At 37.8% G+C, this 72,089-nt stretch overlaps 2 protein-coding genes across 2 annotated transcripts; one reads left to right on the forward strand and one right to left on the reverse strand.

Annotated features, from left to right (window-relative positions):
* Window positions 1-19,142: 19,142 nt before the first annotated feature.
* LOC138872774 (intracellular protein transport protein USO1-like) lies at window positions 19,143-19,976 on the reverse strand. Its single transcript, XM_070151190.1, has 2 exons — window positions 19,700-19,976; window positions 19,143-19,624 (listed from the first exon to the last, which is right to left on the reverse strand). Exons 1-2 carry the CDS (start codon window positions 19,974-19,976, stop codon window positions 19,143-19,145), a joined length of 759 nt encoding a protein of 252 aa, XP_070007291.1.
* A 40,740-nt stretch (window positions 19,977-60,716) lies between these two features.
* Window positions 60,717-61,490, forward strand: LOC138872775 (uncharacterized). Its single transcript, XM_070151191.1, has 2 exons — window positions 60,717-60,929; window positions 61,059-61,490. The coding sequence occupies exons 1-2, from the start codon at window positions 60,717-60,719 to the stop codon at window positions 61,488-61,490; spliced, it is 645 nt and encodes a 214-aa protein (XP_070007292.1).
* The last annotated feature ends 10,599 nt before the right edge of the window (window positions 61,491-72,089 follow it).

Below are 72,089 nucleotides of genomic sequence, written 5' to 3' on the forward strand. Positions count from 1 at the left end.
CCCCTCTGGAATTTTCTCTACCGACACTGTATCGGATATTTGGTATACCCATGGTCCCTAGTCATTTTCTATTCCCTCGACCGGTACAATGGCACTGCTGTGAGCATTTAAACTTTCTTCCCCATGCACAACTATTTCTTGATGATCCCATTCAAACTTGACAACCTGATGTAGTGTTGACGGGACTGCTTTTGCAGCATGGATCCATGGTCGACCCAACAACAAATTATAAGAAACAATTATGTCCAGTACTTGAAACTCCATCATGAATTCAACTGGCCCTATTGTCAGTTCCAACACTATGTCGCCACATGAATCTCTGCTTCCACCGTCAAACCCCCGTACGCAAATACTATTCTTCTGGATCCTCTCTTCTTTGATTTTCAATTTGCTTAAAGTGGAGAGAGGGCAGATGTTTGCACTTGACCCATTGTCAACCAATACCCGGGTTACTACGGAGTTTTCACATTTCACGGTGAGGTAAAGAGCTATGTTGTGCTCGGTACCTTACACAGGCAATTCATCATCAGAAAATGTAATTCTGTTTGCCTCAAAGATTCTGTTGGCTATTCTTCCCAAATGATTTACAGAGATTTTTTCAGGAACATGAGCCTCATTCAGGATTTTCATCAAAGCCAGACGGTGCTCCTCTGAATGGATCAGTAATGACAATAATGAAATTTGAGCGGGCGTCTTCTTCAATTGATCCACAACAGAATAGTCATGGAGTTTCATTTTTCTTAAAAACTCTTCCGCTTCTTCTTCCGTCACAGCTCTCTTTATTGGTGTTGGATTAATTTTAGTTTTTCTTAACTCTTCGGGAGTAAAACATCTTCCCAAACGAGTCAAGCCTTGCACCTCACAGACTTCTTCCTTGACTTCTTTTCCCTTGTACATTACAGTCACCCGTTCATAGTTCCATGGAATGGCTTTGTTGTTGATCACTGGTAGCTGGGTTACAGGTGTGATAATAACCCGATCTGTACGGGCTCCTTCAACGAATACAATGGGTTTGTTGGCAACCCCTGGTACTATCACTTTCGGCCTTTCTTGTTTTGTGGCAACTTTGCTTGATGATCCCTTCTCGACTATCATAGATGGTTCATCACCATTTCTGTTCTGCTTAGGTACTGGCTTCTCCTCTGTTAACTGCTTATCTGGCTTGGCTTCATGAGACCTGATCATCATGACAGTTTGTGACGGCTTCTTTGTCTCCCCATCAGCTTGTATGATTTCTATCATATTGGCCTCTTGATGGGCTGGCATTGGATTTCTATTGATATTGGGAGCTTCAGGGGTTTGAACCTCGATTTTATTAGTATCAATCAGCTCTTGTATTGCATTTTTTAAATGCCAGCATTTCTCCGTATCATGGCCTGGTGTACCGGAGCAATACTCACAGTTAATGGTGTAGTCCAGATTCTTTGGAGGAGGATTGGGTAGTTTGGATTGTATTGGTCTTAGCATGTCCAGCTGTCTCAGCCTGTGGAACAGACTAGTGTAAGACTCTCCCAATGGAGTGTAGGTTTTCTTTTTCTGTTCCCTTTCTCCCCTGAATGCTGGCCTAGGCCTGAAACCTGGTCCGGGATAGGCTCGTGGGTAAGTACCTGGTATGCCAGGAGCACGCCAATTAGTGTGAACAGGTGGCTGACTGTATGTTTGTGCATGGTTAATGGAAAAATGAGGCTCCGAAGGGTGATAGTAGTGTTGTGATGAATCGTGGTGGTAAGTTGATTGGCGAGGTCGTTGTTAATTATAGTAAGGCGGTGCACCTCTGGGTCCTGACCAAATTCCTGAATCAACTAGTGCTGCTTCCTCCCTCTTCTTTCTTCCGATTCCTCCTACCCCGCCTTGAATAGCTTGAGTAGTTGCCTTAATTGCTGAATAGCTCATGATTTTATTTGTCTTGAGGCCTTCTTCCACCATACCTCCCATCTTCACTACTTCGTTGAATGATTTCCCTACCGCTGAAACCAAATGGGCATAGTAAGTTGGTTCCAAGGCTTGGAGGAAGTAGTCTACCATTTCACTCTCCTTCATAGGAGGATCCACTCTTGCTGCCTGTTCTCTCCACCGGAAACCATACTCTCTGAAACTTTCATTGTGTTTCTTCTCAAATTTTGTCAAAGATAGTCGATCTGGGATGATTTCCAGATTGTATTGGAAATGGTATGTGAATGCCTGTGCCAGGTCATCCCAGGTGTACCATCTCCCATGGTCCTGGCGTGTATACCACTCCAAAGCTGATCCGCTTAAACTTTGACTGAAGTAAGCCATCAATAATTCGTCCTTTCCCCCAGCTCCTCGCATCTTGCTGCAGAAACCCCTTAAGTGGGCTACTGGGTCGCCGTGCCCATTGTATAGGTCAAATTTAGGCATCTTGAAGCCAACTGGTAATTGTACATTTGGGAACAAGCACAAATCCTTGTAAGCTACACTGACTTGCCCACCTAATCCCTGCATGTCTCGGAACGATTGTTCTAGACTTTTGACCTTCCTGAACATCTCTTCTTGTTCAGCATTTTTGGCTGGTTTGTCGATTTCGGTTGGGAGGTCAAAACGAGGAGCAGTTGAATGGATTTCGGAGGCTTTGAGGGTGGGCTCCGGGGGTAATATTGGTTGTCCTGGGCCTGGAATGTAGGCTCACTAGGAGATTTGTGGAGTGTAGCCGGGGGAGGTGCTACGAAAATAGGAGTCATAGGTGGAGGAAAGTATGGAACTGGTTTCGGAGGTGGAGACTGTGGTGTCTGAGAGGTGGTTCCTCGGTAGTGTTGGTAAATGGGGAAATTTGGAGATAATTCAATGGTAATATTATCCTGAGTTTGGGTCATTGATGGAGCGGGGTTAGTTGGGTAAGATGGGGGTAACTGTCCTGTAGACCAGGCTTGGTACATCTCAGCCATTTGCTGCTTGAGTTTAAACATCTCTTCTTTCATTTTCCTGACATCCATCTCCTCTAGCTCAATACCTGTGTCAACATCTGGGATAGACATACTTTCGGGTATTGGTCCTTTTGATCTTGTGTGATAATGATAATATGTCAGTATACTCTTTAGAGAAACTAACTGCTTGAATTCTGGAAATGAACAAACTTGTTAGTTTTGAGAGTTTAACACATATATAATTACACGTTGAGATGCAATGCTCCTAGACAAGTAATCCCTTTCTATTATGCATTTGCTCGGCTGCTTGCGTCATCCCAGCTTTTCTTGGTCTTTTATTGTTGTTCACTCTTATTATATATCTTTCCTTATGTATGTTTTATTGTGGTGGTCGAATCTTATAGAGATTTCCTACGTATCATGCCCCCGCATGAATCAGACCTTGCGTAGTTCGGTCATGAGGCAAACACTTTTATTCATTATACAAAGATGAACATACATTACATTTGAAAACTTTGTAAGAAAATGGCTTGAAACACACCCACTTAAATCAAAATAAAAAGATACAATTCTTAACATCTCACAACGTGCCCCATTTTCCACTTGTGTTGTAAATTATTAGATTATTTGCTCAATGTGGGGCTTGACCTGGATGACCTCCCAGCGTACGATACATACTTTCCAACTCCATTGCTAGATGACGGGCAAAAATGGGTGCATGCTCCGTAAACCTTTCATAATCCATTCCTTGGCAGTTTACGTAACTTTGAGAGGTGTAGACCGCCAGGTCGTGGATTTGTGCCCTGAAATCTTGGAGACGTTGGTCTTGGTTCTGCAATTGCTGCTGGCGAGTGGTGGCTATATCTCTGACACGGTTTTCACGATCTAGAGCTGACTCTAATAGAGCTCGGAGTCTGGCCTGCTCTAATCTTGCATGCGCTCTTTCCCTGTCGATGTCTGCTTGTTGATGTTCTCTGTTGCATCTTCTTGCCTCTTCTAGTTGTGCACGAAGCTGGTCTTCTGATCGTATCCAATGGTCTTTTTCCTTCTTGAATTGTGCCCTGTCTTCTTCGGATTGCCTTACTTGGCGTTCCTTATTAGATCTGGCCTCTTCATTTAATTGTTGGATTTTTTCTTTAGCTTTGCTCAACGCCCTTTCGTTTTCCGCAAGAATGGAATCATAATCTTGCATTCTTTCAAAAAGATTGGCGATGTTTTTTTGATCCTTCCAGCTCCTCTTTGGTGTTTCAGAAGCTCTTTTCATTTTTTGGAATCGAGCATGAAGATTTTCATTCTCAGAAGCTAGACTCTTCTTCTCGCCTTCGGCTTCTTGTGCTTGCAAATCTTTCTCCAGACTGAGGCTCCTCAGATTTTCTTTTAGGGCATGGATAGTTGCTTTGTACCCTTTTTCCTTTTCTCCCCAGATCAACCGCTCTTGGATTTTATCATTAAAGTTTTGAATATGGGGTCTTTTTGTTGGCCTTCTTAGCTCAGGTTCTGGTACATCATCCACGTGAGACCGTTTCTCAAACCACCTTGCATATCCAGGATTTATCTCACCCTTTGTAGTGTCTGAGATTGAGTATCACTTTTCAAGTATCGACATCCATTCCACATCTGCTGAAGTAGAGCCTCAGGAATAGTGGCTTCTGGGTGTAATTCGATTACTTGCATACTCAAATCTTCATCATCAGGAACTACTTGATATCTCCCTAGTTGTCTTAGGACTCTTAGTGGCGCATACGGCTGGATGCTTCTCAATCCCAATAGTAGCAGATAACTATTTGAGGTTGACATGTGTATCACTTCCCTTATCGGGAGCCATCCCAAAGTCCATTCAATTTGATTTGCCGTTAAAGCCTTTAGATGAGATACCCATGCTTCTATCCCTTCTGGAGCCTGATAATTTTTTATTCTTTCCTCATAACTCTCGATGCAATTATCATTGTTTGACCCATACTGTATGATCTTGGGCTGTTGTTGGAGATGTTCAATCACCCACATTTGCAACAAAATTTTGCATCCTTCGAAGACTTTTGCTCCTGATTTACATAAAGTCAAAGCCCGATAAATGTCTGAGAGAATGATGGGGACAAGGGTGTGATTTTCTTTGGTGGTGAGGATTTGCACAACTTTCGCGGTGCGAATATCAATTGTTCGCTCTTTGTTTGGGAAGACCATGATTCCTAGAAAAGCCACCATGAAGGCAAAGCGACGGTGAATCTGCCAAGTGTCTTTGTTTTGCTTATTAGTAAGGCCTTTCTCATGAATTTCGAACCCATCTGACTTTCCGAACCTTGAATACAAAAAGTTGAAAGAACAACATCCATTGATGACATTGCTTTTCCTGATTTGACTGCTGATGTTCAGAAGACCGAAGAATCGATGTACCGAGGGAGCCTTTGTGAATATCAGGCTTTGATTTCTTAAACTTCCGTCAAAACCAGCATATCCAGCTATCTCCTCTAATGTAGGAGTAAGCTCGAAGTCAGAGAAATGAAAGACATTGTGAACAGGGTCCCAAAAAGTTACTAACGCCGCAATCAGATCATCACGGGGTTTAACTTTCATAATATCCGTGAGATTTCCCAAATGCTTGACGACCCATTTTTGACCATCTTCGCCTAATTCATACCACCACATTTGAAGCTGAAATAGAAACTCTTCTGTATTCGTGGATGGGGGGTTTTGTGTGGTGCTCATTTTGTATCTGAAATTTAATTTAATAAAGTCAAGACTCATTTTGAAAATATACACTAAAAAAAATCATTTTCAATTTTTTATTTATTAAATACCTTTATTTCAAGATTTAAAACTATTTTTTGGAAATTTTTAAAACAACCCATTTTATTCCTCGGTTCTCACAATGATTTCAATTAAGCTGGTCAACAAGCATGTTCGAGGCAAATGAATGCACAGGTAGCAAGTAGGATGCATCAGGATGGTCTTTTTATTTCGGGTTCACCTGTCCTAGACAGACCCAACCCCTGTGTTGAGTCTCCAAGGTCAGATGTACATGATGCAAATAGACGTTCCTACTAGGGATCCGGTACATGGCTGAGTTATTCTAGGTAAAAACCTGAGGCATATTGTTCTAAACCTGGCTTACCCAAACGGACAGTTTGAGCCGAAGTGGGGGCAACGTACCGGGAGCACGAAAGTCTACCCGGCCTAGTTACTTGTCCCAACTTCGTCTTATTTGGTATGACTTTAACAGAAAGGTGGGCCACGCGCACGTGTGCACCATAAATTCAGAAGACTCAGAAAGAAGGAGGTTTCGTAGCAATTGTATATGCATAATTCAAATAATATTAAAGCAGTAAAAATTTCATTTAGCATATTGAGCATATATCATGTAAAAATCAGACAATAAATAAAGCCAATTATAACAGTTATTTTAAGCTTGAATTCTTAAATCCTGAACCAGTGGTTTTGGGTTTCCAACAAAGTTAGTCCCCAGCAGAGTCGCCAGAGCTGTCGCACCTCCATTTTCTGCGCCCGCGAGGGTGCGTAGGGAGTTTTCTCCAATTAAAGGACAGTCGAAACGGGATTTGTTTGTTTGTTTCAGAGTCGCCACCTGGGAATTTTAAGGCGTCCCAAGTCACCGGTTTTAATCCCTGAATCGAGGAGAATATGACTCTGTTTGTTATTCTGCGAACCAGAAATCCTGAGTAAGGAATTCTGTTAATCCGGAAGAAGGTATTAGGCATTTCCGAATTCCGTGGTTCTAGCACGGTCGCTCAACTGTTTTTATTATTGGCTTAATTATCTTGATTTTACTAAATACGTTTTTATTGCATGATTTTACTACCGCTTTTACTTATTGTTTACAATTATATAAACGAATTACGCGTACGTATATTCGTATTATATACCTTTCATAATTACGGGGATCATGTCACGCATACGTGTACACAATATAATTGATCATATTATATCCTTTATTACAAATTCATATGTTCGTGATTTAAAATAAAATTAAGAACGTCATCACCCTTATATTTAAACAGTGAACTGCACATCCCGGGTTATATAAAATTATTTTACATCCTCGAAGAAATCTCTTTTATTAAAATGTTCACTCGAAGTTGCGCGAACGCATAATTCGAATTGCTTTTAGCAATATAATCAGGTTACGCGAACGTATCCCTAATTACGCCAAATATTCTTAATGGTATTATGGGTTTTCCACGAATTGTTTATTATATCTACACATTTTATATGAAAATCCTGAGAAGTTCACATTTAAGGGATGCCTTTAAATTCTTTTAAAAGAATTCACAATTTATTAAATGTTGCCCGTCGATTATAATTTCTGCGTATAAATTATATTCATCCAGACTATTCAAATTCAAAGAAAATAATAAAATATGATTAATACTATTTTAGAAAATACAACATATATATATATATATATATATATATATATATATATACCAAAGAATGAATTGCATATGAAACTAAAAACATGATTTATGAAGGGAAGAAATATTTTTGAAGAATTTTCATTATTTTTATTTAGTGCAAATTCTATGTCTACTTACCATCGATATAAAGTGTTGCAATTTGTGCTTGTACATCTCATCTCATTCTCGTATACTTGTTTTTAATCTAATAGGCCTAATTATTTTGTTAATTCTGCTTATGGTTGAATGTAAGATATATATATAATCAAACCGATTTGATTCTCAACTTATGTGAATCATTGTTAAACACTAACTTTCGCATTGTAAAATTCCTAAGCCATTTGTTATTAAGAAAGAGAACAAATCTACATAATTGACTTAATAAAATGATATTGCATACAACATTATTCGCCATATTTTGATATTTGCAAACATAGCGGAAGATACTAATGCAACTTTCGACTATTGATTATAATCATAATCACTATTACCCCATATATGGACAAAATGCAACCAACATCATCTAGCCTTAATCCACAACCAAACAATCGAAATACGCTAACCATGCATTTTCTTGATATTCCCAGAATACTCTATACCTGACTAACAATGTCATAAGACTTAATTAATAACCAACTTCATGCCATGTTCCTTATCTTGACAATTCAATCATAACTATACTTTAATGAAATTCTGGAATAGATAATACTATTACAACACTTATATGAATTTCGAAAGAGAATGATCAACTGATAATGATCATGTCAAGCATACTACTATATTAACCAACATGAAACAAAACTGAAATTTATAATAATGAACCTAGATAAATGGAAAAATAGAATTGCAATTCAAACTTCATTGATTTGTCATACTGAATCTCTTTCCAACATAGAATTTTAAAGATATGTACCTGGAAATGATGGTAGAAGGAATAAATTTCAGCAGTTGTAGCAGTAACAAAATCAGCAGAATATACCAATAACACAGCAAGTCTGAACAAGACCCATTAACCCAGATGAATAGTGACAGAAACTTGAGAAAAATTTCAGATTTGAACTGAACAATATTCACAAGCAAAACAACGGACAGATTCTAGAAGATAACATTTCAGATTTCAGTTTCTTTCCTCTGTCTGTTTCGGATTCCTATTTCTGATTTTCTGTTTCTGTTTTCTTTTCTTAACTTCTATCCAGATTTTTCTCTCTATGTATATGTATTTCTGTGTGTATTAGAATCTCAATCTCTTCCTTAAAAAATTCTGCTCCCAAATCTCTCTCAAAAATCTGATCTCTAAATCAGTCCCAATCCCCCCTCTCTTATACAGGTCTGCCCCTCTTTTTAGCCTACTGTCCGGACCCCTTTCTTCTTTTAAAAAATCAGAAAGTCCCATTAAAATCTGCTTTTAAATACTTTAAGTGATCTTATCCTGATTTTAAGCAGCCCCATTACCCTTTGTTTCCCATTATCCCATTAATTTAAAGCCATTAACATTCCACTTTCAGCCCACTATTATTATCAGATTACCTTCACTGTTTTATCCCAGAAATGCCCCTGAAATCTTGATGTTATTACTGTCTTTATGGAAAAAAATCAGAACAGATTCTACAATCTGTTCTCACATCTATAACCAATCCTATGATTTGAGACAGTATATCACATTTCTAATAACTGATTGACAAAAATTGAATTTAAACAGGGGATTCTCAACTGAACACTGAACCTGAATAAAACACACTAACATTACATAGAACATGCAGGATTATTTCCACTGAAATTCAAAACTGAACTAAAAGCAAACAAATACAGGAGCATTGTCAATATACTGACAATGCCCTGGAACCAACTGGTTTAGAAATCAACATACACGCAACATTCATTTGACAGACTCATTGAAATATAATCAAGGATGATTTAACTGACGAGTATTAATCAAACTGATTATCTATAACAATTGTCCGCTATAATAGGTAAACAGATTGTTTCAATTAACATTGTCACAAATGGGAATTCATAATGTAACTAATCGACGAATTTAATCGAGTCGATTACACATGTTGTGAACAAACATAACCAACAGAAACAATTCATTTATTTGATCAAACATACGGGTATGAGACAAAATGACAGAATTAATCAAACAAAAATATGAAAAATTAACAGGTTATTTAAACAAATAATTATTCATGTAGGAAACAAAAAGAAATAAGAAAAATACCTCTAAATCTTTAAATTTAACCGGACTCAAACTCAACTTGGATTCGGACTTTTTGAAATCAAACAGACCTTAGTCGAAGTATTTTCAACTGAAAATACTTCGACTAAGGTCGATTAAACCTCAATCCTTCGTTTGAATTGAAAAAATTCCAAGATTGGAAAATTTTTAGGGTTTCAGAATTTGGATCTTAAATCCGAACACTTCTGGGTAGATTCGAATCAAACCAACGATATTCTAGGCACGAGGGAGGTCAGGGGGGTAACTGGTGTAATTTTGAGGTAAGTTGGGATAGGGTCAGGTTTTACTCGAATCTTCAAATGAATATTCGAGTAGTTCCGGTAGGATTCAAGCCATGCAACTAACAGATCCGTGGTGAGGGTATTTAGGGGAAGCTGTGGTGTTATTTTGGAGATCATCGGAGAAAGTTGGTTTTTCAGGCCAACCTTCAATCGAAGATTCGAGACATTGGGGCCTGATTCGAAGCATATGGGTTATGGAATTGGAACGGGGAGGTTGAGAGGAGTCGAGGGTGTTAAGGTGGGGTGGTTTGGACTACCGAAACCGCCGTGAGGCGATTTCCGGTAGGCGGTGTACGGTGGTGAAGGGAGGAGTTCATCAGATCTCTTTGAAAGAGATGATGAATAGGACCGGGGGTAGGGTGTTTGGTTTGGGGGGCTGGGGTGTGGATTGGAGTTATATACGAGTGGGGTGGATTGATCTCATCCGTTGGATCAATTAAGATGCACGGTTGAGATCAATTCACTTAACCAAACGACATCGTTTTGTTTAAGTTGGGGGAAAGGGTCAGCCCGAGGGTGATATGGATCGGGTTTTGGGTGAATTCCTGAGGCCGTTGGATCAAGATAGAGGAACGGTTCAGATTTGATAACTTAAAACGCCGTCGTTTCATTTAAGCAATGGCTGAACTGGACCGTTTGATTGAAACGAATCAATGGCCCAGATTTGAGGTACCTCATACGGCGTCGTTTAGGTTTGTTCGAATTGGACCGGACATGGGGATGTTGGATTGGGCTATGGGATTCATTTTGTTTGGGCCTGGATTTAAGTCCAGGTCTGATTTTTCTTTTTTACAACTTTATTTTTTATTTTCTAATTTTATTCTTAATCATTAAAAACTTAATTAAAATTATAAAAAACAAAAATTACCCTTCCAAATATATCAATTGCCTTTTAACAATTATTTAACACATAGACAAAACATTAATCACACAGTGAAATATTTAAAATAGAACAAATGCATATTTTTGTGATTTTATTTTAAATTAACTCAATTATTAAATGCGTAATTAAATCCTAGATACACATGAAACATGTTCTTTTATTTTAATTTTGTTTAATTATAACAAAGCAAACATTTACGGATAAAACACAAACAATTAATAAATGCAAAACAATTTCTAAAATTGCACACTAAAGAAATTAATTTTATTTTTGATTTATTTTGGAGTAGTTTTCGTGAGGCAAAAATCACGTGCTCACATCAGGCAGCACAGGCAGAGGAGCGGGAGGCTGATAGAGAGCCTATGAGGAGAAGGGTGATTCCCCAGATAGATGACTTGGTGATTCAGCTAGAGGACCCCGAAGGAGGTGACCCAGGGACCCAGCCACAGGACCCCACTGATGTTCCAGACCCCATGCAGACAGAGGACCCATAGGGAGTTTTCTTTACTCTCTAACCCCTCCTTGACATTATTTTTTGCTTTTTTACATTGAGGGCAATGCTAGTTTTTATTCGGGGTGGGGGGTCCTATTTTGATGATTTGAACTGATTGTAATTATGATACTGATTTTCCTTTGTTGTTATTTTTCACTTTTGGTATGTATATAATTTTACCATTTATTTTTCACTTTTTCGTTATTTTTCAATTTCGGTATGTATATAAAGTTACTTTTCCATGTATATATTCATTTCCTCTTATGTATATTCGTCTCAATCCCCTATTGTATATATTTAGTTTACTTTCCGTATTTTACTTTATAACGTCTTTTGCAATTTTTCCTTAATAGCATAGCTTCTTATTTCATTTAATAGCTTGTTTTTCAATTTATAGCTTCTTACTTTTACAAGTTTTCTTGATCAATAAGTCTTTGGTTTTCTTAATGCCACGATTCTTTCCAGAGGTAGAGTTTGTGTGAACCGAGTGGCTCTTCCCGATGATAGATGGCATGACAACCTTCTTAAGGGTTTGAGTCTATTTTCTTTTCGTTTTTTTATGTAAATAGTAGTAATGAATAAAAGTGTCTCAGGCAAAGCTTCATTTGGACCTAACACATTTACCTTTGACCTTACGGTTAGAAACAAATTAATGTGTAAAGAATGGTGATAGTTGTGACCTTTACACTCTTGTGTTGGCTAAACAATCATCGAGTGATTTTTAGGAGTCATTTGTGTTGCTCAATCTTAGCTAAAGTTGTTGTGGGCCCTGGACTCTGTTCTCTTTAGCAATCCAATAGCTTGTATGGTGAAGTTTTGATTTGCAAGTCTAAGTCCCGTGCCAATAAGTCTAGAACTTGCCATGAATGTTTGTCTAGGTGAAATTCTAAGAGTAGCTCGACTTGAGAAATAATTATAGGCGCTCCTTGATCCAAATTTGAACTTGAAAACATCCATATCCCACCAAATATTATATCCTTAGTCAATCCCGTTAAACCATAGCCCTTGTTCTTTCAATAACCATAATACAAGCCTTTATCCATTCAAAAATGACCCTCTATTGGCACCCAATCTTTCCTTAGCGCAATTGGCAAAAGAATAAGTTTGTGGGAGATACGAAGAATGCAAAAGTGATAAAAGATACAAAATGAAGAAAAGGGAAGACAAAAGAAAAAGAAAGAAAAGCCAAAAAGCCAAAAAGAAAGTGAACAATATAGAAAAAAAAAGGATTTAATAAAAGTAAAGATGAAAGGCTTGGAATGATAAGAAAGGAGAAAAATGATTGTCATGAACAATAAAGAGTGATAGTGTGTCTCTCTAGTCCCATAAGGAAGAAAGAAATGATTCAAAGAGTCAAGAAAGTGTGAGCAGAAATGAGAAAACTAAGTGCTTAAGGAAAGATGAAACCTACATAGACCGATATATCCTACCTTGAACCAAAAGCCTTCATTATATCCCCGCAAAAGCCCTATATGATTTCGAGTTGAGTGAGCTTAAATTAGTGATGATTCACATGAGGGGCAAGCTTATGGTACTTAGAGCCGGATTTGTGACCTTCCTTTGAGAGAAATGAGTGTATCTTTTCCACAATCCTTGTTCTGAGTGCTATAATCTAAAGTGAGATTCGCTCATGGAGAGCAGAGGAGAAAGAGTTTGGGTTCCACAATGACCTATGTAGTAGAGCGATCTTCCTTGATGAGTTAAGTCAACTCTTGAAGCTCTTGTGTCGCATTAGAGTCATAGTACTAAAAAGTTTGTGTGTTGTTGATAATACATTTGTGTTGAGGGTAATTTTTAGTCACAATTGATGCTTGTTGAAGTCACCTTAGAACAGCTAAAATTCTTCTTTCTTTTACTTTGTGGAGGTGGGAATTACTTTGTTTGCTTGAGGACAAACAAAATCTTAAGTTTGGGGGAGTTGATAACTATGGATTCTAGCCTATCTTATGTTCTTTTTTCCTTAGGTTTTGGATAAAAATGTGTAAAATTATTCCTGAAAACTGACTTATTGTGGTTGTTTGCAGGATTTGGTCAAAATGAAGCAAGAAAGTCATAACCAGCTCGTAAAGGAGTAAAATCTACACAAGTTCAAAGCTGAGAGAAAAAGAACTAACGGAGATAAAAGAGTGCGGCCGTGGAAGGACGCCCGCTAGTGCAGCCACAGTTACGCTCCCAGTGGAAGTGAGGTTCAGAAAGGGAGTTTTGAAGGCATCAGAGGCCGCTGACCATAGTGAAATAGCGGGACAGCAGACTTACTTGACGAGACCGCAGTCCAAATTTCTCCCTCAGTGGAATTGAGAATTGGAGGACTAGAGACTGGAGCTCAACTGAAAAGCACGCTCCACGAACATATTTCATGACCGTGGTTGAAGATAACGCTGAGGCAGTTGCTTTTTTGCTCCTGGCAGAATCAAGTCCAGACAAAGCTCAGAAGAGAAGAACCACGGTCCGTGTTTGCTTTTGCGCGGCCGCGAGTCCAAGCGCTAAGGCGACCAGTTTTCCGTTGTCAGTGGATCCTCCATAGGGGCATTTTTGTCCAGTAATTTTAGTTGTGTATAAATAGATCTTTTTCAGATTTTTAGGGTATCTTTTGTACTGTAGATCTCGTGAGCAGCCGTATTTTACTACTTAGAGTAATTTTAGAACATCTTTAGTCATTAATCTTAGATTTTCTTCTTGTAATTGACTTTTATGGCTTATATTTCATCTTCATCTTTGATTTCTACCTTTATTATGAGTAGCTAAATCCATTAGTTAGGGTTGTGACCCAACCCTAATGTAGATATTTAATGGGTCTTTTATTTTAGGGCTTAATTATTTATGGTTTAGTGATATTTAGCTTGTTTCATGATTTAATTGTAGAATTGGTGTTTGCAAATACTAATTCATGCCTCTATGACTTAGACTCTTCTTGAGAAAGAAGGACTAACTCTAGGAAATTCAGGCTAATAAGGAATTGGGGTGCACTCAGATATTGATATCCCCAATTAAAGGGTTAAACCTAGAGATAGTAATACCCGACTTGAGCCAATTTACTTGTATTGTTTGAACACCCAATTGGGCTTGAGAAATCCAATGAGGGCAAAGTCACTCAAACTACCGAGAGGTATAGAGTGAGTAATTATGTGTAATGGTTATATCATGATCCCAAATATAACAAGCTTGTCCTAAATTTTAGATCCCATTAGATACTCGCCTAGGTGTAAGTCACTTCCCTAGTGCTTTTTATCACTTGAGAAAACCCTTACAAAAAATATTGTACTTAGATTCTTTTCAGCATTCATTAGCATTAAATTAGAATAGTAACAAACCCAAACATATTTAGAAGTGCAATTAATAACAACACACATAGCTAGATTGGATAGAAACCCGATTCCAAACCAATATTAACTCTCTGTGGATTTGATCCCGACCTTTCGGGTAAAAGCTTCATCGACCATTCCTCGCCATTATATTGTGGTGTAGAGTTGGAGTTGATCAAGAATCTCAGACGACAAAGACGAGAAGCTATCGAGTTTGGGGGTTTCTGAGTTCTCAACACTTAGAAAGAGAGAAGGGTCTGATGGAGTGATGAGGGAAATATAGGGTGAAGGAGAATCAGGTTTAGGAGTATATCATCTGCAGTGGTAGTGGAAAAGGGACTGGTGAGAGCTGTTTCACTAGAAACGGAAGAGTCCAGGGTTTTCTCTGGAGTTTTCTTGACTATGGTAGGGATTATCAGTTGATCTTCAGCCATGGTGGAGAAGAAGTTTGAAATTTCTGGAGATGGACTGAAGAAAAGGAAAGAGAGAGAGAGAGAGAGAGAGAGAGAGGTAGTTGATCGTTCAAAGTAATGAGAGGGTTTTAATGGGAGAAGAGACAATTATGAGGGAGAGAGAAACCGGTTCTAAAATGGCGATAGTTTTGTGGGGAGATTCAACATTTCATAGGGAAGTGAAGGGATTTGAATGAAAAGATGTGACATATAGGGTCTGAAAAGGTTGATGACATGGCACTCAATTTTAGTTTCCTTTTAAGATATGTATGAAAAAGCACAAGACTACTAACCTGTGGTACAAGAACCAGGTTCTTGACCTGTCTTTCAAAAAAATCACAATCCTCTTTTACCGCTCATACAGTGCTTCTGCAGCTTCTATAATCATCATGTGTGTCTACCTACAATGGCATTGAAGTGAGTTAGGCTTGGCCGGAAAACACTTTAGCTAAATTTACCTGAATGTGACTCTCATAGCCATATGGTAGGAATCAGGTTCTCAATTAGGCTTTACTAGCCCTAGATCCAGCTTGTTTCTCTCAAAATATTCTCTGCTCAGTGCTTTGGTGAAGATATCTGCAATTTGGTCTTCTGTACTACAGAACTTCATGCAAATAAGCCCCTTCTCCACATTGTCTCTGAGAAAATGATGTCTCACATTAATGTGCTTGGTTCTTTTATGTTGAACCGGGTTCTTGGCCATGTTGAGTGCACTGGTGTTGTCACATAGAAGAGGTACACAATCAGTGTACACACCAAAATCTTCCAATTGTTGTTTGATCCATAGGAGCTGAGCACAGCAGGAAGCTGCGGTAACATATTCTGCTTCAGCTGTTAAAAGAGCAACTGAGTTCTGCTTCCTTGTGCCCCATGAGAGGAGGCATGATCCTAGAAAGTGAGCCATTTCAGAAGTACTTTTCCTGTCCAGGAGATAACCTGCATAGTCAGCATTAGCATATCCAATAAGATTAAAATTTTCACCTGAAGGATAGTATAGGAACATGTCCTGTGTTACCTTAAGATATCTCAAAATTCTCTTGGCAGCCTTCAAATGAGATTCCTTGGGATTTGATTGAAACCTTGCACATAGCCCCACACTAAAGACAATATCTGGTCTGCTGGCAGTGAGATAGAGAAGAGACCCAATAATGCCTCTATACATGGTTTGATTCATAGGAGAGTCAGATTCATCCATGTCCAGTTGAGTAGCAGTGGCAATGGGAGTGTCAATCACCTTTGATGCTTCCATATCAAACCTCTTCAGAAGCTCCTTGCTATATTTCTGCTGACTGATGAATGTACCCTTTGTGGACTGCTTCACTGGAAGACCCAAGAAGAAATTCAACTAACCCATCATGCTCATCTCAAACTCACTTCCCATGAGTTTTGCAAATTTTTCATACAGTGAATCAGCTGTTGCCCACGATAAGCAGATTCCTCCCCCATTTCTTCTGGAACAAAGTATTGTCAATTTTTCCTCTTGTCAAACCATTTTCTAAGAGAAACTTTGACAATATTTCATACCAAGCTCGAGGAGCCTACTTCAACCCGTACAGTGCCTTGTCCAATTTGAACACATATTCAGGGTGTTCATGACATTCAAATCCTGGAGGTTACTTTACATAAACTTCTTCCTTGAGGAAGCCATTCAGAAATGCACTTTTGACATCCATTTGGAATATATTGAATTTCATATGTGATGTAAAGGCAATGAGGATTATGAGAGCTTCCATGCAAGCAACCGGAGCAAAAGTCTCATCATAATGAATTTCTTCCTTCTGATTGTAGCCTTGGACCACTAGCCTTGCCTTGTTCCTTGTAGTGTTTCCATGTTCATCAAGCTTATTCCTGAATACTCACCTGGTTCCTATGATGGTTCGATCTGAGGTTTTAGGTACCATGCGCCATACGTTGTTCCTTTCGAATTGATGCAACTCATCTTGCATGGCTGTGATCCAGTCTGCATCTTTTAAGGCTTCCTTAATGTTTTTGGGCTCAATTTGGAAAAAAGGCTGAAAAGGCAAGTGAATTTCTGGCTTTTGATCTGGTTTGTACTCATGAATCCAGAGGGGTAATTATGTTGTCAAGAGGATGGTAGCTTTTGTGTTTCCAGTTGGGCAGTTGAGCCTCATTTGTAGAGGAGTTGGGTAAATCTGACTGGTTCCCTTGCACTTTTCCATCATCTACTTGTGGGATACTTTGAACTGCATCAACCACTCTTTCTTCAACTTCAATGATTGTAATTGTGGTACCTGGTTCCTCTTCGGCTGATGAGGAAGAGACTGCATTGTCTTTACTTGGATCCTTCACTTGACTCATCATGTCTTCCTTTCCATTTGCCATATCAATGACTTCACCTGGAACTAGTAGAGGCTCTCTATCTTGATCACCCTTGTTGTTTTTCTCACAGGAAAGGTAGGACTCGTCAAAGATTACATGTGCACTCTCCTCTACGCATTGAGTTCGCTTATTGTAGACCTTGTAAGCTTTACTTTGAGAAGAATATCCCAAGAAGATTCCTTCATCACTTTTGCCATCAAATTTTCCAAGCTGATTCTTTCCATTGTTGAGAACATAACATTTGCACCCAAATGTTCTTAAGTGAGTCAGTTTGGGCTTCCTTTCATTCACCAACTCATAGGGATTTTTGTTCAAGAGAGACCTGATCATGCACCTATTTACCAAGTAGCATGCAGTGTTGACAGCTTCAGCCCAAAAGTTCTTAGCAATCCCACTATTGATCAGCATTGTCCTTGCCATTTCTTCAAGGGTTCTGTTCATCCTTTCCACGACTCCATTTTGTTGTGGAGTTCTGGGGGCTAAGAAAATATAGGTAATTCAATTCTCGTTGCAAAAATCATCAAACTTAACATTGTCGAATTCTGTTCCATGATCTGATCTATTGCATGCTACTTTTGATTCCATTTTCACTTAAATTTTCTTCACAAAGACTACAAAAACTTCAAAAATTTCATCTTTTGTTCTAAGGAACAGAGTCCAAGTGAATCTAGAATAGTCATCCACTATCACAAAAATATATCTTTTCCCCCTACTTTGCACTCTCATAGGACAACATAGATCCATATAAAGGAGATCAAGCAATTTTGAGGCACTGACATACTTCTTTGGCTTGAATGAAGATTTCACATGCTTCCCTCTAGCGCAACATCACAAACTTTGTGCTCCATGAACTTTGACTTGGGCAGACCACGAACCATGTCCTTCTGAACTAGTTTATTCAATAGAGAGAAACTTACATGCCCCAGTCTTCTATGTCATAGTTCAACATTATCATCAACTGCTTTCAGGAAACTCAGATCACCACTTTGTAGGGACTCAAAATCAGCAACATAGATATTATTGTATCTTTTGGCCACAAGCACCACTTTACCCGTTACTAGATTTGTAAGTGTGCATATCTTTGACAAGAACTCCACCTTGTTTCTGTTATCACATATTTGAGAAAAACTCAGGTGACTATACTTAAGACTATTGACATAGTACACATTCACAATTGAGTGGGTGAGTGATTTCCCAATATTTCCAACTCCAAGAATGTACCCTTTTTCCCATTACCAAAGGACACACTCCCTCCTTGCAGGGCTTCTAGTAAAAGAAAATCCATGGTATTCCCAGTCATGTGCTTTGAGCATCCACTATCCATGAACTATTGTTGACTATTTCCTTTCATTATTTCCTGCACAAGGAGATCATGGGTTAGATTTAGGAACCCAAGAAAGTTTGGGTCCCTTGTAACAAACAAGAGGGTGAATAAGTGCTCTTCTAGTCCATGCAGGTAACATGCGTTTTTTATGGGTGGCACCTGGTCCTTTTTCTGCAGTTACTCTCTCAGCAAAAACTTTGTTTTTCTTAAGAGACTGATCCCTGGCTTGGCAATTTTCTTTGAAATGCTCATGTTCCCATAGTGGGTACACAGCCAATTGTCAGGTACCGTAACATACTTGCTATGAGGGTTATAAGGAGTTCTCTCCCTTTGAAACCTTATTCCCTGCCTGTTTCCACCATTGTTAATGTACATGGCAGTAATAACATCCGAGGACCAGGTCCACTTAAGAGACTTCTCAAGATCATTTTTTACTCTTTCCAATTCTGTTTGAAGTTGTCTATTTTTCTCAAGTTCAGCACATAGACTAGTTTTTACAACATTTAACTTGTTTTCAAGCCTAATATGTGCTTCTTTAGCAACTTATTTCCCTTTCTCAGAATTTTCATGCCTACATTGTGCTTTGAGTTCCTCTATTGTTTCCCTCAAGTCTATAATCACACTTAAGAGGTCATCTCTTTCTTGTTCTAAGACATCAACTTTCTGCACTAAGTTATTCTTTTCTTTACTGAATTTTTCAATCGTTTCCTTTAAGTTAACAGCTACTACCATCAAATTGTCTCTTTCATGTTCTACACTAGCAACTTTCTCAGTTAGAACCTCCTTTTCATTTTCCAGATTACCTCTGGTTTCCTTCAGATCAACCACACAAACTACTAGGCCATCTCTAGTTTGTTCAGCATCTCCTAACTCTATTGTTATTGCATCCTTATCATCTACAAGACTATGATAGGCATCAATTAATACATTGGCTAATGACATGAGTTTCTTAGGAGAGTAGGATTTCAGATTTATCTGAACATCCCTGAAATTTACCTTATCATTGTCATCATCTTCATCATTGTCTGACTAAGCCATCAAGGAAAATATTGAATCATATTCATTTGCTTCACTTTCAACGGCCATCATAGAACTATCACCTGCATCATTTTCCTCTTCAGACTCACTGAAAGAATCTCCCCATGCTGCAAGAGCTTGTTTCACAACGTTGTCAGTGGCGTTTTTTATTTTGAAACATTTGTCAGGAACCGGGTTCCTCTTGGTTGCTTTATCAAGATTGTACTTGAAGTGTTCTTGCTTTATGAGAGGGCAATCTTTGATGAAATGCCTCGGCTTACCACATTTATGACAGAGGTCATAATTCTTTGGTTTGCTGGAACTGCCTCTCTTTGGTATGCCTCCATTCCTTCGGGCCATCTTCTAAACCTTCGAGTTAAGTAATCCATGTCACTGTCCTCCTCACTTGAGTCATTGCTTTCAGCTTTAAGTACCAGGTTCTTTTCCTTCTTTGGTTCTCTTCTTTAACTGTCCTTCTTCTTCTTCATTTCATAGGTTTTCAGATTTCCAACTAGCTCGTCTATAGTTAGGGCCTGCAGATCCTTTGCTTTAGTAATGGCATTCACGTTACTCTCTTATGAACTGGGCAAAACACTGAGAATTTTTCTCACTAACTTATTCCTATGAATAACTTCTCCAAGCGAGTGTAGCTCATTTATGATAGACGTGAATCTTGTGTGCATGTCTTGAATGGATTCATCGTCCTTCATTCTGAAAATCTCATACTCAATGGTGAGCATGTCAATCTAAGATTGCTTTACTTGAGTGGTTCCCTCTTGTGCTGTTTGTAAAGCTTCCCATATTTTCTTGGTGGATTAATAGACTGGGATCCTATTGTATTCATCAGGTCATATCCCACACACCAAAATTTTCTTGGCACTAAATCTTTTCTCCATAGTTTTCCTATCTGCATCGTTGTATTCTTTCCTGGTTTTTGGCACCGTCTCTAGAGGGTATCCGACCTTCTTTGTTGGGACATAAGGACTATCACAAATAACATCCCACAACTTAGAATCTTCTACCATGATGAAGTCATTCATTCTTGTCTTCCACCACCCATAGTATTGTCCATTGAACCTGGGTGGTCTGTATGTAGATTGTCCTTCCTCAAAGTTTGGTGGAGCAGCCATGAAGATCCTTTCTAGGTGTTAAACTTTTAGAAAGAACTTGCTCTGATACCAATTGATAGAATGTATGAGTCCACCAAAATATATAGAAACCAGGTCCTATATAGGTTTCCATAGAGAATGCTATTTTGATAGTAAGTAAATGGAACAAGGAACTTTTATGTGGAAAAATCCATGCTCAAGGGGATAAAAAACTATGAGCTACACTGGTAGGATTTCAACTTCAATATGAGCAAACTTCAGATTACAACCTATGCAATCTAGGAATTAAACTCTTAATCCCTCACTAACTTGTAATACACCTATTATAAGCCACTTTGCAACACACCTGTTACAAAGACTTCAACTCATGACTAACTCTAGTCACGACACAAACACTGAAAGTTTACGGTTTACAAGAGGTTCCTAATTAAAGCTTCTAGATAAGCAAAGTAGGAATTACAATAAAGAACAATTATAAAGTTACAACTCAACTAAGGACATACAAGAGACTAGCTATAGGAACTGGTTCATAGCAACATTGTACTTTGTTCTTGATGCACTTGAGAATTGAATGCTTGATCGAGTTACGGTTGAAGAGCTTGAATGAATTCTCAAATGTTCAAGTGATGTTTTGTTGTAATACACTTGTTAATACAATTTGGATGACATCACTTAAATGATGTAATCACTTGGTTGGTCAAAGGGGAATGTCAGCAGTACTATGTTGTATCGTTTGCGTGTATAGTGCAGGCAATCACTTTCCAGCTATAGACAGTTGAATTCGTACTGCTGTCAGGGAAACACAAAGGGATCAGGTCCTAGTGTTGATTCTTTATCTTATGAAGTCATAGAAACTCACATTAGCTCGAGTCCATTGATTGAGTTGTGTACCAAGTATGTCAGGTCCCTTATCTGGTTCTTTGATAGTAAGTTTGTTAGATCATCAAAAAATAAAGCTAAGGTACTGTAAACCCATCACTAAGTATATTCCTAAGTCTCTATTGAGGTATTTGATAAAGATGTTAATGTTCATAATGGTATTATATGCATCAACAATTACAATTGCGCTATGGCCGGTTGGGCAGTTACATATTTACCATCGAACTATGATCGTCATACAATCATGCATTTACCACCGCGCTACGGTCAGTTGGGCAGTTACACATTTACCACTGAGCTACGGCCGGTTGGGTAGTCATGCATTTACCACCGTGCTACGGCTGGTCGGGCAGTTACTACTAATCGGTTAGGTAGTCATGCATCATAAGATATAGATAATAGTCTCAGAGAGAAGTATCATATATACATAAGTATAAGTATGCATATACGGTGACATTTCAGAGATTCAGGTTGATTCTTATATGTCTTTAATTAATGTTAACTTATTGATATGTTTCAGTTCCGCCTTACATACTCGGTACATTATTCGTACTAACGTCTATTTGTTGGGGATGCTGCATTCATGCCTATAAGTATAGATAATCAGTTTGACGATCCCTCATAGGAGACGAGGGTAGTATTAAGTGAAGGATCGGTAAGACTCCACCTCATTTGGTATGCAGCCGAGTCTATGAGTCATCGTATCAGAGTTTTGCTATAGACTTATGGGTAGGTCGGTGCCCTGTCCCATTTGATGTCAAATAATCTTAGAGGCTTTGTAGATAGAGGTTTATGTTGTATAGTATGTCAGAAGCCTTGATGGTCCATATGTGTTCATGTTTTAAGAATGACGGTTCATTGATATAACACTTGCCCAATTATAATTATACATGACAAGTTATGGCCATGTTGGCCCATGATAGTTAGAAGAAGAAAAAATGAGTTAAAGAGTGGTTCGCTCGGATAGTATGTTACCAGGTACCAGCCACACTTATGCAGGTTTGGGGGCGTGACACAAAGAACGACCACTATGGGTCCCAATAATACCAACATATAGTCTAAACATAATTTCTAGCACCAATTACAGCTCAGGTTCTCTAACACATAGAGTACAGTAGAAATGTTCAAATAAGATAGCTACACATTTCCATGGAATCGACTAAATCACCATTTCTACAATGCACGGCCACACACCCATCACCTAGCATACACATCAGCTCAACATCAATTACATAGCACGTAATTCAGGGTTCTATACCCGCAGTACCGCGTTTAAAAGTGTTACTTATCTTGAACAAGCCAAATCTAATGCCGAGCAAGCTAAGCTATACTCTAAAGATGCCATCTCGCACATACCAACCTCTGAACGGCTCGAAACTAGCCAAAAGTAACTCAAATACATCAAATAAAGCCTAAAGAAACAATTCCAATTGATAAAGGTCGAATCCTAATCAAAAGCCCAAAATCATCCCAAAAGTCAAACCCGAGCTCGCACCTCGGAACCCGACAAAACTCATAGAATCCGGTAACACATTCAATTATGAGTCCAGCCATACTAGTTTCACTCAAATCCGACTCCGACTCAATGTTCAAAACTCAAAACTCACTATATGAAACTTTAGGCTAAAACCCTCAATTTCTCTTTAAAATTCATAATCCAATTACCAAAAGCGAAGATAGAATCACGAAATATAATCAAACGAGTATAAAACACTTACCCCATCCTTGTGGTGAGATTCCCCTCCAAAGTCGCCCAAAATTGAGCTCTAAGTCTCAAAAAGAGAATAAAACGACCAATTCTCGAAAATATAGCTTCAGCCTAGCGATTTTCGCTTTTGCGAACAAAGGGCCGCTTTTGAACAAAAATTTCTACTTCTGTGGAAAACACTGGAGGTCTGCTCTTCTGCACTTGCGCAACAGGTACCGCTTCTGCACAAGCGTAGGTGCGAGACAAAACACATTTCTTCGTACATACCTATTTATGCCATCACAGTTTCCGCTTCTGCGCACACACAGGTGTGCCTCTTCCTCCACATCTACGATGATCCCCAGCCAAGCCTTCCTCTGCTTCTGAAACAAAGTGTCCGCATCTATGTCCATTCTTCCGCAGATGCGGAAACACTAGAACCATTAGCCTTTGCCAAATGCAACATGCAACGAAAAGGTCTGAACCTCATCTAAAACTCACCCGAGCCCCTCAGGACCATGTCCGGATATACCAATAAGTTCCATGACATAACACAGACATATTCGAGGCTTCAAATCACGCATAACAATATTGAAACAACAAACCGCACCTCAAATCAAAAGTAATGAACTTAGAACTTTCAACTTCCAAAACTCGTGCCGAAAGATATCTAATCAACTTAGTATGAACTCAAATTTTGCACACAAGTCCCAAATGACATAATGAATTTATTCCAATTCCCAGAACCACAATCTGAATCTGATATCCACAAAGTCAACTCTCGATCAAACAATGAACTTTCAAGTCCATAAAATTTCCAATTTTGCCAATTTGTGTCGAATCCTTCTAGAAATATCTAAATGCAAATCCGAGTATATGCTCGAGTCTAAAATCACCATCTGGACCTAACAGAACCATCAAAACTTTGTTCCGAGTTCAAATTTACAAAAGTCAAACTTAATCACCTTTTCTAACTTAAAGCTTCAATCATAAAATTCATTCTTCCAAATCAATTCTGAATAACCTGAAAAGCAAAACCGATGATTCACACAAGTCACAATACATCATATGATGCTTCTCAAGACTTCAAATAACTGAACAGAATGCAAATGATCAAAACGATTGGTCGGATCGTTACATAGATGTTGTAAGGAACGTGTGTCCACAATCATATCACAGATATTGTGCAAGGCATATATAAGCAAACTGGAGCAAATATGTCACGCCCTCAACCTGGCCCTAGACGTAACACGACACTCGATGCCTGACTACATGTCACCGAGAAAACCAACTGGCTGGCTGAATTAACATGTGATATCATAACATACTAAATGCAGAAGATAAACTAACACGTACTGATATACTGAAAGCCTAAATGATAAAAACAAAGTGTTGAAACACTATACAAGTCTGAAACATGTCTGTAGCCAACATGGCTTAATATAAAAAGCCTGAGACTCTGTCTAACTGTTACTCTAGTCTATGAAGCCTCTAATGAAGTACTGAAAACACTGACTATCTGAAAATACTGAAGACTGTAAGGTAATGATAATGCCCCGAAAGAACTGGGATCACCAAATAGCTGGTACGAGAATCCTAGCGCTCTGAATCATGAACCTGTAAAATCATTACATGCATCGTGGAATGTAGGCCCTAGGCAAAAAGGACGTCAGTACATTTGAATTGCACTGGTATGTAAAGCAACTGAAAGAAAGAATTATAAATGTCGAAACGGAAACTAAACTAATAACTGAGAATTGATAATTGATAACTGAAATGATAACTATTGAAACTAAAATGATAACTGATAACTGATAATTGAACTGATAATTGATAACTGAATTGATAACTGGCAACTAAAATGATAACTAATAATTGAACTGAACAAATGAAGTAAGGATATGAATACTCCCTCTTTTGAATGATGAACAACCTGTTTATCTTAATAGCTACGGCCTCGGGCCCAATACATATGTGCACAAGCTACGGCCTCAGGCCCAAGTATACATATACATAACTACAGCCTCAGGCCAAAAAATGCATAAAGCATAAACTACGGCCTCAGGCCAAAACATGCATAAAGCATAAACTACAGCCTCAGGCCCAAGTATGCATAAAGCATATAAACTACGGCCTCAGGCCCAAATACAAGTGTTCATCATTCAGGAATTTAAAATCAGAAACTGAGAATCATACTACAATACATGATAGTGAAATACTGAATCACATTGAGTTACATGATATTGGAATACTGGATCATACTGGTTACATAATACTAGAATATTGAATGGGACTAGACTAAGATATGTGTTCTTGAACTGATTATGAATACTGAAATTTCAACTGTAAATGGCATACTGGGTAATCTATACTAAGACTCGGGGGCATCAAACCCAAGTCTATATTGAATATGCACTGAGCTCACAACGTTCAGAATAAAAGTCATGAGCGAGTTATGAAGCAAGGGAATAGAAGTTCTACAACTATTTAAGGAACTAGGCTTAACTATATTTTGAGGCAATTAGTAACGTCATAAAAGAAACGTAGTGTAGGGAGAATCATTAACATTCCCAAACATAGAGAGTTAGCCTCACATACCTTAACTTTTTGCTCTTGACGTAATACAACATTCGCCAACCCTTTTAGCTTTAATCTATATCAATACAAGTCAAAGGGATTTCATATTAGCAATAATACTCATGTTTTGGTTACTTAGGCATTTTCTCAAACACTTGGTGAGAATAAAGCTTCATAGTCCTTATTAATGGTGTTTCTACACCCAATAACCCATTCTCTTGCTACTAGATAAATTCTAAAGTCTCACAAGGTTATAATCAACATCATTTTTTATCACCCATAAGGTAAACAACACCCTTAATCAATAATCAACAATCAACAACCCAAACCTATAATAGTTCATGCTTTTCTATCAAACTCATCAACTCATAACTCATAAACTAGAGTCTATAATCATTAATCCAATGCTAGAATCAATTAGAGGGTGAAGATATTACCTTTTTGAAGTTCAATCCCCTTGAATTCGAGTTCTAGGGTTCCTTCTCTCAACAATGATGTCCCAATCAAATATCTAATGATATGGAGGGTTTACTCATGTTAATAAGATGTTGGAAAATTAAAATTAACTTAGAATCACCATTAGAACTTACCTTGGGTGGTGGAAGGACCCTTAAGGAGTTAGGTTTTTTAGAGTTCCCCTTTCTAGAGCAAGTTTTTATGTTTTGGGGTTGTGGGGACGAAATATAGCTTTAAAACGACCCCCCACGAGCGCGCCCGCACACCTGGAGACCTGACCGCGCTACTGACTGTGCAAAACGGTAGTAACACTGCCTCAAAATTAGTGCGGTCGCACTATGGGTGCGCTACCGGGCGCGCAAATCTCATACTGTTCTATAAAATGCGCATAACATTTTTCACAAAGATCCGTTCGAGCTCCGTAATATATAGTTGGAAAGCTATTTCAAAGGCCTACAACTTTCATGCTTTGCGTTTTCCCAAATTGCTTACAAATATTTACTAAACTCTACTGGAATGCAGACCATCTGCAAACTTAGTCGATTTTGTCAAATTTTATGCACCTTACTTTCCATCTTGATTTTGAAACAACTATTTCACCCATAATCATCCCGATGGGACTTCACATGTCCAAAATATAACCTTACTACTCATTTAACCCATTCATACCTAAGCCAAATTTACGGGATGTTACATTATCTCCCCCTTGGGATCATTCATCCTCAAATGATTGTCCTGACTGTAACTTCTTCTAACTCCGGACCTTAAACGTGTCTGGTGGAAACATGAAATTTAATTAACACTTGTGTACTAAACTAAATGAATACATGATTACTGAACTGTTGCGATACTGAACTGAATGACTATTGGATTGACTGAATATTGGTCTTCCATGGATACCTGAATACTGAACTAACATGGATATATGAATATTGAACTGACACGAATATTTGAGTAATCTGAGTACTAAGCTGGCACGAATGTCTAAGTATTGGACTAACATGAGTAGTTGAGTATTGAGCTGACATAAGTATCTGAGTACTGAACTGACATGAGTATTTGAGTACTGAACTGACATGAGTATCTGAGTACTGAACTGACATGAGTATCTGAGTACTGGAAAATTGAATGTTATAACATGATGCGTGAAATACTGGCTGTACCACCACTAATTATGGTGGCAACTCCAACTCATATGTTAATTGACCGATCCTCTATAGGATCGTATACGACGTGATATATTTGTGATCGAGCTTTTCTTTCTTCCCAAATCTCATAACGCCTTTCATAGGCAAAACTTTTAGAAACACCCAATCATCAACTTGGAACTCTAACATCTTCAAACGCTCTAGAATCAACTTGACTTTCTCTATAGTCTGATAGACCAAATCGGGTCCTAACAACTCCACTTCTCCAATTTCGAACCAACCAATTGGTGATCTACACATTCGCCCATACAGAGCTTCGTATGGTGCCATCTTGATACTGGAATGACCGGTTATTATTAGCAAGGTCAATGAGAGGTATATGATCATCCCAATTACTTTTAACATGAAGAACATATCCTCAACTGTTTGAACAATGCGCTCTTCCTGGCCATCTTTCTGAGGACAAAAAACTTTTGCCTAATCATTTCTAAAAGAACTTCTAAAGTTCATTTTTAAACAAAGCACCACAGTCCGAAATAACGGACAACGGAGTCCCATGCAATCAGACGATTTCCTGATTGTACAAATTGGTATAATCTTCTACTGAATCTATAGTTTTTTTTTACTGGCAAGAAGTGTGCTAACTCGGTAAGTCATTTTACAATCATCCAATAAGATCATGCTTTTAAAATGAGCAAGATAATCCTGTTATAAATTTCATATTTACCATCTCCACTCAAAATATGTGTATTCTATGATAAAACACTAGGCTTTCTGCTGCTCGACTTTCACTTGCTAACAATTCAGATAATTGGCCACAAAGTCTGCGACGTTTTTTTTTCATGTCGTTCAACCAATAAATCTCCTTGGTCATGATGCATATTTGGGGAACCTAGATGAAAAGAATACCTGGGATTATTGGCTTCTAACATGATCTTCCCTCTTTAAGTCCATCTATGTCTAGAACACACAATCTGTCTTGGTACATCGATCATCTCCCCTTATTCAAAAGCCATTGTTTTATACTTGTGAATCTCCTCTTCAAATGCAAAACGTAGGGATCATCAAATTTGTTTTCTCCTTCTCTTGGGCTACTAATGGGGAACAAGTCCTGTTCTAGACAACAACTCCGTCATCTTCGGAGTCCGAAGTCGAACTCTTATCTTGGCTGGTGAACTTCTTTCACCAGAGTTCTCTTATCTACCTCGATCATGAGTTATACTTCTCACACTTTATCTTCTTAAGTACTTCCTGAAAACACTTATAGAATTTTTGTGACCAGTATTCCGAAGACTAGAGTCTCGTGCAATGGCACTACCCCCGTGACACATAAATAGGCATGATTTTACAACTTTTCTATGATCACTTTATTATCAATAACTAAGCTCGGTGATCATTCTAATCACTTTGTGTTTCTTACACATGCTAGACATAATCTTTGTGGTAATTATACAATTTTTCCTCATTACCGAACTGATTTTCTTTTTCATAACCCATGCTAACTATTCGGGTTTCAAATCTCTAATTGCACTTATTGATGGTTTTCACAACTATCATACACAATCTTAATAATTTAACTCTGCTCACACTGTTAATCCTGGGGAAATCACATTTCGATAATTCCCGAACCTGGGCCTGGACGTAACACGGCACTCGGTGCATGACTACATGTGACCGAGCGAACCAACTGGCTGGCTAAATCAACATTTGATATCATAACATACTAAACACGGAAGATAAACTAATATGTACTGATATACTGAAAGCCTGAATGATAAAAAACAAAATGTTGAAACATTATACAAGTCTGAAACATGTTTGTAGCCAACATGGCTTAACATAAAAGGCCTGAGACTCTGTCTAACTGTTACTCTAGTCTATGAAGCCTCTAATGAAGTACTGAAAACACTGACTGTCTGAAAATACTGAAGATTGTAAGTAAATGATAATGCCCCAAAAGAACTGGGGATCACCAAATAGCTGGTATGAGAATCCTAGCGCTCTGAATCATGAACCTGTAAAATCATTACCTGCATTGTGAAATACAGGCCCCGGGCAAAAGAGACGTTAGTACATTTAAATTGCACTGGTATGTAAAGCAACTGAAAGAAAGAATTATAAATGCTAAAACTGAAACTAAACTGATAACTGAGAATTGATAATTGATAACTGAAATGATAACTATTGAAACTGAAACTGAAATGATAACTGATAACTGAACTGATAACTGAATTGATAACTGGCAACTAAAATGCTAACTAATAATTGAACTGAACAAGGGAAGTAAGGATATGAATACTCCCTCTTTTGAATGATGAACAACCTGTTTATCTGAATAAGCTACGGCATTGGGCCCAATACATATGTGCACAAGCTACGGCCTTAGGCTCAAGTATATGTATACATAACTACGGCCTCAGGCCCAAAAACAAGTATTCAACATTCAGAAATTTAAAATCAGAAACTGAGAATCATACTGCAATACATGATAGTGAAATACTGAATCACATTGAGTTACATAATACTGGAATACTGGATCATACTGGGTTACATAATACTGGAATACTGAATGGGACTAAACTTATACATGTGTTCTTGAACTGATTATGAATACTGAAATTTCAACTGTATATGGCATATTGGGTAATCTATGCTAAGACTCAGGGGAATCAAACCCAAGTCTATATTGAATACACACTGAGCTCACAACTTTCAGAATGAAAGTCATGAGCAAGTTATGAAGTTAGGGAATAGAAGTTCTACAACTATTCAAGGAACTAGGCTTCACTATATTTTTTAGGTAATTAGTAATATCATAAAAGAAACGTAGTGTAGGGAGAATCATTAACATTCCCAAACATAGAGAGTTAGACTCACATACCTTAACTTCTTGCTCTTGAGCGTAATACAACATTCGCCAACCCTTTCAACTTTAATCTATATCAATACAAGTCAAAAGGATTCCATATTAGCAATAATACTCATGTTTTGGTTACTTAGGAATTTTCTCAAACACTTGGTGAGAATAAAGCTTTATAGTCCTTATTAATGGTATATCTACACCCAATAACCCATTCTCTTGCTACTAGATAAATTCTAAAGTCTCACATGGTTATAATCAACATCATTTTTTATCACTCATAAGGTAAACAACACCTTTAATCAATAATCAACAACCCAAACCTATAATAGTTCATGCTTTTCTATCAAACCCATCAACTCATAACTCATGAACTAGAGTCTATAATCATTAATCCAATGCTAGAATCAATTAGAGGGTGAAGATATTACCTTTTTGAAGTTCAATCCCCTTGAATTCGAGTTCTAGGGTTCCTTCTCTCAACAATGATGTCCCAATCGAATATCTAATGATTTGGAGGGTTTACCCATGTTAATAAGATATTGGAAAATTGAAATTAACTTAGAATCACTATTAGAACTTACCTTGGGTGGTGGAAGGACCCTTAAGAAGTTAGGTTTTTGAGAGTTCCCCTTTCTAGAGCAAGTTTTTATGTTTTGGGGCTGTGGGGAACGAAATATAGCTTTAAAACGACCCCCCACGAGCGCGCCCGTGCACCTGGAGACCTGCCTGCGCTACTGACTACGCAAAACGGCAGTAACACTGCCTCAAAATTAGCGCGGTCGCGCTACCGGGCGCGCATGTCGCATACTGTTCTATAAAATGCGTATAACTTTTTTCACAAAGATCCGTTCGAGATCCATAGTATATCGTTGGAAAGCTATTTCAAAGACCTACAACTTTAATGCTTTGACTTTTCCCAAATTCCTTACACAGTGTTACTAAACTCTGCTGGAAAATAGATCTTCTGCAAACTTAGTCGATTTTGTCAAATCTTATGCACCTTACTTTCCATCTTGATTTTGAAACAACTATTTTCACCTATAATAATCCCGATTGGACTTCACATGTTCAAAATATAACCTTACTACTTATTTAACTCATTCATACCTAAGCCGAATTTACGGGATGTTACAAAATATTGGAAGACTGATGAGATGAAAAAATTAATGTGATAGTGTTCTTGGAGCACATATGAGGAAGAATTTATGGATATGTTGAAACAATTAGGTAAAGTGTCTGAGGATGCTGTCAGGGACTTGCTGAAATATCCTCTAGTAATCTGGTGTAGAGCTTACATTGATACCCAATGTAAGAACCAATGGTAGATAACAACTTTACAGAGTCTTTCAACTCTTTGATTCTTGAAGCTAGACATAAGCCAATTGTGAAGATGCTTGAGGATATAAGAGTGAAGGTGAAGTGTACTGTTAATTTGTTCATTTGTCTATTGTTGACTAATTGACTAACTGCTTGTTAATTTATCTAACTAATGTAAGAGTGAAGAATTAACAACTGCTTGTTAAATAGTCTATTGTTGACTAACTGCTTGTTTACTGGTTGATAATTGAAGGTGATGAATTAACTAAAGGATAGAGCAGATGGAGTTAGTAATTAGAGAGGTGAATACAGCCCATATGAAATGGATCTATACAATGATTATAGAGAGATCGTTTTAAAGTGCAAGGAAAATTTCATTGGAGATAGGGGTTTTGAAATAAGTGAAGGTGAAGATAGGCACACAGTGATTCTGGAGCAACAAAGGTGCACATGCAGACTTTGGGACTTGTTTGGAATCCCTTGTGCTCATGCTATCAAAACATTCAACTAAGAACAAGACCCAATACTTAGGATTCACTGGTGGTATTCCAAACAAGCTTGGCAGTTGGTGTATCAGCACAAACTACAACCTGTTAGAGGTGAAAACTTCTGGAAAGTTGAGCCACACCAAACCATGGAACCACCACCATTAGCAAAGGTAGTTGGCATACCTAAAGTGAAAAGGTTAAGAGAGAAGGATGACGCTAGGAAAAGGCAAGGAGAATGGTCAACTTCTAGGAAGAGTATTCACATGACTTGTGATTTTTGTGGCAAGCCAAACCATAATAAAAGAAGTTGTCCATTAGCCAATAAGGTATACTTACAATCTACTGTTTATACTTACAATTGACTACATGATGTTTGTTCATGTTCAAGGTTTTTAGATAAGTAAATATTGTGACAATGGTACAGGTTTTTGGATCACACATTTACTTGTCTAATAACAATATTTTGTTTGGCTTAAATCTTGAAACAATATATGTTTACTACTCGATTAATGGCAATGTTATTCTTGTATATCTATAAGAGATAGTTCTATTTGACTTAGTGATTTTCCGTGTATGCAAAATGTTGTATGAGAGTAAAAAATGGTAAAAAACTTCATTTCATACCAACAAAGAACCATTACAACTACAGCATTACAACATCTGCAAAATTACAACATCTGAACCAAATCGATAAACATATGCAAATAACAACATCAACAGAATTATAAAATAACCTAATTACACTACATCATCTTGAAAACTAGCACCAACACAAAGACAATCCAAGAAAACATAATAAACCACTTCATCGCTTGTAGTTTATCCTCTATCCTAGCGATATTCTCTAAGTTTGCTAAATTAATTCCCTCCATCTCTTCCATTATTATCTCCATTTTTATTCTTTCAGCAGAAACAACATCTTCCAAGTTAGCCACCATCTTTTTCAAATAATTTCTTTCAACTTCCACTGACTTCAGTGAAGTATTCAAGTTATTGATTAATATCGTCACATGTGGTGACATCTCATCATCCCGCCATTCCCACAAAGCACATGAAGCGTCCTCGTCAAAAGAGTGCATTTGTAGAATCGATGACCATCGTTCAAATGAGTCTTAACCACAAAATGATTTGCAATTAAACCATAATGACGCAACGAACCAGAAGAGACAGAATTTTCAGGTATTTGAATTTTTTGTTATTCAATAAAGGCGCAACTTTTACAGCCAACCACAGGATTCGAAGAAAACAAGACAAGAATTAATTAGTTGAAAAAGAGAAATTTGGGGAAGAAGATTATATGAGCAACCTAATAACCTAGGTTCTAAATTGGGGAAGAAGACGAGTAAAATATGTGGGTATAAGGTTAAAAGAGTGGGTATACGAAAAAAAAGAGTTGGTCTGATCGGTTAAATGGGTCAAAATTTATCCAAATCCAATTTCAGCCCCACTGAGCCACGTGGCCAAATGAAAGAATGCCACATCATTTAATAAGAGGCCCACATGAAGTGTTGTTAGTCGCGGGGGCAATTTTGATAATAGAATTAACGTCCTATATATTTTGAGACGGATAGATGGACAAGGGAGTTTTATAAACCATTTAGCATATAATAGGGGTACTTTAAGTCCTTTTCCATTTTTTTAATGTAAAGAGGGCTAAAATTGTGATTATTTAGTGTACTAAATTAAAGAACATTTTTAAAATGGTGAATATTCGCTTATACTAATTTGCTTTAGAGAAAAGATGTAAAATTAAAATTGAGTAAATTTTCTAAAGTTGTTTGTTCAATTTGAACGAGCTTTTAGAACCAAATTTGAGGAATTTTAAATTATAAATTAGTTCTTCTATCCCATCCTACACAAATCATGTCACGTTGTTACATTTTTGAAAAATATTTGGGGTGGATATTGTATTTTTTCCCAAATTGTGAGTGTCGTGCTGATTACCACATAATCCAATAGTCGGACTCTCTATGATGTATGAAAGTCCAATTTTTTTTATGTGTGAAAGGAGTAGTAGGAATAAATAATATAGTAGGAGATTCTAAATGAACCTTCATCGGATGGTCAGTGAAAGTATCAGCTTCATTACATGGTGATTGTGAATTATAGGGTACTTGAGTACCTATAGAGTCTATAGATATAGGTAATGCTTGATCAACAATATGTGAAGGAGGGATAGTGTATGTATTACCCTTTGCAAAGCAATTTAGATGAGGTTTTAAGGTGGAGACGCCAAGTGCATGGATGATAAAAGGATGGGAATTAGGAGTAGCATGGATGTCAGAATGAGTGGGGATTTGTTTTGATTGTTTGAGGTTGTTTGTCTTTTGTTTAAAGACTTTTTTCTTTCTTTGGTTAGTAATGATCTGTTTTTCTTTCATTTGTTGCATATTTGCATAGTGGCCAATAGCCTCAAAACTGATAGGGGTGCAGTGTAGGTGTTAAATGTGTGGGTCAGGGGTGATATCTTGAAGAGTAGAGAAAAGATTTGTCACATGGAAGGATGTAGTAGAGGAGGTGATCATAAGGTGTATGGAGGTGGATGTTTTTTGATTTAGTGGAGTATGAGGTGGTGCAAACGTGGCAGGCATTAGGTTATTTGGTGACTGTAATGTATAATCAGGGGTATTTGGGAGAATTGGGCTGGCAATAGGTTTTGGGGTTTCAACCCTATTAGTGCCGACCATATTTGCTTTGGTGGTGGCTGAACTATGTGGGGGATTTGGAAAAATTTTGAGTGATGAGGGTCTTACATTTGGAGTAGGAAACAATGTGCCATCCATTTTGGTTTTTTGTAGAGGGGTCATTAGAGGGATCTGCATTAGGAATTTGAGATGATGTGGAGTTAGGCATGTTTTTAGTAGATTAATGGTGGGGGAAATCAACACGAAAAATATAAGCTTGAAAATATTTACGAAATCTTTTAACAGTTAAAGAACTATTTGAAACATAAGAAATTTTCATGAATATATACAATCCATCCCAAAATTGGGGGTCACTGAGTGCATGAGCGTCTAAGGAAAAATACATAGTCTCATATAATGTCTAAGGGAACAACTGAAATACAACTGGAAAGTAAGGTGGAGAGCCAAGGCATGTGAACGTCGTGCAGGTACCTCAATAATCTTCTAAGTCAGAAGCCTCGATCGAACACCCACCACTGGATCTAAAGTGCCTGAATCTGCACACGAGGTGTAGGGGGTAACGTGAGTACACCAACTTAGTAAGTAACAAGTCCAACCTTTGGACTGATAGGTAGTGACGAACTCAACCTCCTCAAGGATAACAGAAATAATGTACAGAAACATAGGCATGATTTTAGTTAAATAAACAGCTCGAACAGTAAAACAGAGCAAGTATGAACCTGGTAAAGAAATGTAACTCTACTACATATACATGTCAATGCACATGCTGTATGAAATACACTATGCTGAGTGCCTTATGTGCCCACAATCTCAAATGCTCGTCCACTCAGCACTGTATATGGTTCATACGGCCCAGGGAAGATCCATCCTAAAATATATACATCTCTGACAGCAATCACTCAGTACCGAGGAAAGCCATTCCAGCCTATAGAGAAGATCCATCTCCAGATAATAACAATAACAGCCTTACAACCACTCGGTACTGTATATGGCTTACAAGGCCCAGGGAAGATCCATCCCATAATATATAAATAATACTGACAACAGTTATCTAGTACCGAGGAAGTCCATTTCAACCTATGGAGAAGATCCATCTCCAAATATAAATACTTCGGACAAGATCCATGTCCAGGGAAGATCCATCCCTCAATAATATCAACTGCACTCACTAGGGGTGTAAAGACTCCGGAAGGGCTTCTCTTAGCCCGAGCGCTATAACAAGACGACAAAAGCATGTTCAATATCTCGCTACGGCGAGCAGCCCGATCCCATACAGTCACTCAATATCAGGCTCTCGGCCTCACTCAGTCATTTCTCTCCAGTCTCACACACACAGGCTCAAAATGTCATGATACTAGCCCGAACAAGGATATGATGTGTAAAATAACAATAATCGAGAATGAGGCATGATATAATATGCATGAACAGGACTGAGTATAGAATATTAATGAAGCTAATGATATGACAGCAAGAAATGACTTCTCGGATCTCAACAGTATTAGCGTGAAGCCTTAACATGATAATTAGCATGATTTACAACATATTAATTTAATCACATAATTACAACACAGATATCAGCAAGAAAGAGCCACTAAGCAGTGGCATGGAATGATCTAGGCCACGATTCTCACGGTGCACGCCCACCACTTGGCATTGTGTCACCTCAATAGTAATCATATAACACATAGTTCAGGGATTCGAACCCTCAGAACCAAGTTTGGAAGCGTTACTTACCTCAAGCCAAGCCAAATTCTAGCCTGTGACGCGCTTGCCTCTCGATTCGTCCTCCAAATGCTCCGTCTCTAACCAAAATCAGAACCATAACACCAATATGTTCTAAGAGGACAAAGCCCATGCGAAAATAATCGAATTATATCAAAAATCTCGAAATTGGTCAAACCCGACCCCCGAGCCCACGCCTCTGATTTCGATAAAAATCACATCACTAAAATCATTATCCTTCCACGAATCTATACATACCAAGAACATCAAAATCGGACCTCAAATGACCCCTCAAATCACCACTCAAAGCTATCCAAAACTCAAGCCATAATCCTCCATTTTTAGGCTTTAAATCTCACTAATTTCATGTCTAATTAGATAAAAATCACCATAGATTCGAGTATTGAGTTCAAAAACCTTACCTCCAAGTGTTATCCCTCGAATCCCTCTTCAAATCCTCTCAAAAAGCTTCATAACCGAGCAAAAATGATGAGAAATGGGCTAAACATCGCGAAGGTGAGCTTTTTTACTTTCTGCCCAGGCATCTCACACCTGCGGCTCCAATTCCGTATCTGCGGACCGCTTCTGACTCCGCAGGTGCGGAAACAACAGAAGCAGCAAATTTTTTGCAGCACAACTCTAAATCCAACTTTCCAGCAATCATCCAAAACCATCCCGAGCCCTCGGGACCTCAACCAAACGCACCAACAAGTCACTTATCACCATTCAAACTCATACCAACCCTCGAAACACTCAAAACAATGCTGAAACACCAAATCACCCTCGGATTCAAGCCTAAGGATTCCAAAACTTCTAAATTCCGAATTCGATCAAAAAGTCTATCAAACCTCATCCGAATGACCTGAAATTTTGCACACACGTCACAAATAACACTATGGTCCTACTTCATTTTCTGGAATTCCATTTCGACCCCGATATCAAGATTTCCACTGCCGACCAGAAAATGCCAAATTTTCAACTTCGCCAATCCAAGCTTAAATCTTCCATGGACCTCCAAAATACATTCCGGATGCGCGCCTAAGTCTAAAATCACTTAATGGAGCTAACCAAATCATAAAAATCCAAATCCGATATCGAATACTAAAAAGTCAAAACTTGGTCAAACCATTCAAATTTAAAGCTTCAAGCTGAGAATTGTTCTTCCAAATCTATTCCGATTATCCTGAAAATCAAAACCGACAATTTATATAAGTCATAATACATCATACAGGGATAGTCATGCCCGAGAACTGGCGAGCGAAGTGCAAATGCTCAAAAAGACCGGTCGGGTTGTTACATCCTCCCCCACTTAAACATACGTTCGCCCTCGAACGTGCCCAGAGTTGTTGCGAAAACCATCAGATCGCTGCATAACCTTACCATGCACATACCTGGGGGTGATCCCATGTCACCCTATCTCATATAGGTCTGATAATACAATGTAACTGAAATTTCACAATCTAACCTACATAAACCTTTAGGACCAAATTTTCACTTCCATAATTATCTAAGATCAGAATCTCACATCTACACACCGAATAAATCTGAATACATTGTAGCAAGCCATAACCACAATTCAAGATGGAAATCACACGATATACCATACTACTCGAACACTCATAGCAAAAATTCGGATCACAGCAATTGCTCAAAGCAACCGAATACCGATAATAAACCTCCTATAAAATAAAGCCTCATTCCAACACTTTTGTACTGCCAACGATGAATTAAAACATGCAGAAAGTCATCACCATTCCTCAGATCAACCAGCCACGGAGCTCCCTCTCCTTCGGCAAGGACCATAGTAACTTTCTAAGTCGAATCCCGATATTATCCTTCCAAAATGCTGAAATCGAATCCGATAGTATTCATTCTAGATCTCAATGACCTCATCTCATCCAACACGACTACTCTAGTGATATGACACATCGATACAATCTAAATCCACAACTCGTGCGACCTGCGCACCAATAAGCAACATTCTAAATGTACTCAATCATGGAAGAATGACTCAAATGAGAGAATTGTACCACAAGCTCACCAATTCCACCACAACACAATGCTGAGAACCCATCACACATCGTAGAACCAGAACACACAAATCTAACCCGAAGGATCATACCTCCACATAACTTCGCTACAATGCATGACCTTATCCAACACTGGTCCACATGAAACACCTCAAGTCACGATGCTCAAAATCTACAACCACGCACAATTTGATATCTAGTACCAAAAGAAAATCATCATAACCCCGGCGAAGCAAATGACATAACATCATGCAAACCCGAAAGGACATAATAATTACGCCATCCACCAAGCAATACCCAATACTCTTCCCGCTTGAATTCCACAATGAGACCCAAATAGATCCGCACCATATGTGCCTATAACCAAAAAATCATAGCGCCTCACAATATGGAAAAGTAAATCATAGATCACCCCCAGAACACTAATAAGCTAAATAACAACTGAATCAACACATCTCTCAACAATAGCAACTCTGAGTCAACAAGACGACTCAACGCAGAACACACATCCATATTGGTCTACCAATGAACCCCTTATCAAGGAGTTCCTGAAGCTACTTCTCCAATTTCTTTAAATCCGTTGGTGCCATACGATACGCTGCTCGGTCACCAAATCAATACCGAAATCAACAACCCTGCCCGGCGGGATGCCCGATAGCAGGAAACACATCCGGAAAAAGTCCCTCACCCTCGAAACTGAATCAATGATAGGAGTCTCTGCACTGACATCCCTCACGAAGACCAAATGAGAAAGACACCCCTTCCCAACCATCCGCTGGGTCTTCAAAAATGAAAAATCACCCTACTTGGAACATAATCCGTCGAAACTCGCCACTCAATTGGTGGTATCCCCGGCATAGCCAACGTCCCCGTCTTTGTGCAACAGTCCAAAATAACGACATGGAGACAACCAGTCCATACTCAATATCATATCAAAATCTAACATACTAAGCAACCAAGGATCCGCCCGGGTCTCCAAACCCCCGATAGTCACCACACAAGGCCAATACACTCGAGTCACAACCACAACATAACATGTTATGAGAACTCTCAGTCTCTAAATCCATAAAGCACACGAATCACCATATCCGGTCCCAATTCCACCGTCTGAATATATAACATACCTCTAATACCAAATCATTCCTATCACGACCCAGATTTCCTACCCTAGGAAGTCATGATGGCGCCTACTGGTAAAAGCTAGGCAAGCCAACCATTTCAATTATTTCCTTTCTACCATTTTAGTCCTTTTACAATTAATAACCAACAATTGATAAGCAGCGAAAATCTAATAAGCGGAAGACTGAAATGTAATAATTTAAGAAAGATGCCAATACCAATCCACACAAAAACTACCCAAGGCTGGTGTCACAATTCCACAGACTGTCTAGGAATACTACAAATAAAAGTCTGAAAGATTTATTACAATACTGCCTCTGAAATATGTAAAAGAAATAGACAAAATGGATAGGAGAAGACGCCAAGGCTTGTGAATGCCTGCAGGACTACCTCGGAATCTCCGACTGGACGAAAGGCAGCCACCCAAAACTATGGTACAAAAGCTACTGCTCCGGGATCTGCACACACTGCAGAGTGTAGTATCAGCACAACCGACATCATGTGCTGGTAAGTGCCTAGCCTAACCCCGGCAAAGTAGTGACGAGGCTAGGACAAGACTACCAACTAAACCTGTGCAGTTAAAGCATATATATATATATATATATATATATATATATATATATATATATATATATATATATATATATATATATATATATATATATATATATACAGCAAATAATGATAAAGGAAACTAGCAGTTAAAGATGGGAAGGGGACATGTTGTGGGGAAATATCATTTACCAACAGTAACTCAGGGGAAAAGCATAAAGAACAATCTAAAATTCGCAATAGAAAGAATAACGAAACAGTAACAAATCAATATCCACTTTCATCCTTTATTGTTGCGGTGCGCAACCCCATCCCAATCATAAAACATTGTTGCGGCGCGCAACCCGATCAAAATATAATATTGTTCCGGCGTGCAACCCGATCCAAATATAATATTGTTGCAGCGTGCAACCCGATCCAAATATAATATTGTTGCAGCGTGCAATCCGATCAAAATATAATATTGTTGCGGTGTGCAACTCGACCCCAGTATACAATTTAACACCAATCACAAAAGACTCCCAACAAGGGAACAGTAAGGGAACAACAATATCCCGGCAAGAAAATCGACAGTAGGAAGTAAATACGTCCCGGCAAGGGAATCAGCTATAACCAAACTTGTTCCAACATTTAACTTCACAAAAGAAACCTCAACTAGCACCAATACTCAACCATAAGCAATTTTCACGAGAATAATCATAATTCTTGCCCAACATAGAGAATTAACAACTTAGGCATTTATAGTACTTATTAAGAACACAACGACTTCAATTTAAGACTCACAGGTTTGCTTGAAAACAACGTATAGATACTCATCACCATACATTTACATCGTACTCAACAAATAACACATAGCAAATAGGACACAACTCCTAATCCCTCAAGCTAAAATCAGACCAAACACTTACCTCGATGTCACGAACACAATTTAAGCCTCAACTATCGGTTTACCTCTTGATTCCACCACCAATTAGCTCGTACCTAGACACAAGTTACTTAACTATATTAATAAATACTAAATGAATCAATTCCAATGCATGAAAATAGGTTTTCCAAAGTTATTCCCAAAAAGCCAAAAATCGCCCCGGGTCCACATGGTCAAAACCTGAGGTTCGACCCAAAACTCGAGGTTTGACCCAAAACCCAATTACCCATTCCCACACGAACCCAAATATATGATTTGTTTTGAAATCGGACATCAAATCGAGGTCCAAATCCCCAAAATTTGAAAAACCTGGGTTCTACCCAAAACACCCAATTTCCCCCATGAAAACCTTTGATTTTGAGTTGAAATCATGCGGAAAGATGTTAAAGTTTAATAAAAACAAGTTAGAAATGACTTACAATCGATTTGGAAGAGTACTTGTCTTTGAAAAATCGCCCAAGAGTGTTTTGGTTTTGAAAGGGTTTGAAAAATGGTTGAAATGCGTATAAGTTATGAATTTATAGGTTGCAGGTGTAGCAATGGCCTTTCGCATTTGCGACATCACTTTTGCGATGAATGCGTCGCATTTGCGACTCCAAGGCAAACCATGTCTTTTCACATTTGCGGTGATTTTCTCGCATTTCCGAGCCAGGCTGCGAAGCCTGTAGACCTGCAACATACCAGCTAAAAACTTGTAACATCCTAAGTTAAAATTTCACTCTGTGGCCTATCCAAAACTCACCCGAGCCCTCGGGGATCCAAACCAAACATGCACACCAACCTAAAAACATCATACGGACTTGCTCGTGCAATCAAATCCTCAAAATAACATCAATAACTATGAATTTACCACCAAAATCAAAGGAAATCTCATGAACTTTCAAAGTTTCAAATTTTTCAACTAAGGTTCCGAATCACGTCATTTCAAGTCCGTTTCTTATCAAATTTTATAGGCTCAACTTAAATCATATATAAGACCTGTACCAGGCTCCGAAACCAAAATACAAGCCCGATACCATCCACTTCCAAATATTTTTCATTTCCAAAAACTCATATATATTTCAGAAAAGAATTTTCTTTAAAAAATTATTTCTTGGGCTTGGGACCTCGGAATTTGATTCCGGGCATACGGACAAGTCCTATATTTTCCTACGGACCCTTCGGAACCATCAGATCATGAGTCCGAGACCGTTTACCTAAAATATTGATCGAAGTCAACTTAAATTCATTTTAAAGACACTTTTTATCATTTTTCACAAATTTTCACATAATGACTTTCCGGCTACGCGCCCGGACTATGCACGCAAATTGAGGTAAGATAGAATAAGGTTTTTAAGGCCTCAAAATAGAGAATTTATTTCTAAAACAAGTGATGACCTTTTGGGTAATCACATTCTCCACCTCTAAAACAAATGTTCGTCCTGGAACAAACATAAGAAGAAAGTACCTGAGTCGGGAAAAAGATGAGGATAACAGCTCCGCATATCGGACTCGAACTCCCAGGTTGATGCTTCAGCAAGCTGACGTCTCCACTGAACACGAACAGAAGGAAAACTCTTCGATCTCAACTGACGAACCTACTGGTCTAGAATAGCTACCGGCACCTCCTCATAGGACAAGTCTTTGTCCAACTGGACAGTGCTGAAATCTAACACGTGGGATGGATTGTCGTGATACTTCCAAAGCATGGACACATGAAACACTGGATGTACAGCTAATAAGCTCGGCGGCAACGCAAATCTATAAGCCACCTCTCCCACTCGATCAAGAATATCAAACGGGCCAATGAACCTAGGGCTAAGCTTGCCCTTCTTCCAAATCTCATCACGCCCTTCATAAGTGACATCCAAAGCAATACCTGCTCACCAACCATGAATGCTAAATCACGAACTTTACGGTCGGCATAACTCTTTTGCCTGGACTGAGTTGTACGAAGCCTATCCTGAATAATCCTGACCTTGTCCAAGGCATCCTGTACTAGATCTGTACCCAACAACCGAGCCTCTCCCGGCTTGAACCATCCAACCGACGACCGACACCGCCTACCATATAAAGCCTCTTAAGGAGCCATCTGGATACTCGACTGGTAGTTGCTGTTGTAGGCAAACTCTGCTAAAGGTAAAAACTGATCCCACGAGCCTCCGAAGTCAATGACACAAGCTCGGAGCATATACTCCAAAATCTAAATAGTTCGCTCGGACTGCCCGTCTGTCTGAGGATAAAACACTATGCTCAACTCAACATGTGTGCCCAACTCTTGCTGAACTGCTCTACAGAAATGCAAGGTAAATTGCATACCTCGGTCCAAAATGATAGACATGGGCACACCATGAAGACGAATAATCTCCCGGATATATATCTCAGCTAACCTCTCGGAAGAATAGGAGACTGCTACCAGAATGAAATGTGCTAACTTGGTCAGCCTATCAGGAATAACCCACACCACATCGAATTTCCTCTGAGTCCGTGGGAGTCCAACAATGAAGTCCATAGTGATACGCTCCCACTTCCACTCAGGAATCTCAATATTTTGGGACAAACCACCAGGCCTCTGATGCTCGTACTTAACCTGTTGACAGTTCAAACACCGAGCCACATATGCAACAATGTCCTTCTTCATTCTCCTCCACCAATAATGTTGCCGCAAATCCTGATACATCTTAGCGGCGCCCGGATGAATAGAGTACCAGAAACTGTGGGCCTCCTCTAAAATCAACTCCCGGAGCCCATCCATATTAGGCATACAAACTCGATCTTGTAGCCTCAAAACTCCATCATCTCCTAAGGTAACCTGCTTGGCACCTCCATGCTGCACCATGTCTCTTAGGACACACAAATGAGGATCATCATACTGCCAATCTAGGATACACTCCAATAATGAAGAACGAGCGATTGTGCAAGCTAACACATGGCTGGGCTTAGAAACATCCAACCTCACGAACTGATTGGCCAAAGCCTAAACATCCAAAGCAAGTGGTCTCTCCCAACCGAAATATACACAAGACTGCACATACTGGCTGACTTCTTACCCAAAGCATCAGCCAGCACATTGGCATTTCCCGAATGATATAAGACAGTGATATCATAGTCCTTTATTAGCTCCAACCACCTTCTCTGCCTCAAATTTAGCTCCTTCTGCTTGAACAAATACTGAAGACTCTTATGATCCGTGAACACCTTACATGCCACGCCATATAGATAATGCCTCCAAATATTCAACGCGTGAACAATGGCTGCTAACTCCAAATCATGAACCAGATAATTCTTCTCATGAATCTTCAACTGTCGTGAAGCATAGGTAATGACTTTTCCATCCTGTATCAACACCGCACCAAGTCCAATACGAGATGCATCACAATAAATTGTATATGGTCGTGAACCTATAGGCAAAACCAACACTGACGTCGTAGTCAAAGCTTTCTTGAGCTTCTGAAAGCTCGCCTCAAACTCGTCCGACCACCTGAACTGGGTACCCTTCTGGGTCAACCTGGTCATCAGGGCTGCAATAGATGAAAACCCCTCCACAAAGCGATGATAATAGCCTGTCAAACTCAAGAAACTCCGGATCTCTGTAGCCGATGCTGGTCTGGGCCAGTTCTTGACTGCCTCTATCTTCTTCGGATCTACCTGAATACCCTCCGTTGATACAACATGACCCAAGAATTCAACTGAACTCAACCAGAACTCACACTTCGAAAACTTAGCTTACAACTAACTATCTCTCAAAGTTTGAAGAACCACTCTAAGATGTTGTTTGTGCTCCTCCCAGCTATAGGAGTAGATCAAAATATCATCAATGAAGACTATCATGAACGAATCCAAGTACAAGCTGAACACTCGATTCATCAAATCCATAAAAGCTTCTAGGGCATTTTTCAAACCAAAAGACATCACCAAGAACTCATAATGCTCATACCGAGGGTGGAAAGTTGTCTTAGGAATATCGGATGCCCTAATACTCTATTAATAGTATCCAGATCTCAAGTCAATCTTCAAAAGTACCTTGGCACCCTATAGTTAATCAAAAAAATCATCAATCCTCGGCAATAAATATTTATTCTTGATTGTAACCTTGTTCAACTGCCAGTAATATATACACATTCTCATCGATCCGTCCTTTTTCTTAACAAACAACACCGGTGTACCCCAAGGCGAAACACTCGGTCTAATGAAACCTTTTTCAAGCAAGTCTTGCAACTGCTCCTTCAACTCTATTAACTCAGGTAGGTCTATACGATACGGCGGAATAGATATGGGTTAAGTACCTAGAGCCAAATCAATGCAGAAGTCAATATCCATGTCGGGTGGCATGCCCGACATGTCTGAAGGAAATACCTCAGGAAACTCACGAACAATAGGCACAAAATCAACAAAAGGAACCTTGTCACTAGAATCACGAACATATGCCAAATAGGCCAAACACCCCTTCTCGACCATACGCCGAGCCTTCATATATGAGATAACACTACGGGTAGAATAACCAAGAGTCCTTCTCTACTATAAATGAGGCAAACCCGGCAAGGCTAAGGTCACAGTATTGGCATGATAGTCCAAGATAGCGTGGTAAGGTAATAACCAGTCCATCCCCAATATGGCATCAAATCAACCATGTCCAGAAGTAACAAATCTACACGAGTCTCAAGACCCCAAATCACAACTATACATGAATGATGGACTCGATCTACCACAATAGAATCACCCACCGATGTAGACACATATACTGGAGCACTTAAAGAATCACTAGGCATGACCAAATATGGTGCAAAATAAGATGACACATAGGAGTATGTAGACCCTAGATCAAATAGAACTGAAGCATCTCTACTACAAACCAGAACAGTACCTATGATAACTACATCGGAAGCCTCAGCCTCAGGCCTGGCTGAAAGAGCATAACATTGGGGCTAGGCCCCACCACCCTAAACTACATCTCTGGGACGGCCTGCTGCTGGTTGGCCTCTACCTCTAGCATCCTGACCTCCACCTCTAATACCTCTACCTCTACCTCCACCTCTAGCTGGCTGAGCGGGCTGTGGAACACCTGGTGCCTCAACCATAGCACAGGAACCCTGCTGCTGCGACTGTATACCCACTAATCTCGGACAAGCCCTCCGGATATGAACATACTCACAGCACTCAAAGCATCCACCTGAGTGATGCGGCTGAGAAAACTGAGACTAACCCTAGCGACTTGAATGACCCCCTCGAAAACTTTGAAGCGGCAGTGTACTAATAGGAGCTGGTGGTGCACTGTAGGACTGCTGATCAGAATACTACATATGAGAACCACGGCCACCTGAAGCACTGTGAGAAACCTAAAGTGCTGACTAGAAAGGCCTAGGAGGATGGTCTCTACCATATGAATCTCTGCCTCCAGATGAGGCGCCACTGAATCTACCTGAATGACGAGGTCTTTTGTCAGATCCTTGACCACCTCCCTGCGATAGAACCATCTCAACTCTCCTGACCACATTGGTCGCCTCCTAAAAAGAAATCTCCCTCCCCATCTCCTTATCCATCTGAAGTAGAATAGGCTGAATGAGTACCTCAATGAACCTCCTCACCCTCTCTCTCGGTGGGGAGTATGATAAGAGCATGACGGGCCAAGTCGATGAACCTAGTCTCGTACTGAGTAACAGTCATAGAACCCTATTGGAGACACTCAAACTGCCTCTGATAGATCTCTCTCTGAGTGATAGGGAGAAACTTCTCCATAAATAGCTGAGTAAACTGCTCCCAAGTCAAAGCTGGTGATCCGGCTGGTCTAGCCAAAATATAATCTCTCCACCAAGTCTTGGCGGATCCAGACAAGCGGAAAGTAGAAAAGTCAACCCCATTGGTCTCAACTATCCCCATGTTCCTGAGAACCTCATGACAGGTCTAGATAATCTTGGGGATCCTCAAAAGATGCACCGCTGAAAGTAGTAGTGAAAAGCTTGGTAAACTTGTCCAATCTCCACAAAGCATCGATAGACATAGCTGCTCCATCATCGGTATGAGCTACCACACCCAGTTGAACTGCTCCAACTGGCTGAGCTACTAGAGTCTGAAACTGGGAGCCATCTACTCCGGAGTGCGAGTAGTAGGAGTCTGGGCTCCTCCTCTAGCCTGAGAGAGGGCTGGTGCTACAGGAAGCAACCCTGCCCGGGTGACACTCTCCATAAGGCCCACTAGACGGACCAGAGCATCCTAGAGTACTGGGTAGCAATGAACACCTCTAGGACCTAAGCTGGGCCCACTGGAACTCTCTAAGCCAGAACCCCATCATCAAACTCAACCTGAGGCTCCACCGTTGGTGCTACTGCTCTAGGCTGAGCTCTGCCCCTACCTCAGCCTCAGCCTCGCCCTTTACCCCTCATGGGAAATGCTGCTAGGGGCTCGGGCTATTGATCGATGGATGAGGAAATGCGTGTTCTCACCATCTGCGAAAGAACAGAGTGGAAATTCAATTAGCATTGAGAAACCAAACCGCACGAGAGGAAAGAATAGATGTGAAGCTTTTCCTAACTCCGTAGCCTCTAGGGGATAAATACAGACGTCTCTGTACCGATCCCTCAGACTCTACTAAGGTTGTCTGTGAATTGTGAGCCCCATGTAATCTAGGGCTCTAATACCAACTTGTCATGACCTGGATTTCCCACCCTCGGGAGTCGTGATAGCGCCTACTGGTGAAAGCTAGGCAAGCCAACCATTTGAATTATTTCCTTTCTCCCATTTAGTCCTTTTACAATAATAACCAATAATTGATAAGCAGCGAAAATCTAATAAGCGGAAGACTGAAATGAAATAATTTAAGAAAGATGCCAATACCAATCCATACAAAAACTACCCAAGACTGGTGTCACAATTCCATATACTATCTAGGAATACTACAAATAAAAGTCTGAAAGATTTATTACAATACTATCTCTGAAATATGTAAAAAAACAGACAAAATGGATAGGAGAAAACGCCAAGGACTGCGGACACCTGCAGGACTACCTCGGAATCTCCGGATGAACTGAAGGCACCCACCCAAAACTACGGTCCGAAAGCTACTGCTCAGGGATCTGCACACACTGCAGAGTGTAGTATTAGCACAACTGACCCCATGTGCTGGTAAGTGCCTAGTCTAACCTCGGCGAAGTAGTGACGAGGCTAGGACAAAACTACCAACTAAACATGTGTAGTTAAAGCATATATATATAGTTAAAGCATATATATATATATATATATATAGCAAGTAATGATAAAGGAAACTAGCAGTTAAAGATGGGAAGGGGACATGCTGTGGGGAAATATCATTTACCAACAGTAACTCAGGGGAAAAGCATAAAGAACAATCTAAAATTCGCAGCAAAAAGAATAACGAAACAGTAACAAATCAATATCCACTTTCGTCCTTTATTGTTGCGGCGCGCAACCCGGTCCCAATCATAAAACACTGTTGTGTCGTGCAACCTGATCCAATATGAGATTGTTTCGGCGTGCAACCCGATCCACATATAATATTATTGTGGCATGCAACCCGATCCAAAATAATATTGTTGCAGCGTGCAACCCGATCCAAATATAATATTGTTGCGGCGTGCAACCCGATCCAAATATAATATTGTTACGGCATGCAACCCGATCCCACTATACAATTCAACACCAATCACAAAAGAGTCCCAACAAGGGAACAGTAAGGGAACAACAATATTCCGGCAAGGAAATCGACAGTAGGAAGTAAATACATCATGGCAAGGGAATCAGTTATAACCAAACTTATTCCAACATTTAACTTCACAAAAGAAACCTCAACTAGCACCAATACTCAACCATAAGCAATTTCCACGAGAATAATCATAATTCTTTCCCAACAAAGAGAATCAACAACTTAGGCATTTGTAGTACTTATTAAGAACACAACGACTTCAATTTAAGACTCGCGGGCATGCTTGACAACAACATATAGATACTCGTCACCATGCCTATACGTCGTACTCAAAAAATAACACATAACAAATAGGACACAACTCCTAATCCTTCAAGCTAAGGTTAGACCAAACACTTACCTCGATGTCACGAACACAATTCAAGCCTCAACTATCGCTTTACCTCTTGATTCTACCACCAATTCGCTCGTATCTAGCCACAAGTTACTTAACTATATCAATGAATGTAAATGAATCAATTTCAATGCATGAAAATAGGTTTTCCAAAGTTTTCCCAAAAAGTCAAAAATCGCCCCCGGGCCCACATGGTCAAAACCTGAGGTTCGACCAAAAACTCGATTACTCATTCCCCCACAAACCCAAATATATGATTTTTTTGAAATCGAACCTCAAATCGAGGTCCAAATCCCCAAAATTTAAAAAACCTAGGTTCTACCCAAAACACCCAATTTCCCCCATGAAAACCTTTGACTTTGAGTTGAAATCATGCGAAAAGATGTTAAAGTTTAATAAAAACAAGTTAGAAATGATTTACAATCGATTTAGAAGAGTACTTGTCTTTGAAAAATCGCCCAAGAGTGTTTTGGTTTTGAAAGGGTTTGAAAAATGGTTGAAATGCGTCTAAGTTATGAATTTATAGGTTGTAGGTGTTGCAATGACGACCAGGGTTCGCAATTGCGAACCCCTCAGACTGCTACCCTCGCATTTGCGACTGATGTTCGCATTTGCGAACTTGCTTTTGCGATGAAATTGTCGCATTTGCGACACTGAAGGAGTCCAGGCCACTTCGCAATTGCGATTGGCCTTTCGTATTTGCGACATCGCTTTTGCGATGAATGCGTCGCATTTGCCACCCCAAGGCAGTCTGGGTCTTTTCGCATTTTCGAGCCAGGCTACGAAGCCTGCAGACCTGCAACATACCAGCTAAAAACCTGGAACATCCTAAGTTAAAATTCAACTCCGTGGCCTATCCAAAACTCACCCGAGCCCTCGGGGCTCCAAACCAAACATGCACACCAACCTAAAAACATCATATGGACTTGCTCGTGCAATCAAATCCTCAAAATAACATCAATAACTATGAATTTACCACCAAAATCAAAAGAAATCTCATGAACTATCAAAGTTTCAAATTTTTCAACTAAGGTTCCGAATCACGTCATTTCAAGTTCGTTTCTTGCCAAATTTTACAGGCTCGACTTAATTCATATATAAGACCTATATTGGGCTCCGAAACCAAAATACAGGCCAGATACTATCAACTTCCAAATATTTTTCATTTTCAAAAACTCATATATATTCCAGAAAATAATTTCATTAAAAATTTATTTCTCGGGCTTGGGACCTCGGAATTTGATTCCGGGAATACGTCCAAGTCCCATATTTTCCTACGAACCCTCCGAGACCTTCAAGTCACGGGTCCGAGTGTTTACCCAAAATATTGATCGAAGTCAACTTAAATTCATTTTAAAGACACTTTTTATCATTTTTTACAGATTTTCACATAATGGCTTTCCGACCATGCGCCCGGACTGCGCACGCAAATTGAGGTGAGATAAAAAGAGGTTTTTAAGGCCTCTAAATACAGAATTTATTTCTACAACAAGTGATGACCCAAATGGTCATCACAATTCCACGAGGGATACTCCTCAAATTCTTCTGGGCTACCAAGCAGACTCGAATATCAGCAGTTGGCCAAATAAGAGAGTGCCACAATACCAAGGAAGTACCCTTAACTCAAACTCATTGCCCTTTCTGAAATGTTTACCCTCATCAAGCTGCACCAATTCGTAACATCATTTACCTAATCATCTGAAACTGCCTGTGCTGCCTAAGAATTTATGACCTTCCTTTTGTAATTGAATTGTGACCTTACACATGCAAACTTCAATCCCACACAACATACCTCATATACCATACCATCCTAGGATAACATGAGAACTTCATCATCCATTCCGAGCCACAAGCAACTACATACTCTACTAGCCAAGAATTTTCCATTTGGTCCAATCTAGAAGAAAATTGATATACATCGCATGATCTGCAAGCCAGTACAAAATATACATCTCTAACCTTGGTAGAAACCATCGAGAGCTCTCCGAATTACATTTGCACAAAACCAAACAATCAAGATTGAATCCTTCTAATTCAACCAAGCTACGCAGGTCACCAAAACCCAAGAGCATTGCCACGAAACACCTGTAGAAGTTCATTACCTCATAAACACCCAAAGAACTAATCATATCCCTTATCATGCCGATCCGGCCTACTACCAAGTTGTCCTATTTATCCAAGTTGCTTCTAAATTTCCTTCAAATTGATATTTCCCCTTGCCATAATACTGCAATCTTCAACCCAGACCCACCACATGAGACTCAAGCATGAAACCGCACCGTCTAAGGCTTATAAGCTGATGAATACTCTCTTAAATATTCTTAAAAGTACCACATTCAAGATACTTACCCTGAAGAGACTTCCTGCGAATCTAAGGCCATTACCTTTACCTTCTTGATACTGATATGTAGAATCCCATAATTGATATAGAAATGCCATAAGTCTTGACACCCTCTAACGTAAATCCCTGTTCTTAGCCAAATATACATCTGGAAGATCTCCAATTACTACATGTAAATCTTAAATCCTTCAAAACCATTCTCGGGAGTCATCCACTCTACTCATGTTTCAATTAGACTGATCAAATGAACCGAACGACATGTGCCCCATTAGAACAGAAACACCTATGGAAGTAACCCCACCTTAATGCAACCAAATAAATTCATGTTCTATGCTCCGTACATTCTTCACCATTAACAACTCAAGTCATTCCATGATTCTCATTCACCCGTAAAGCATGACATAACCTTTATTAAAATTTCCTTTACTCGAGCCATCTTCGATCTCAACCCCTGCAAGCCACAATTGATTCACTAATATACCTCAAACTAAAACCGATACAACACATAACCATGCAATCAACTAATCAATAGCGGACTTCCCCACTTGGCTCAAAGCCATAGGTCAAAACACATCGAACTCACAATGCCCATACTCTACTACTGTCATAATACCATGTTGAGGTTAAACTAAATCCTACATAAGCTTGTGCAACATAGACCATCTAGTACTTCAAATCATCTACAAATCTCACATTCCTCCTCGTAACAGTCAAGACAACTCTCATACTCGATCCGAACTTAAATTGCAGCACATATAATTCACCGATAAAAAAGGATTTTCAACAAACAACATCAGAATCACACAACTTCAGAACACTCTGTAGGAGATAACCCACCTGTTTCTCCTCAAACTAACTTCTCTTTATACCCTTCCACCACCATAAACATCATGCAATCACCAAATCTTCCTGAGTCTAAACTCAAATTGTGACATAAAATCCACTTCACTCCCTAACTAACAACATGAAAAGATCCTTTAATACATCCTAAATCGGGCTATACATAAAATCACGATAGAAATCAAGCACCAAATAGTTCTTTCTATTCTCAAGCAGACCCTCCTCGTCACATTCAAATCATATGAACACATCTCGTAGTCAAATCAAAGCCATCCGGTCATTACTTCCACTAATAGGGACACTACCAAACATATAAATTCAGAAGCACATTCCCACACAATCAACGCCTTAGCACTCAAGCTATAGGCAAAACCCAGCCTCAAGTCCTCCAGACTGGCCCACCATCAACACACAAAAATCACATCTCACCTTTCGATCCGGAAATCACAAGCCGTCAATGCACAACTGATACCAAGCACTCATATGTGCACACAAATGTGTGTAAGGAATTCAAGAGTTACATTTCAAGCTGAATCAATGTCGCATGATAAGAATTCAAAAATGTGGGATTTCCTAAAGGTTCTGCAGCCTCTCGAGGATAGGTACAGATGTCTCTGTACCGATCCGCAAGACTCTACTAAACTCGCTCATGACTCGTGAGACCTATGTAACCTAGGCTTTGATACCAACTTGTCACAACCCAAAATTCGACCCATCGTGATGGCGCCTATCGTGAAACTAAGTCAGCCTCAACTCAACAATCAACACGAAAAATATAAGTTTGAAAACATTTACGAAAGCTTTTAACAATTAAAGAACTATTTGAAACATAAGAAATTTCCATGAATAGATACAATCTAGCCCAAAACCGGGGTGTCACTGAGTGCATGAGTGTCTAAAAAAATACATAGTCTCATATAATATCTAAGGGAACAACTGAAATACAACTGGAAAGTAAGGTGGAGAGCCAAGGCCTACGAATGTCGTGCAGGTACCTCAATAATCTTCTAAGTCAGAAGTCTCGATCGAACACCCGCCACTGGATCCAAAGTGCTTGAATCTGCACACAAGGTGCAGGGGGTAACGTGAGTACACTAAGTTAGTAAGTAATAAGTCCAACCTTTGCACTAATAGGTAGTGACGAATTCAACCTCCTCACAGAAATAGTGTACAGAAACGTAGGCATGCTTTTAGTTAAATAAATAGCTCGAACAGTAAAACAGAGCAAGTATGAACAAGGTAAAGAAATGTAACTCTACTACATCTACATGTCAATGCACATGCTGTATGAAATGCACTATGTTGAGTGCCTCATGTGCCCACAATCTCAAATGCTCGTCCACTCAGAACTGTATATGGCTCATACGGCCCAGGGAAGATCCATCCCGGAATATATACATCTTTGACAGCAATCACTCAGTACTGAGGAAGGCCATTCTAGCCTATGGAGAAGATTCATCTCCAGATAATAACAATAACAACCTCACAACCACTCGGTACTGTATATGGCTCACAAGGCCCAAGGAAGATCCATCCCGGAATATATACATATTACTGATAACAGTCATCCAGTACCGAGGAAGGCCGTTCCAGCCTATAGAGAAGATCCATCTCCAAGTATAAATACTTCAAACAAGATCTATGTCCAGGGAAGATCCATCCTTCAATAATACCAACTGCGCTCATTAGGGGTGTAAAGAATTCGGAGGGGCTTCTCTTAGACCATGCGCTATAACAAGCCAACGAAGGTATGTTCAATATCTCACTACGGTGGGCAGTCCGATCCTATACCGTCACTCAATATCAGGCTCTTGGCCTCACTTAGTCATTACTCTCCAATCTCACACACACGGACTCAAAATGTCATGATACTAGCCCGAACAAGGATATGATGTATCAAATAACAATAATCGAGACTGAGACATGATATAATATGCATGAACAGGATTGAGTACAGAATATCAATGAAGCTAATGATATGACAGCAAGAAATGACCTCTCGGGTCTCAACAGTATTGGCGTGAAGCTTTAACATGATAATTAGCATGATTTATAGCTCATTAACTTAATCACATAATTACAACACAGATATCAGCAAGAAAGAGTCACTAAACAGTGCCATGGAATGATCCAGGATCGATTCTCACGGTGCACGCCCACACGCCTGTCACTTGGCATTGCATCACCTCAATAGTAATCATATAACACATAGTTCAGGGTTTCGAACCCTCAAAACTAAGTTTGGAAGCGTTACTTACCTCAAGCCAAGCCAAATTCTAGCCCGAGGCGCCCTTGCCTCTCGATTCGGACTCCAAATGCTCTGTCTCTAACCAAAATCAGAACCATAACATCAATATATGCTAAGAAAACAAAGCCCACGCGAAAATAATCGAATTACATCAAAAAATCCGAAATTGGTCAAACCCAACCCCCGGGCTCACGCCTCGGATTCCGATAAAAATTACATCACTAAAATTCTTATTCTTCCACGAATCTATACATACCAAGAACATCAAAATCGGACTTCAAATGGCCCCTCAAATCACCACTCAAAGCTCTCCAAAATTCAAGCCCTAATCCTCCGTTTTAGGCTTAAATTCCACTAATTTCATGTCTAATTAGATAGAAATCACCATAGATTCGAGTATTGAGTTCAAAAACCTTACCTCCAAGTGTTATCCCTCGAATCCCTCTTCAAATCCTCTCAAAAAACTTCATGCTTTGTTGATAGAATTGCAAATTGCCCAGGACTTTCATTTCTATCCACTACAGATAGAAACAGATTCCCAGGTACTGCAAACGATGATTGACACAGGTTCTGATCTCTACTTACCTCTTATTTTGGATTGCAGGTTATTGATGACACAACTGCGACAACCGGAACTTAAGCATATCTACCGCGAAGCAAACAATGTAGCAGATCTCCTGTAAAACATGGCATGACCTTAGCTCCTTCTACTGGCCAACACCTTTGTCATCCACTACATTACGACGAACCACCACCTTATGCTTTACTAGCTTTCAATAAAAACTATTCGAATACTTGTCTAAGAAGAACAGTCCCCTTATGTACAAACTCTACTACATGTTTTTCTTAGCTTTTAATAATATTTCCGTTTTAGCAACAAAAAAAAAGGAAAGTTCAATTTGAGTTACATTATGTTCACACTACATCTAGAATAATGTGTGTACTTTTTTTTCCATTTCAAATAATAAAGCAAATGTCTAATTCTCTAGGGAAATTTTGATTTCAAATTAAATAATTTATTCCTTATCCTAAGAATATATAGTAAATAGAAGCCAACATTTACAAGCAACGAGTAAAAATTGTATTAAATTCAGGACAGATGTAGTACTAATCTATCATATACCGGAACCTTTAGGGGTCGTTTGGTTGGAATACGACTTATGCTGGTATAAGTTATGTTGGGATAAGTTATGCTGGTATTAGTTATGCTGGGATTGTTGTTTATTCGTTGTTTGGTATGTTGTATTAAGAATGACAATTGCATAATTTCTAAGAAGAATGTATAAGTTATACCAGTGCTAATTATCCCACCCTCTATAAGGTATAAGTTATCCCGGTGTTAAAATTAACATCAGAATAACTTATACCTGGTTTGCTACCAAACAGAGTATTAAGGTAGTATTAAAAAATTTTACCACCCCTATACCTTCTTATACCTCATACCAAATGACCCCTGAGTGAAGCATTAATTGATGGAAGAATTACACAATAGATCACTCCATAAGGTGATCTTGCAGTATTTTAGCCCAATTATAAGTTTGCAAATGTGCAGCCAAATATCAATAAACTCATATCCGATTTTTTTTTATTCTCCAGATTTTTCGGCGTGAAAGATCCTTGAGTTTCCATTCTCCTTTTTTCCTCAAGTTTATACATACCTATCCCATTTACAAAAATATAAAAACAGACGCGAAAAACCTAAAATCTCTTCTTCTTCAATGCTAATCTTATTAAATTTTAAATATAATTTGTGAGAAATTTGGAGTGAGTATTATTTGAACTTATTAGAAATAGTCTAAGTATGTTGTATACAAAGTTTGAAGTCATTTGATGGAGTTTTGGACTAGTTTTGAAGAAGAATTGCAAGTGAAATCGTATAAAAAATTCGTCAGAGATGTTTATACACTTTTATACGACACTATACACTTTTATACAAAGAGGTACATTATGTATATAGTTATATAAAAGTGTATAAAGATGTATAAGCATTGTAAAAAATATTGGTGATACATATGTATATACGTGTAGAAGAAGAAGAAGAAGAAGAATATGTGAGAAATTTACCAAATACATGTAAATAATATTTTATTGCGTATGAGAGTTGTTTATACACTATTATATACTATTTATACAATTTTATACATTATTATACAGATGAATCCTATCAATGGAGCTTCACATGTTCTTCTTCTTTCTTGGTGATCTTATGAAATTTAACTCAAATCTAGCTTAAATCTCCAAATCACTTCAAATTTAAGTTTTGAACTCCTCTTGATGATTCCAATCAATTGGGATAACACTGAATCCAAACAACTTACAAATCAAAAAATGCAATTTCTGGAATTGAAGCTTTGAGACACCTTTAATGATGACTTCTATTCTTCAAGTTTTTAATCAACCAGTGGAATTAGAATTACACGTGGAATGAGAATAAGACTGAGACCATGCCGATACCTTCTTTCTAGTTTGGTGATCCAACAACCTACCAAGTGAACCTCTTTAGTGCAAACACAGTTCTTTCCACTCCATTGAAGGAAGTGGTCTTCATACATCCCCAAAAAACTAATTCTTTTATGTATTATTTTTTCTTCTTCATCCAAATAGTGATTATCGGCTTTGTATCTGGAGGAGTGTTGATGGAGAATAATAATGATGGAGAAATTTTGGGATGCAAAGTTGGGACACGAGGAGAAGAAGAACAGAGAAAACAAAAAAATATTAAAAGGAGTGGGCTAATGGGCAAAAAAGTAATTTTCACATTATATACAACCTGGGCCACACTGGGTAAGGGCTTCCAACGTGGTCACTTTTTATGGGTTATTGAGCCAAGTGATAAGGAGTGTAATTCTCCCTTAATTGATTATATCAATACAGTCTCACCTTCTGTATAATATCCCTATACAATAATAATAATAATAATAATAATAATAATAATAATAATAATAATAATAAATACAACAATAACATATTCTATATAGTTTAACAAATTGGTCTAGTAAAAATAGTGTGTATGTAACCTTACACCTACTTTATACAGGCAGAGGCTATTTTTGATAGGCAATAACATCCTCGTATAATAATATTTTATTGTAAAAGCCAAATTCTTTTTGAAAATTAACCTTTTAAGTTATATTTTACACCTCTATAATATCTTTTTACTTGTAACAATTATAATTATTTTTTATAACAAGTATGCTTTTGTGTAAATTTATCCTTCTGTAATAGTCTTGCATGTACAATCTTTGAGATTATCAATCATAAATTTAGAGATTTTTGCCAAATATTTTAAATTTTTAATGTACCATTTTGACGAAGAATATTATTGGTAGTATATACTTTCATAATTAAGAATTTCATTCAGTTCAATCAAAAATCTTGCATATTTTTATACCATTGTACAAAAGTTTGTATTATTATGTATGATGTCTAATATTTGAATATCTGCACGTATCTTTTGCTGAAAGTTTGACACAAATCTTTATTAATTCAAACGTTATATCGCTATTAAAATATTAGAATCTACAAATAAGCTACAATTATAAAGCTCTACTATTAATTTTGAAAGAATTTTAATTTTCAAGCAGCTTTGAAACATGTGCCTTAAAGTTTAAATCTTTGTATATTTAGTTATGGATGTATAATAATGTATTATCTTTATTTCATATTTAATTATTAATATACATATGTTTGATTTTAAATTTGAATAGTTTTCTTATCTTTTATATGTATGTTGAAAAAGAAAAAAAAAATTGGATAGTTTTTGCCCATAACAATCAAAATGTATATTTAAATGTCAAATATCAATAATCAATATAGGTGTATAACCGTCATTTACTATAAGGGAAAATTTCATATTAAAATAACTGGGTTGCCTCCTTTTCAACTTTATAGCTCATGTTTCAATTTACAATTGAGTAGCCCAAAAATTAGAGGCCCATATCCGGAAAAAGGGGTGTTATTTTCGTTTTTTGGGAGTAAGAAGCGGGATTTTCTTTGTTTCAGCTGGATTTTCTCTGATTCTTTCCAATCTTCTTCCCCAAATACTACAAAAACGAGATCCTGCGATCAATGCAACTCCAAAAACCCTAGAATTTCCACTTCATCACGAATTAACAGCAAATCAAACACGAAAAGTGAAATTTTTTTGCTGCAAATCAGCGCAATTTTATTTTTGCTGCAATTTTGATTTCAATTTTTTGTTCGATGGAGATTTTTCCAGTTTACGTTCTTCATAGTGGTAAATGGGAAGAAAATAAGTTTATCAATTTCGTCAACGATTGTGTAATAATCGAGTCAACATTCAGCTACAACAATTTAGTTGCAGCTATTCGGAACAGATTAGGATCGATAGTGAGTTAAACACAATAGAGATTAATTTTCTCTCAAATGTTGGTTTGTCACCGATCCTGATTTACAACGATACATGTGTTAAGGTGTATATTGAATTAAAGAAGAAAAACTTGAATTTCACTGAATATCCCTTGTTTGTTACAGTGAAAGAGATTTATGATAATCGTTTGGTTGCTACAAGTTCTAGTTGTGTGGTTGCTACAAGTTCCAGTTGTGTGGTTGCTACAAGTTCCAGTTGTTTGGTTGCTACAAGTTCCCGCTGTTTGGTTGCTACAAGTTCAAATTCTAGAGATGTATCCACAATTGATAGCACTGAGATTATTGATATCAAATTTATTGAAAACACAAAATTTAGTGAAAACACGGGTATAATAGATGATATATTGAACGAATTTGTTGAGGAAGATCAAGTTTATAAGGATAAAGAGACAGTTGTCAGCGTGATGAATAACTTGGCTATACGCGAGAGGTTCCAATTCAAGGTGAAGAGATCAAGCGCAATAAGGTATGTAAATAATTGTATATTCTGTTATATATATATGTATAAATACGTATAAAGTAGTATATATTTGTATATAGGTATTAAAATTAGTATATATGTAATTATGTTTTTGTATACAAGTGTATTTAGGAGTTGAATGATCTTTAATCCTAGGTATCACCTTATGTGTATGGATGACAATTATGCTTGGAGTTTCAAATCTTCTGCCGTTTTCAAGGCAAACATATTCAAAGTGAGAAGTTACAATAATAATCACATGCGGCTATGGTGAAATATACTTAACACAACGTCAAGCTACTTCGGGTGTAATTGCTAGTATAGTCAAGGACAAGTATGTTAATCCAAAAAAAGTTTACACCGCAAATGATATAATAGAGGACATACAAAAGCAACACGGGATTGAAGTGAGCTACATAAAAGCATGGAAAGCTAAAGAGATATCAATGGAAATGATAAGAGGGAGTCTGTTTCACATAAGAAGTTGCCGAAGTATTTTATATGTTGGAGCAAACAAATTCAGGAACGATTACAAAGTTGCACAAATCAGAAGATGGATGCTTTCTTTATGCATATGTTTCGCTATATGCATCTATCAAGGGCTAGGAGCATTGTAGACCGATAATGGTTGTTGATGGAAGTTTTCTTAAAGCAGCATATAAGGGTACCATATTGACTGCTTGCACACAGGATGGAGTTGGTGAGTTGACTGCATCTACCTTATTTTTGCAGTTTGTATAATGTTGTAGTTTCATGTATAAAAGTGTATAGGATTTCACAACTGCTGTTTTTTAAAAATTTGCAATTGGTATAAAGTTGTATAACTGTGTATAAGATTTGTATAATTGTCTGAATCCTAATATCTATTTTGTATAAACAGGAAAAATCCTTCCACTTGCATATGCAATTGTAAATTCAGAGAATAACAAATCTTGGGAGTGGTTCTTTGTCCAGATAAAGAGTACTTTTAGAGTTAGGGAAGGGATGTGTATAATTTCAGATAGAAATGAAAGCATCTTCAATGCCACAAAAGCTGTGTACCCAGAAGTACCACATTGTATTTGCATGTCACTTGTGGCAAAATGTAAAGCGCACATTCAAGAAACATCACAAACAATTGAAGGATATCTTCTTTGTTTTGGCTAGAGCTTACACGATAGAGAAGTTTGAGTATCATATGATAGAGATGTGCAAAATTGATCCGAGGGTGCAGCCTTACTTGTTCGAAATTGGCTACAAAAGGTGGTCCAGGGCATATTCCAAATGAAAAGGTCAATGGTAATGACTTCCAATATTGTAGAGTCAATTAATGCAGCAAACAAGGATGCTAGAGAGTTACCAGTAATGCGATTGCTGGAGTACATGACAAATTTGCTACAACAGTGGAACAACAAAAACAGAAAAAGTGCAATGGAGACATCTACAGAGCTTGGCGAAAAGTACGACAAACTCCTTCGAGAAAATCTAATTGCATCAGAGCAAATGACGGCAAAATGAATCAAATATAATGATGCTTCGCACTGCTGACTTGCATTTTACTGCTTGTATAAGGATTTATAACTCTATATAATAATGTATAATGTTCTTTAACTTTTTTTAAAAAAAAAACTTTTGCAGGTGAGGCCTGCTGCGGAGCAGTTATATACTGTGTTTGAAGGGGTAAGGCGAAACATAGTGTGCCTTGAAGAGGGAACATGCAGTTGCGGAAAATTTCAAATGGATGAACTTTCATGTCCGCGTGCTTGGGCGGTTTTGAAGAACCAGCAGCTGAAACCTAGCCAGTATTGCTCTTTTTACTACAAGAAGGATAAACTCCTTAGAACTTATGAATTTCCAGTGAATCCGATGCCAGATGAGAGTTTATGGGTAATCCCAATAGAGGTGATGCAAGATGTGGTCCTACCACCTAAAGGGAGAAGGAATGTAGGAAGGCCAAGAAAGGAAAAACTCAAACCTGCTTCAGAAAAAGAGTCTAAGAGAGCGTTTTCATGTTCTGTGTGTGGACAAGGTGGTCACAATAGAAAAACATGTAGGAATCAACCAAAATAAATAGTTGGAAACATAACACTTCCTATTACATTTGTTGTCATGTTGAGTAGTTAAGTTTCACAAATAATAGAGTTACAAATGTTGAGTAGTTAAGTTTCACAAGCAATTAAGATGTTTCATTATACATGTTTTGATTATCCAATAACAGTGTCTTGTTATTTTTGATGGTGTTAAATATATTGATAGATTGTAGAAATACAAAACAGAACTGCTAACAATCAATGGTATTATAGGTATACAAATGTATAAATGAGAGTATAAGTTTGTATAAATTTGTATAACTATGTATATTATTGTATACATATGTATATCCTGCTACACTAACAAAATTGCAACCATAATGAAAATACATACTTTGTTCAAAGACAAAAGCAACTGAAATATTCATTAAAATGTAATTCATTCACAGCCACAATGTGTAATGACTACCACAAATTACACAAAAATAAAAACATCTATAATATCCTTTAAGGTTATCTCACAAGTAGCAAAATAGTATTTAGACAAAACTAGGCAACAACTCCTGATACATAGAAAAACTACAGTAAAATGGAAAAAACATAACTACTTTTTCGGTCGTCCCTTCTTCCTCTTCCTGAAAAGTCTCCATGTGATTTCATCACCACTAATTGCACCGGACTGTTATTTTTTCCTTCCATAATCCCACAACAGAGGTCCCCACCTGGTGCGAAGTGTCTCAATGTCAAAATTATCTTTTCGAATTTCCTTACCAATGATGAAATACTCAGCAAAGCCAGCAACAAAAGCACCACAATCACTGTAATTAAAAAGAAACAAATCAAATTCAAATAGGTACACTAATAGTAAAATAGTAAAACAATTGAGATTAACCTACCATTTGATCTGTTGGGGCACATTATTAATCAGATTAATCTGCAAAGCATCAGAATGGGATTTATCGGTATATGCACCATTGTTCCAATCAATGCCCTTCTTCTCGACATAAAAATCAGAACTCTTCAAGAAGTAAGGTATCAGAATTGCATAAGGTAATGCAGCATCCAAAGCAAGTCTATCATTAATAGTTCCACAGTTAGAGTCATAGAATCTATGAATGTAAACAACCCCAAAACCCAATGGCCTAATTTTTCTCTTCCGCGCTTCACATAGACAGGGAATAAGACATGGTCAACAGTGTGCCACAGTACATTTGCATCACAATAATATCCTATATTGTACTCTTCTATCTCATGCCCTTCACGAATCACTAAAGGATCTTGATTCACTTTGAAATCTTTATATAGGGGAGTTGATTTTGTTACCAAAGGAAAAGTCGGTTGTAGTAAACTGCATGGCAATACTCGGACCATATTTTCCCCTCTTCCTCAAATAATAAAAGAGGACATCCAAGTGTTGAGACAAGAAATAAAACAGAACAACCATCACTACTAGATTTTTTAAATATAGAAATTTATACTATATTATACAAAGGTATACATATTTATACAAGGTTATACAATCTTATACTGTGATTATACAAATCTATGTATACACTACGAGTGTCCCAAACAATAAAGATATGCAACAAATAAAAAAGGCATTAGAACAGAAATTGATTAAATACCGTGTCAATCAAAGGTCGACCACAATATGCAAGTGAGTGGAACCAATCCTTCGTGGTCACATGACACGATCCAAAAGTAAAAGCTTCCGCAAGCTTATTTACTTCATTGGGATATATATTTTTGGCACTTCAAATCACAAAAAATAAAAAGTAATCAGAACTACATTCATTGACAAGTATAAAATCAGAACATAAAAGATTAAAGAAAGTGAAGATACCTTCGCCTCATATCCATCCCATTATCAACAAACGCGCAAAACTCTTTAGCCAATGGCGACAATGGATCAAAATCATCAATTTCGATCGTGAAAGGATGCTTGATATAAAAAATGAGCTTGTGCGCCAATCCTGATGCTCCCGAATCAAAAACTGACAAATATGGAGATTTGGCATATTTTCCTGGTATTTTCTACCGAACTGACTATTCAGGAGAAATGTAATCATCTTCTACGTCTATGATGGATTGTTTGTGAAGCACAATTTGGGACATCTATAGCGCAGCTAAATCTTCATCGCCAATGTCATCCCAAAATATGTCACCCTTGACATCACCTATTGCACCTTAGATAGAGAAAACAAATAATAAAAAACTTTAAAAATGAAGAAAAGAAAAATCAGACAAAAAAAAAGATAAAATGCAGAACAAATACCATGATCAACACCATCAGTAACTCCCTCATCAACTAGCACGTTATCTTGATTCACTTTATTGACAAAGTCAGGAACAACATCATATTGATAGCCATCAAATTCGTCGAGACTAGATGTATTGTCATCAGACGCGCGCTGAGGAATCTAATAAAAAACAATAGAAAGAAAAGGCATGTTGAGTGATGATTCAGAGAAGACATAACTGGTGAGTGATTTGGTTTTATCAGTAAACAATTACCTTAGAATCAGTAACATCCTCCCTCGTTTGCTTGGTTTCCTTCATATTCAGAAAACTGAACACTTTTTCAAAGGAAGAAACAACATAATTGTTGAGTGTCATCACTGTATCAGTCAACTAAAGCAAAAAAAAATAACAAAAGCAAATCAACAACCATGTTTATAACCAAAAAACCATGTATATATAAAAAGTACTGATAAACTACAGAAAAGCTAAAGGTCTAGTACCTTTCCAACATCACTCCTCAACTTCTCAACTTCAGCATTCAACAGATCAATGCGCACCAAAGGATCATAACTCGGGTTAGGCTATCGATCCATATTTTGAGGAAAATGTCGTTTAGATTGTTGCTCCGCATTCTGAGGATAAGGTCGTTTAGATTGTTGCTCCATATTCTGAGGACAAGGTGGAAATACAGCGACAGAATCATCAGTGTGAAAGGAAGGCACCACAGGCACCTCCCCTGATGCAACATCATAGGCATTAACTTCAAAAAGTGTGTCGATGTTCAGAGTTGACATCTCTTCAGGAGTAGGGGAAAATGTTCCTATAGTTCAACTACACGAAGAAAAACTGGATTACAATAGTAGAAAAAGGAAATTGTGACACATTCATAAATATATATACAGAAAAACTGAAATCATATATGAAGAAGTATTATGGTACAAAATGTTTACGTTGTCGATACTACACATGATCACCCCGCCAGTCAAATATTCATATGTTGGAGTTTCAGTCACTTTCCAATTAAGAGTATGTATGCTTGTCAACCATAGAGCAACACTCAAAATATCATATTTGTAATGCAAGTGGCAAACCTCCAAGCCTATACGTTGTCAAATAGTCACATTGTTTGTCCCTCATTGTCTTTAAAATATCTTCAAATGACTTTTTCCCCCAAGCATACGTCTGATATTGACCACTTTCAATGATATCAAAATCATCTTTGTTGATACCATGATTATTGTCGCACCTCCTTTTTCCGCGCCCGCGAGGGGCGTAGGGAGTTTTCTCCAATTAAAGGACAGTCGAAACGGGATTTGTTTGTTTGTTTCAGAGTCGCCACCTGGGAATTTTAAGGCGTCCCAAGTCACCAATTTTAATCCCTGAATCGAGGAGAATATGACTCTGTTTATTATTCTGCGAACCAGAAATCCGGATAAGGAATTCTGTTAACCCGGGAGAAGGTGTTAGGCATTCCCGAGTTCCGTGGTTCTAGCACGGTCGCTCAACTGTTATATTTGGCTTGATTATTTTGATTTATTAAATACATTTTTATTGCATGATTTTATTGTTACCGCTTCTATTTAAATTGTTTATAATTAAAGACCCTTCTTCGAATCGAATCACGCGTACGTGTATTCGTTTTTAATATTTTTTAACGTGAAAATCGTGTCACGCGTACGTATACACAATGATATTGATAATATAATTTATTTATTTATTTTTTCGAAATTTTTATTTATTTATAAAAATAGACTTAAGTTCGAAATTGTGCTTAAAATAAAATTAAGAATGTCCGTCGCTCTTGTATCATTAAATATTGAACCGCACATCTCGAGTTATATGAAATTAATAATGATATTCTCCGAGAAATCCCTTTTATTAAATATTCGATCGAAGTTGCGCGAACGCATAATCCGAATTGCCTTTAGAAATATAATTAGGTTACGCGAACGTATCCCTAATCACAAAAATATTCTTGATGGTAGTATAAATTTGTTTACAAATTGTTTATTATATCCACTTATTTTTATATGAAAGCCATAGAGAAACATTGATTTAGACGTCTCTATATTTCTTGAAAAAACATTCAAAAGTTATTATGTGTTCACCGCAAATCTTATTTTACGCATATGAATTATATTCCTCCAAGCCATTCAAATTTTAAAGAATTAATGATATGAAAAAGAAACAAACAACAGGTAACTAAAAAATACTATCATTTTTTATCGTGGATACAACATTAATATATCAAAAAATCGAATCGCATATAAAAATGGAAAAAGAATTAATTTGATAAACAAATTAATAGTTCCTGAAGAATTTTCATTGTTTCATTTAAGGCGAACTCTTCTTCTATATATCTTTTACATAAAATGCCACGATTCGTTTATAAATCCTATGTCCTTCTTATGTATTTGTTTTAGTCCAAAGTTGCAATGGTTTGGTTAATGTTTGCAATGGAAGATAAGAGTCAAGTTGATAAGAAAGAGAACTATTATACAAATTGATTCAATAAAATTACATCACATGCAATATAGTTATACGTTTGAACCATTCCTAATATTGTATCAACTCACCTTCCACATATGATTATATATATACTCATCATCATGCTATATATGAACATACAACTTATATCAATCTAAAAAATCAGATTTTTTACAAGATATACTAATAATGTAATTTATTGATACTTCCATTCTACTTTGCATTTAGCTAACAATATTACGGGATGTAATTAATGGCCCATTTTATGCCATGTTCGCTACCTTGATATTTTAATCATGACTTCACTTAATGAAAATTCCGAAATAGATGATATTATTACAACACTTAAACGAATTTTAAGAGGTAACAATTATCTTATATTCATTACGCCAAACGTACTACTATATTAATCAACTGAAACAAAAACCAAATTTTTAACTACTGAACTTGAATGAATGGAAAACAGAATTATAATTCCCGAACTTCATTAATTTGTCATGTTGAAGCTTTTCGTGACATGAATTTACAGATATGTACCTGATATTGGAAGCAAAAGAAAATGATGATGAGAATCAGCAGCAATAATAACAGTACAATAGCAACAACTGCCCAGCAATAGTAACAACCCAGTAACAGACCGGTGGAGTAGTAATCCCAAAAACAAAAGCTTTAAGCTTTAAATGAAACAACAACCATTAATACTAATTTCAAACAAAGAAAGAAAGCAGTAGATTTTTTAGCTTTTATTTTTATTTTTGAAAGCTTAAATATTTTTCGGAATTTTTCTCTCTTCTATTCTCTGTCCGTTTTTTTTTCTCTCTATCTGTATTCTTGTTGTATCTCTCTCTATTTCTGTTCTTGTCTTGTGTTCAAGACTTCATCTTATATAACCCATCCCATAAACCTTTCAATTAATTAAAATCCATACTTTTTCTCTACCCAACCCATTATCTTTCCACTCATCCCCATTACATTAAATAAACATATCACACCACCCCATTATATTTTGTCCCCCATGCTTCATTTAAAATAATGCAAGATTCCCCCTTTAAATTAAATCTTGTCCCCCCTTTATATTAAACAACTATATCACAACCCACCCCATTTCATTTTGTCCCCCATGCTTCAAATAAACAATTTCAAAATGTACAATTCCTAAACTACCCCCTCCAACCTTACTAAAATTACCAAACTACCCCTGAACGTACTACAAATTTACCAAACTACCCATCAGCTATAACACATCAATTAATCAAACTTAACCAAAATATAGACAATATGATCAATTTCTAACAATGTTCAAACAACAATATGAACACGGATGAACATCATAACAACAATATCACATGAACACGATTTTAACAACATTTCAACAACAAATCACATGAACACGAATTGAACAACAAAGAACAACTAAAATTTGATTGAACAATATTTTAGCAACAAACAATCCTATTTTCGGATTCAACAACAACAAACAAAGTATGAAGATTTCTAAATTCAATCATATTGAACTTAAAATCAACTCTAACAACATTACAACAAACAATTCTTATATTAAACTTTAAACAAGATTATGAGAACAATTCAAGAAATAATCATAAATGATAAACAAGAAATCAAACTATACAAAATTCGGATTCAAGATCATCCAAACAAAGTATGAACATGAATGAATCTATTTTAACACAACAAACATGACGGATTAAACGATTAAATCAATATATTCCTTTAACACAACTAAATTCTTTTTAGACAAATAACAAGATCGACGAATAAACAATTATGAACTTAAGCTTGAACTTAACAATATTAACAATTTCTAACAATACATAAACTCATGAAACAAATTGAAGAAATAGTTAATTAAATTTCAATTTGAATCTAACAAACATCAAACTAACAAATATTCATTTAAACAATAATACAAACATGAAATAAACATGAAAACAACTAATTAAACTTCTATTTTGAAATCTGAAAATTAATTTTAACAAAGCACATGAACATGAACAAACTAGAAAAAATGATTTCAACGATAAACAACGAACAAAACAAGAATCAAATATTTAACGATTTTAACTTTTAGAAATATAAAAACGAAATATGGACAAAATAAAACTCAAAAACAACTAACCGGAGATGAATCAACGAAGAACTTTGATTGTAAACAAATCTGTCCGAGCCTCGACCAAAGAAAAAAAAAACCTTCGAACTTTGACGAGCCGAAGAAGATGAAGCAACGTGAAGCAGAAACACGAAGCAACTGCTGCGACGAGCAGCAGCAACAGTCCATCGAGTGAGGAAGAAGAAGCAGCATAAAGCAGTAGGGGAGGTCGACGGACAACGAACCAAAATCAGCAGCTGGACGCAGCTGAAACAACCTGCGAATGGAGATGCATCAACCTTCTTTTTTTTTGGAGCAGCCATGGCTGCTCGTAGCAGCTGGACGCGACAAAGAAAATTGAAGCAATAGCAGCTGCTTAGTAGCAGTAGCAGCTGCGTGAGCGGACAGCAACCATGGTGGAAACAGTGAAGGCGATGAGCATCATGACGAGGAAGATGAAGCGGAATGAAGCAGTGGCGACCATGGATGTCGAGCTCGAGCTTGAGCTCGACGAAGAGGACGAAGGCAGACACGGCGACAAGCAGCTGAAGCAGAAACGTGACCAGCAGCAGCAATGGTGAAGCTGAAGACGCAGCGACGCAGCAGCACGACGGAGCTGAAGCGAGCTTCGCGTTGGGTTGTTCATAGTTTTTGAGGTCGTTCATGGGAGGTCAGCTTGGAGGTGTTTGGTGAGTGTGTGTGTGAGTGTGATGTGGGGATGAAGGGAATGGGAGAGGGGCAGCCATGGTTGGAAGGGATGTGAGCTTGAGGAAGAAGAAGAAGATATGAGGGGTGGGGGCGGATTGGTTTAGTGTTAGGGTTTCTTGTCTTTTAATTTTTGTTTTGTTTTGTAAAATGTAAGACAAAGGGGTTTGGGTCTTTTGGGTTATGGACTGGGTCGACCCAGTTCGAAATGGACTGGGTCGTAGGGAAGATTGGGCCATTTTTTGGGCCTATGGCTTGAAATCGAAGACGAGGCCCAATTCCGACTTTCTTTATATTTTCGCTCTCTTTTCTTCTTTTATTTCTCTAAAACTAAATTATAAAAATACTTAAACTATTATTAAGAACTAAATTAAGTTATAAAAGTGCAAATTAACTCCAAATAACAATTAACGCACAATTAAGTAATAATTAAGCATAAAATTGTATATTTGGACATTAAATGCTAAAAATGCAAAAGATGCCTATTTTTGTAATTTTCATTTTTTGTAAACAAATTTAATTAGTAACAATTATAGAATTAAATCCTACATGCAAATGCGACATATTTTTGTAATTTTTTATTAATTTAACAAATAAACAAACACAGACAAATACAAATAATTATCCAAAATATCACAAAATCTCACAAAATTTCACACCAAGGAAAATCATTTTATTTTGATTTTTTTGGGAGTAATTCTCATATAAGGCAAAAATCACGTGCTTACAATTATTGGCATCTGAGGATATGAAATGATGGACAAACACCATCAAGGCCATCTTGAACGCATCTTCGTCCGACTTCCAGTCCTTTTTCTTGAAGCGATCAAGAAGTTGCCCCTCGTTATAGCCTTTTTTTCATCTCCTGGAAAGTATTCTTTTAGCAACCTATTAACATCTGGGTTGTCACAGAAAGTGGTGTCGTCTTCTACACACTTCAAACCAGTGATAACAACAAACTCTCCAATGCCAAAACACAACAAACAACCATTAATTTTCACCCACAACTCCATTTCCCGTCCTGGGATGACTTTCCTCAATAATATACAATGAATAAGTTGATTTTTGAAATTTAAATTGAGGGAGGTCCACGAAGTACCCAAAATAACTAGCACGGGACATTTGAAGCTGCGTGTCAATCAAAACATTGCTTCAAAATGCTCACAATATCAGTTTCAGTATGGGAACTAATTCTGTTGTGGAAATGATCAACTGGTTGTATATAGAAGTCCCTAGCCTTGCATATGGAAAAATAACAAAAAATAGATCAAGAACAAAAACTATACTAAAACATTTTATAAAAAGGTATAAATCAGTGTAGCTATATAAAGATGTATAAATAGCTGTATAACTTTGTATAAAATTGTATAAGCATGTATAAATTAATAGTAACACGGGGATACCTTCAATGTAGCTTTTTTCTCATTCAATTTGCAGCAAATCGCAAACCTTTGTTCTTTCAATATGCAATCAAAACCACTCTCACCATCGTCCTTGATCTTTATCCTTTCGGTTTAACATTGGGGCCTACATCATCTTCATTAACCAAATCAACTTTCAACTTTCTTTTGATTTTTTAGGTCTCCCACATTTCTTAATCCTTATTGTAACGATGTTAACCGGAGTAGGAGTATTACTTGTTTGCGAACGAGTCATTCGACTACTCTCTTGTTGCAACTTTTTTGTAGGAGCAGGAGACTCAAAATCATCATCATCAGGAGCCTGGACATGCGTATTCGCTTCAAAAGTAGGGGTTGAAGGCAAGTCCCTCAATGATTTAACTGGAGTGGGAGAATTCCTCGTTTGCGAATGAGTCATTCGACTGCTCTTGTTGCGAGTTTTTAGGAGGAGCAGGAGACTCAAAATCATCATCATCTGGCGCCTATACATTTACAGTAGCTTCAGAATTAGGACTTGAGGGCAAGTCCCTCAATCTTTTCGCATAATCGAACTTAACGCCTTTTCCAGCATCCTTTATTTTGCTTTTAGAAGCAGGTGTTTTTGAACGCATTTTCTACAACAAACCAAACAAACAAAGCTTTAACAAAAGTGAAGACAACTAAAGGAAAACACAAAAATCAAACTGTAACAAAACTCAAAAGTCACCAAAAATAAAGGCCATGAACACAAAGCAGAGGCTAATTTTCCCAAATTGTAACAAAACTCAAAAAATAAAAAATTCTACCCGAAAAGGCGAAATAACAAAGCATGCAAACTGAAACATCAAGTTTAAGCCTAGAGCGAAGATAGAAGGAACACAAAATCAAACGAAAAACACAACAACATTGTAAGAAAATAGGCATAATCAGAAAAGCAAAAAAAAAAATTAAAAATAAAATAAAATTCAAAACAAAAACTATGGTAAAAGCATAAAATGAAATGAAAATTACCTGAAAATAAGATTGAAAGCTCGAAAAAGTACTTGAACCCAACAATGGAGGTCGGTTATCGTCATCTCTGAGAAAAGCGTGAGGAAGAGAAACAGAGAAATTGAAATTTAAAATATTAAAACCGTTGTTTTAAGTTGTGGGCTACTGGGTGAAAAGTAAATTTCATAACATATACAACATGGGCTAAGCCGGGTAAAAGCTTCAAATATGAGCTATTTTCGAATGAGCTGTATGGCCCAAGTGATATATAATGTAGTTTTGTCTTACTATAACTACAAAAAGATATACCGAATAACAAATGAGATTAATATAAAGGTGTTTGATTCTAATCAAAATTAAACGACGAAACAGTTTGATTTGAACGAATCAAAACTTGACAACTTCAAGAAATTTAAATTTGAAATCCGTTCCACGTTGCAAAATTACGGGGCATTTGCATCTATACCCGTTTTTTGTGCCACATTTTAACTTGTGTCCGCTTTGTAAAAAAAATTGCAAGCGTACCCGTTTTTTCACATAACTTCAGCATACAGGGCTGAAGTAGCAAAGATAATCACGCAAAACTTCAGCATTCTAGTAGCCGGCCCTGAAGTTCAGCTCTAAAGCTGAAGTTTTTGTGTTGTAACTGGAAACTTCAGCCCTAGAGCTAAAGTTTTATTTTATAAGTTTTTGTTTTTAGTAACCAGTTATAAAATAAAAACTTCAGCTC

This window comes from Nicotiana sylvestris, chromosome 7 (assembly GCF_000393655.2).
Source record: "Nicotiana sylvestris chromosome 7, ASM39365v2, whole genome shotgun sequence".
NCBI lineage: Eukaryota > Viridiplantae > Streptophyta > Magnoliopsida > Solanales > Solanaceae > Nicotiana > Nicotiana sylvestris.

Coding starts and splice junctions, on each gene's coding strand:
- LOC138872774 (XM_070151190.1), bottom strand. CDS start 19,976: ATGGCCCGAAGGAATGGAGGCATACCAAAGAGAGGCAGTTCCAGCAAA. Junction 19,625..19,699: donor TGAAGAGGAAAATGATGCAG/GTGATAGTTCTA, acceptor TGGCTTAGTCAG/ACAATGATGAAGATGATGAC.
- LOC138872775 (XM_070151191.1), top strand. CDS start 60,717: ATGGTAATGACTTCCAATATTGTAGAGTCAATTAATGCAGCAAACAAG. Junction 60,930..61,058: donor TTGCATCAGAGCAAATGACG/GCAAAATGAATC, acceptor AAACTTTTGCAG/GTGAGGCCTGCTGCGGAGCA.